This window comes from Rutidosis leptorrhynchoides, chromosome 2 (assembly GCF_046630445.1).
Source record: "Rutidosis leptorrhynchoides isolate AG116_Rl617_1_P2 chromosome 2, CSIRO_AGI_Rlap_v1, whole genome shotgun sequence".
Classification (NCBI taxonomy): domain Eukaryota; kingdom Viridiplantae; phylum Streptophyta; class Magnoliopsida; order Asterales; family Asteraceae; genus Rutidosis; species Rutidosis leptorrhynchoides.
The window spans coordinates 289,420,703-289,492,791 of NC_092334.1; positions in this window are offsets into that span (position 1 = coordinate 289,420,703).

The window sequence follows — 72,089 nt, forward strand, 5'->3', positions numbered from 1 at the left end:
AGCACAAGGAACATTATGGAGCTCCCACTAGCCTTCTTGTATACACAAGCTTCATCACCATTTTTAATGAAGCCAAATTTCTTTGCCTCTTCATTAAAACGATGATTCCACATTCTCGATGCTTGCTTCAATCCGTAGATTGACTTCTTTAACTTGCATACCTTCTTAGGATTTTTCGGATCAACAAAACCTTCGGGCTGTACCATATAGACATCTTCATCAAGATATCCATTTAGGAAAGCGGTTTTGACATCCATTTACCAAATTTCGTAATCATAATGAGCAGCGATGGCAAATAATATCCTAATAGACTTTAGCATTGCCACAGGCGAGAAAGTTTCATCATAGTCAACCCCTTGAGTTTGAGTGAAACCCTTTGCTACAAGTCTAGCTTTGTATGTATCCAAGTTTCCAAGTATGTCGGTTTTCTTCTTGAAAAGCCACTTGCAATCAACTAGCTTGGAGCTAGGAGGTTGCACAACAAGTTCCCAAACTTGGTTTTCATACATGGATTGCATCTCGGCGTTCATGGCTTCCTGCCATTTGTCTTTATCAATCCTTGATAAAGCATCTTCGTAGTTTGTCGGTTCATCCAAATCAACCGTATAGCAACCATCCACGAGAAACCCATATCTCTCGGGAGGATTACTAATCCTACTAGATTTTCGAACGTCTTGTGTACCTTGATCATCCACTTGATCATTTTCAACATCCTCATGTTGAGTACTAGTGCCAACCAATTGTGTATCGTCGGCTTGATCTTGTACCTCTTCAAGATCTATCTTCCTTTCACCATCACCTTCCATAAGGAACTTGGTTTCAAGGAATTTCGCTTTCCGAGCAACAAATACCGTTTGCTCGGATGGATCATAGAAGTAATATCCCATGTCATCTTTGGGATATCCTATGAAGATACACTTTGTGGATCGAGCATGTAGCTTATCTGCTACATAACGTTTAGGATAAGCTTCACATCCCCATACTTTTAAGTATGAAAGAGATGGAGGTTTTCCAAACCACATCTCGTGAGGAGTTCGTTCCACTTTCTTGGTTGGGGCCATATTTAAAATACGAGCCGCGGAGCTTAGACAATAACCCCAAAATGATAGAGGCAACGAGCTTCTTGCCATCATAGATCGAACCATATCCATTAGGGTTCGGTTCCTCCTTTCGGAAACTCCATTAAGTTGGGGTGTTCCGGGTGGAGTAAGTTGTGAGATAATCCCACAACTCCTAAGATGATCTTGGAAGGTATCGCTTAGGTATTCACCTCCTCTATCGGTACGTAGTACCTTAATTGTCTTATTGAGTTGATTTTGTACTTCGTTTTGATATTCTTTGAAAGCTTCAAACGTTTCGTCCTTGTGTCTTAATAAGTAGACATATCCGAAACGACTAAAGTCATCAATGAAAGTGACAAAGTATCTTTCACCATTCCTAGTCATGGGTTTAAAGGGTCCACATACATCCGAATGTATTAATCCCAATAAATCTTTAGCCCTTTCATAAGTCCCTTTGAAAGGTGCTTTAGTCATCTTGCCTTGTAAACAAGATTCACATACATCAAACGAATCCATTTCATTTGATTTCAAAAGTCCATTCTTTTGAAGTGTATGCATTCGGTTCTTGTTTATGTGGCCAAGGCGACAATGCCACAAATAGGAATCACTCAAATCCCTTTTGAGTTTCTTGGTGCTAGTATGGTATATAGAGCTCGATGATGCGTCATCATGAACCAATTCATAAATTCCATTTGAAGGCGACGCCTTGAAATAGAATACATTATCTTTAGAAATATGAATGTCATCATCAATAAAATTAACAACGTAACCACATTGTTTTAAGCGAGAAATAGAAATAATGTTTCGACATAAATCCGGTGCATACAAAACATTTTCTAAAATAAGCTCCAATCCACTTGGAAGCTTCAAAAGAAATTCTCCTTGAGCTTTAACATGCACCTTTGCACCATTGCCCATATAGAGATTTGATGTTCCCGCCATACGATCACTTCTTTTGAACCCCTGCAAAGTATTGCAAATATGAGTTCCACATCCCGTGTCTAATACCCATGTATTAGAAGAAGTAATACTAAGCTCTATATATACCATATATATATTACCTGAGGATTTCCCCGCATCCCTCTTTTCCTTCAACTCCTTAAGGTAGACAGGACAGTTTCATTTCCAATGACCCATCTCACCGCAACCGAAACATGGGTCTTCCTTGGGGTTTGCCTTTTCTGCAACCTTTTGCTTCTTGTTCTTGTTCTTGGTTGGGGTAACCATCTTCCCCTTTCCCTTGCCTTGATAGGCGGGTCCTTTCCTCTTAGCCACCTTTGGCTTAGAGGGATTACCTTTGGACCCACCTTGATCGATTGCTAACATGGGTAAAGCCCTTTTACCCATGCTAGTTTCCGCCGTTCTAAGCATACCGTGAAGCTCACCTATGCTCTTATCCATCCCATTCATATTGTAATTAATTACAAATTGATCAAATCTTTTTGATAGGGAGTTAAGGATAAGATCGGTGGCTAACTCATTAGATATGTTTAGGTTAAGACGGTTAGCACGATCGATAAGGCTTTTCATCTTAAGTACATAAGATGAAACCGATTGGGTATCGTCCATACGACAAGCATGTAGCGCCCGAACCGTTTCAAAGCGCTCGACACGCGCTTGTTGGAGGAACATCTCCTTCAATTGCGTTATCATGTCGTATGCACTATGATGCTCGAAATCCTTTTGGAGTTCGGGTATCATAGTCCCAAGCATTAAGCATGAGACTTGAAGGGAGTCGTGGCAATACTTATCGTAAGAGGCCATTGCCTCCACATCACTCTCATCCGGTTGATCGGGAATGGGGTCCTCAAGCACATACATTTTATCCTCTTGTTTGAGGACAATCCGAAGATTGCGGAACCAATCCATAAAGTTTGTATGGTTGAGTTTGTCTTTCTCTAAGAGAGACCTTAATGATAGGTTATTCATGTTAAGTGGTGCGTTTTGCATGTTGTTGTTGTTATTAGTGGCCATCTACAAAATTAACAAAGTTCATTTAAGTATTGATTTTAAATTTAATAAACAATACCCTTTTAATTTGTTTTTATTAAATATTAGAATCCAACGGTAAATCAAATTTTGGTTAGGTGACCTTTATCCCGTCATTTGATTTAGCTAGGTAGTCATAATGACAATTGCAATCCTTTTGCAACTTCTAACTTATGGGATCATGCAATCCTTTTGCATGGCATATTAATCCCATCAACGCCTCTTTGTTCCTCATGCTTCGGTGACCCTAAGTTCATGATTCCCAAATCAAGTCGTCCTACTTGTGTAAACATGTAGACTTAACATACAAGTGGTTAGGTGACCTTTATCCCATATGTATGCGAAGTGTACCTTATTCATATTAGTTCACTCATGACGGTTAGGTGACCTTTATCCCATCAAGAGATTCCTAATATGTTTAAGTGTTTTCACAAAAGGATGGCGTTTAACTTGTTTACCTTGTTTTAGTAAAGGGATTTTTAAGTTTTCTACATTCTAGTTTTAGAAAACAAAGTGCTATACACCAACATGCATTTGGTGTGTAGTGTTTTATGAAAAACCTATTTTCATGTCCTTTTAGTAAACCAATTACTAGTTATAAACTATTTCATTACCTTTTAAATAAACCATTTTATTTAGGTCTAATAACCAATTATTAGTGTCATATTGTTGTTTTTATTATAACCATTTATAAAGTATTTTGCAAGTTGTAAACTTGTGTGAATAACTTGTAGCATACAAACATACAATCCACAATCATACAATAAACAACCATGCATGCAAAATAAAAGTGTTCACAATCAAGCCAATTTGGTAGACATTTGTTTAGCCGAAAACAAATGCCACCGGTAAGGGTTATAGCACAAAGTAGGAGATTTCATATCTCCCACTTAATCTTGTATCTTCCATGTCTTCATCTTGCATCTTCATTTTTACAAGAAAATATATCCTAATACATTTTTCTAAAAAAATGAAATACAACCTATTCTATATTACAAACCAAATAGAATAAATTACATGAAAAATTACAAGATACTTACAACTTATTACAAACCAAAATTACCAAAATTATTACAAACCATATGAATAAATAATAATCATCAAACATGCAACCAAACAACCACAAGGTCTAGGCATTGATTGTGAACATTAACATACAACAAAATTGAAAAAATGGAAGCACCCAAAACCCATTTTGGGTCTCCAAATTTTCGGCCCAAAAAAGAAACCCACCCGAACCCGACAATTTTTGTATTCCATTTTCATGCATGTACTTGGAATGCAAAAAATAGTGGGTTCAAAGACAATATAGAAGCATAATCCATAGACCTCGGCTCTAGATACCATTGATGGATTTTAACAAACTTTTAAAATTTCATGTTCTACATATTTAACTAGTTCATAAAACCCATTTTATGAAGATAAAAGTGAGCGGAAGCATGTAGTTCATATTATAAATTAACCATTTTAAAAGACAAAATCCATAACCATATCAAGTCTTGAATTATACTTACATATATAAAAGTGGGTTTAAGGATTATTACCTCCTCAAGCTAGTTGAGGGTTGCAAAATAGGATGATGAAGAAGATGATGAAGCAAGCCTCAAAAGTATGAAACCTCAAGCAAAGTATACCCACAAGCTTTAGCAATCAACACTACCTTTAGTTAGGATTTACTAGACACTAATAACTAGCTAGAAAACAAGCTTGAATCCTTCCTTTCTTCCCAAAAATTTCGGCCAAGAGGTGAGGGATGGAGAGTTTTTGCTAGTTTGAATTTTTCACTTGAGAGAGAAAACAAGATGGAGTGAACTTCAAAGAATGCATGCCTTGAGAATCCACACATTAGTTAAAGCAACAAGTAAAGTGGGTGGCCACCTTGGGAGCCCCAAAACCGTCCCCTAGCCCCCCCCCCCCTTTTTTTTTTTTTTTTTTTGTTCAAGCCTTTTATATAAGTGCATGATGCTAGTTTACTTGAATAATATATTTTATAATTCCCTTTATAAAATATATATATACATGTATGATATATTGTTTAAGTATGAAACCCATATAAACAATATAATCATAAATCAAGTAATCATAAAGGGGTTTGTTGCTTATACTTTTATAATTCTTTTATAAATGTAGATCACACTTTAATTGTCTAACCATATAAACAATTAAATCCATCTAATATAAATTATCCATATAATTTTATCTCAAGTTATAACATTTTAGAAAACCAATTTTCTAAAGTTAAGTGTCGAGTATTTATTTAACGATCCATTCGATAAGATAAATACTTAAAGTGTTGATGAGCTTGCTATTGGGTATGACCCGACTTGGATCATAACATATTAGCCACATTAGTTTAATATGTCTCTCGGGCATATGAAATTCCTTCAGGATGATCACCTTACAAGATTGGAAGTGAGCTAGCAAACTTGAAAGTATTCTTGATTTTATGTAACTAGAACTTGTAGAATATATGAAGAACACTTAGAACTTGAAGATAGAACTTGAGAGAGATTAATTAGATGAAGAAAATTGAAGAATGAAAGTGTTTGTAGGTGTTTTTGGTCGTTGGTGTATGGATTAGATATAAAGGATATGTAATTTTGTTTTCATGTAAATAAGTCATGAATGATTACTCACATTTTTGTAATTTTATGAGATATTTCATGCTAGTTGCCAAATGATGGTTCCCACATGTGTTAGGTGACTCACATGGGCTGCTAAGAGCTGATCATTGGAGTGTATATACCAATAGTACATACATCTAAAAGCTGTGTATTGTACGAGTACGAATACGGGTGCATACGAGTAGAATTGTTGATAAAACTGAACGAGGATGTAATTGTAAGCATTTTTGTTAAGTAGAAGTATTTTGATAAGTGTATTGAAGTCTTTCAAAAGTGTATAAATACATATTAAAACACTACATGTATATACATTTTAACTGAGTCGTTAAGTCATCGTTAGTCGTTACATGTAAGTGTTGTTTTGAAACCTTTAGGTTAACGATCTTGTTAAATGTTGTTAACCCAATGTTTATAATATCAAATGAGATTTTAAATTATTATATTATCATGATATTATCATGTATGAATATCTCTTAATATGATATATATATATATATTAAATGTCTTTACAACGATAATCATTACATATATGTGTCGTTTAAAAATCATTAAGTTAGTAGCCTTGTTTTTACATATGTAGTTCATTGTTAATATACTTAATGATATGTTTACTTATCATAGTATCATGTTAACTATATATATATCCATATATATGTCATCATATAGTTTTTACAAGTTTTAACGTTCGTGAATCACCGGTCAACTTGGGTGGTCAATTGTCTATATGAAACATATTTCAATTAATCAAGTCTTAACAAGTTTGATTGCTTAACATGTTGGAAACATTTAATCATGTAAATATCAATCTCAATTAATATATATAAACATGGAAAAGTTCGGGTCACTACAGTACCTACCCGTTAAATAAATTTCGTCCCGAAATTTTAAGCTGTTGAAGGTGTTGACGAATCTTCTGGAAATAGATGCGGGTATTTCTTCTTCATCTGATCTTCACGCTCCCAGGTGAACTCAGGTCCTCTACGAGCATTCCATCGAACCTTAACAATTGGTATCTTGTTTTGCTTAAGTCTTTTAACCTCACGATCCATTATTTCGACGGGTTCTTCTATGAATTGAAGTTTTTCGTTGATTTGGATTTCATCTAACGGAATAGTGAGATCTTCTTTAGCAAAACATTTCTTCAAATTTGAGACGTGGAAAGTGTTATGTACAGCCGCGAGTTGTTAAGGTAACTCAAGTCGGTAAGCTACTGGTCCGACACGATCAATAATCTTGAATGGTCCAATATACCTTGGATTTAATTTCCCTCGTTTACCAAATCGAACAACGCCTTTCCAAGGTGCAACTTTAAGCATGACCATCTCTCCAATTTCAAATTCTATATCTTTTCTTTTAATGTCAGCGTAGCTCTTTTGTCGACTTTGGGCGGTTTTCAACCGTTGTTGAATTTGGATGATCTTCTCGGTAGTTTCTTGTATAATCTCTGGACCCGTAATCTGTCTATCCCTCACTTCACTCCAACAAATCGGAGACCTGCACTTTCTACCATAAAGTGCTTCAAACGGCGCCATCTCAATGCTTGAATGGTAGCTGTTGTTGTAGGGAAATTCTGCTAACGGTAGATGTCGATCCCAGCTGTTTCCGAAATCAATAACACATGCTCGTAGTATGTCTTCAAGCGTTTGTATCGTCCTTTCGCTCTGCCCATCAGTTTGTGGATGATAGGCAGTACTCATATCTAGACGAGTTCCTAATGCTTGCTGTAATGTCTGCCAGAATCTTGAAATAAATCTGCCATCCCTATCAGAGATAATAGAGATTGGTATTCCATGTCTGGAGACGACTTCCTTCAAATACAGTCGTGCTAACTTCTCCATCTTGTCATCTTCTCTTATTGGTAGGAAGTGTGCTGACTTGGTGAGACGATCAACTATTACCCAAATAGTATCAAAACAACTTGCAGTCCTTGGCAATTTAGTGATGAAATCCATGGTAATGTTTTCCCATTTCCATTCCGGGATTTCGGGTTGTTGAAGTAGACCTGATGGTTTCTGATGCTCAGCTTTAACCTTAGAACACGTCAAACATTCTCCTACGTATTTAGCAACATCAGCTTTCATACCCGGCCACCAAAAATGTTTCTTGAGATCCTTGTACATCTTCCCCATTCCAGGATGTATTGAGTATCTGGTTTTATGAGCTTCTCTAAGTACCATTTCTCGCATATCTCCAAATTTTGGTACCCAAATCCTTTCAGCCCTATACCGGGTTCCGTCTTCCCGAATATTAAGATGCTTCTCCAATCCTTTGGGTATTTCATCCTTTAAATTTCCCTCTTTTAAAACTCCTTGTTGCGCCTCCTTTATTTGAGTAGTAAGGTTATTATAAATCATTATATTCATAGATTTTACTCGAATGGGTTCTCTGTCCTTCCTGCTCAAGGCATCGGCTACCACATTTGCCTTCCCCGGGTGGTAACGAATCTCAAAGTCGTAATCATTCAATAATTCAATCCACCTACGCTGCCTCATATTCAGTTGTTTTTGATTAAATATGTGTTGAAGACTTTTGTGGTCGGTATATATAATACTTTTGACCCCATATAAGTAGTGCCTCCAAGTCTTTAATGCAAAAACAACCGTGCCTAATTCCAAATCATGCGTCGTATAATTTTGTTCGTGAATCTTCAATTGTCTAGACGCATAAGCAATCACCTTCGTTCGTTGCATTAATACACAACCGAGACCTTGCTTTGATGCGTCACAATAAATCACAAAATCATCATTCCCTTCAGGCAATGACAATATAGGTGCCGTAGTTAGCTTTTTCTTCAATAACTGAAACGCTTTCTCTTGTTCATCATTCCATTCAAATTTCTTCCCTTTATGCGTTAATGCAGTCAAGGGTTTTGCTATTCTGGAAAAGTCTTGGATGAACCTTCTGTAGTAACCAGCTAGTCCTAAAAACTGGCGTATATGTTTCGGAGTTTTCGGGGTTTTCCACTTTTCAACAGTTTCTATCTTTGCCGGATCCACCTTAATACCTTCTTTGTTCACTATGTGAGCGAGGAATTGAACTTCTTCCAACCAAAATGCACACTTTGAAAACTTAGCGTACAATTCTTCCTTCCTCAATACTTCTAACACCTTTCTCAAATGTTCACCGTGTTCTTGGTCATTCTTTGAGTAAATAAGTATGTCATCAATGAAAACAATGACAAACTTGTCAAGGTATGGTCCACACACTCGGTTCATAAGGTCCATGAACACAGCTGGTGCATTAGTTAAACCAAACGGCATGACCATAAACTCGTAATGACCGTAACGTGTTCTGAAAGCAGTCTTTGGAATATCATCTTCTTTCACCCGCATTTGATGATACCCGGAACGCAAGTCAATCTTTGAATAAACAGACGAGCCTTGTAGTTGATCAAATAAGTCATCGATTCTCAGTAGTGGGTAGCGGTTCTTGATGGTAAGTTTGTTCAACTCTCGGTAGTCGATACACAACCTGAATGTACCATCTTTCTTCTTGACAAACAAAACAGGAGCTCCCCACGGTGATGTGCTTGGTCGAATGAAACCACGCTCTAAAAGTTCTTGTAATTGGCTTTGCAGTTCTTTCATCTCGCTGGGTGCGAGTCTGTAAGGAGCACGAGCTATTGGTGCAGCTCCTGGTACAAGATCTATTTGAAATTCAACGGATCGATGTGGGGGTAATCCCGGTAATTCTTTCAGAAATACATCGGGAAATTCTTTTGCAATGGGAACATCATTGATGCTCTTTTCTTCAGTTTGTACTTTCTCGACGTGTGCTAGAACAGCATAGCAACCTTTTCTTATTAGTTTTTGTGCCTTCAAATTACTAATAAGATGTAGCTTCGTGTTGCCCGTTTCTCCGTACACCATTAAGGGTTTTCCTTTTTCTCGTATAATGCGAATTACATTTTTGTAACAAACGATCTCTGCTTTCACTTCTTTCAACCAGTCCATACCGATTATCACATCAAAACTCCCTAACTCTACTGGTATCAAGTCAATCTTAAATGTTTCGCTAACCAGTTTAATTTCTCGATTCCGACATATATTATCTGCTGAAATTAATTTACCATTTGCTAATTCGAGTAAAAATTTACTATCCAAAGGCGTCAATGGACAACTTAATTTAGCACAAAAATCTCTACTCATATAGCTTCTATCCGCACCCGAATCAAATAAAACGTAAGCAGATTTATTGTCAATAAGAAACGTACCCGTAACAAGCTCCGGGTCTTCCTGTGCCTCTGCCGCATTAATATTGAAAAATCTTCTGCGGCCTTGTCCATTCGTGTTCTCCTGGTTCGGGCAATTTCTAATAATGTGGCCCGGTTTTCCACATTTATAACAAACTACATTGGCATAACTTGCTCCGACACTACTTGCTTCCCCATTACTCGTTCCGACACCATTTGTTCCTTTCGTTCTATTAACCCCTGGTCCGTAGACCTCACACTTCGCCGCGCTATGACCATTTCTTTTACACTTGTTGCAAAATTTGGTGCAGAACCCCGAGTGATACTTTTCACACCTTTGGCATAGCTGCTTCTGATTGTTGTTGTTGTTGCGGTTGTTATTGTTGTTGGGTTGATTGTTGTAGTTGTTGTTGTTATTGTTGTTGTTGTTGTTGTTGGGCCGTTTGTTGTAGTTGCGATTGATGTTGCGATTGTTGGGATAATTGTTGCGATTATTGTTGTAATTGCTGTTGTTGTTGTATTGGTGATTCTTATCACCGTTTTCCTCCCACTTTCTTTTGACTTGCTTCACATTGGCCTCTTCAGCAGTATGTTCTTTAATTCTTTCTTCAATCTGGTTCACTAGTTTGTGAGCCATTCTACATGCCTGTTGTATGGAGGTGGGCTCGTGTGAACTTATATTCATTCAGGTAATCCTTTCACAAACGCGTCGATCTTCTCTTCCTCATCTTCGAATGCTCCCGGACACAATAGGCACAATTCTGTGAATCGTCTTTCGTACGTGGTAATATCAAATCCTTGGGTTCGTAACCCTCTAAGTTCTGTCTTGAGCTTATTGACCTCGGTTCTGGGACGGTACTTCTCGTTCATTAAGTGCTTGAATGCTGACCACGGTAGTGCGTACGCATCGTCTTGTCCCACTTGCTCTAGATAGGTATTCCACCATGTTAACGCAGAACCTGTGAAGGTATGCGTAGCGTACTTCACTTTGTCCTCTTCAGTACACTTACTTATGGCAAACACCGATTCGACCTTCTCGGTCCACCGTTTCAATCCGATCGGTCCTTCGGTTCCATCAAATTCCAAAGGTTTGCAGGCAGTGAATTCTTTGTAGGTGCATCCTACACGATTTCCTGTACTGCTAGATCCAAGTTATTGTTGGTATGTAGCGCAGCCTGTACTACGGCTATGTTTGAAGCTAGAAAAGTACGGAATTCCTCTTCATTCATATTCACGGTGTGTCGAGTAGTCGGTGCCATTTCCTTCAAAATAGTCAAATGGAACAAGTTAATCATACAGAATATTAAGAGTAGTTAATAGTATTTCGTAGCATAATATGAACTCATTTATAAAAGCTTTTTCTTCATATTAGCGTTTTATAAGTTTAAATTCGGGTAGTACCTACCCGTTAAGTGTAGTGACCCGAACTTTTCCATGTTTATATATATTAATTGAGATTGATGTTTACATGATTAAATGTTTCCAACATGTTAAGCAATCAAACTTGTTAAGACCTGATTAATTGAAATAGGTTTCATATAGACAATTGACCACCCAAGTTGACCGGTGATTCACGAACGTTAAAACTTGTAAAAAAACTATATGATGACATATATATGGTTATATATATAGTTAACATGATATTATGATAAGTAAACATATCATTAATTATATTAACAATGAACTACATATGTAAAAACAAGACTACTAACTTAATGATTTTGAAACGAGACATATATGTAACGTTTATCGTTGTAACGACATTTAATGTATATATATCATATTAAGAGATATTCGTACATCATAATATCATGATAATATAATAATTTAAAATCTCTTTTGTTATTATAAACATTGGGTTAACAACATTTAACAAGATCGTTAACCTAAAGGTTTCAAAACAACACTTACATGTAACGACTAACGATGACTTAACGACTCAGTTAAAATGTATATACATGTAGTGTTTTAATATGTATTTATACACTTTTGAAAGACTTCAAAACACTTATCAAAATACTTCTACTTAACAAAAATGCTTACAATTACATTCTCGTTCAGTTTCATCAACAATTCTACTCGTATGCACCCGTATTCGTACTCGTACAATACACAGCTTTTAGATGTATGTACTATTGGTATATACACTCCAATTATCAGCTCTTAGCAGCCCATGTGAGTCACCTAACACATGTGGGAACCATCATTTGGCAACTAGCATGAAATATCTCATAAGATTACAAAAATATGAGTAATCATTCATGACTTATTTACATGAAAACAAAATTACATATCCTTTATATCTAATCCATACACCAACGACCAAAAACACCTACAAACACTTTCATTCTTAAATTTTCTTCATCTAATTGAACTCTCTCAAGTTCTATCTTCAAGTTCTAAGTGTTCTTCATAAATTCCAAAAGTTCTAGTTTCATAAAATCAAGAATACTTTCAAGTTTGCTAGCTCACTTCCAATCTTGTAAGGTGATCATCCAACCTCAAGAAATCTTTGTTTCTTACAGTAGGTTATCATTCTAATACAAGGTAATAATCATATTCAAACTTTGGTTCAATTTCTATAACTATAACAATCTTATTTCAAGTGATGATCTTACTTGAACTTGTTTTCGTGTCATGATTTTGCTTCAAGAACTTTGAGCCATCCAAGGATCCATTGAAGCTAGATCCATTTTTCTCTTTTCCAGTAGGTTCATCCAAGGAACTTAAGGTAGTAATGATGTTCATAACATCATTCGATTCATACATATAAAGCTATCTTATGCGAAGGTTTAAACTTGTAATCACTAGAACATAGTTTAGTTAATTCTAAACTTGTTCGCAAACAAAAGTTAATCCTTCTAACTTGACTTTTAAAATCAACTAAACACATGTTCTATATCTATATGATATGCTAACTTAATGATTTAAAACCTGGAAACACGAAAAACACCGTAAAACCGGATTTACGCCGTCGTAGTAACACCGCGGGCTGTTTTGGGTTAGTTAATTAAAAACTATGATAAACTTTGATTTAAAAGTTGTTATTCTGAGAAAATGATTTTTATTATGAACATGAAACTATATCCAAAAATTATGGTTAAACTCAAAGTGGAAGTATGTTTTCTAAAATGGTCATCTAGACGTCGTTCTTTCGACTGAAATGACTACCTTTACAAAAACGACTTGTAACTTATTTTTCCGACTAGAAACCTATACTTTTTTTGTTTAGATTCATAAAATAGAGTTCAATATGAAACCATAGCAATTTGATTCACTCAAAACGGATTTAAAACGAAGAAGTTATGGGTAAAACAAGATTGGATAATTTTTCTCATTTTAGCTACGTGAAAATTGGTAACAAATCTATTCCAACCATAACTTAATCAACTTGTATTATATATTATGTAATCTTGAGATACCATAGACACGTATACAATGTTTCGACCTATCATGTCGACACATCTATATATATTTCGGAACAACCATAGACACTCTATATGTGAATGTTGGAGTTAGCTATACAGGGTTGAGGTTGATTCCAAAATATATATAGTTTGAGTTGTGATCAATACTGAGATACGTATACACTGGGTCGTGGATTGATTCAAGATAATATTTATCGATTTATTTCTGTACATCTAACTGTGGACAACTAGTTGTAGGTTACTAACGAGGACAGCTGACTTAATAAACTTAAAACATCAAAATATATTAAAAGTGTTGTAAATATATTTTGAACATACTTTGATATATATGTATATATTGTTATAGGTTCGTGAATCAACCAGTGGCCAAGTCTTACTTCCCGACGAAGTAAAAATCTGTGAAAGTGAGTTATAGTCCCACTTTTAAAATCTAATATTTTTGGGATGAGAATACATGCAGGTTTTATAAATGATTTACAAAATAGACACAAGTACGTGAAACTACATTCTATGGTTGAATTATCGAAATCGAATATGCCCCTTTTTATTAAGTCTGGTAATCTAAGAATTAGGGAACAGACACCCTAATTGACGCGAATCCTAAAGATAGATCTATTGGGCCTAACAAACCCCATCCAAAGTACCGGATGCTTTAGTACTTCGAAATTTATATCATATCCGAAGGGTGTCCCAGAATGATGGGGATATTCTTATATATGCATCTTGTTATTGTCGGTTACCAGGTGTTCACCATATGAATGATTTTTATCTCTATGTATGGGATGTGTATTGAAATATGAAATCTTGTGGTCTATTGTTACGATTTGATATATATAGGTTAAACCTATAACTCACCAACATTTTTGTTGACGTTTTAAGCATGTTTATTCTCAGGTGATTATTAAGAGCTTCCGCTGTCGCATACTTAAATAAGGACAAGATTTGGAGTCCATGTTTGTATGATATTGTGTAAAAACTGCATTCAAGAAACTTATTTTGTTGTAACATATTTGTATTGTAAACCATTATGTAATGGTCGTGTGTAAACAGGATATATTAGATTATCATTATTTGATAATCTACGTAAAGCTTTTTAAACCTTTATTGATGAAATAAAGGTTATGGTTTGTTTAAAAATGAATGCAGTCTTTGAAAAACGTCTCATATAGAGGTCAAAACCTCGCAACGAAATCAATTAATATGGAACGTTTTTAATCAATAAGAACGGGACATTTCAGTTGGTATCCGAGCGTTGGTCTTAGAGAACCAGAAAATTTGCATTAGTGTGTCTTATCGAGTTTGTTAGGATGCATTAGTGAGTCTGGACTTCGACCGTGTTTTCTTTAAAAATGATTGCTTAACATTTTTGTTGGAAACTATATATTTTTAACATATGAATATTATGTGATATATTAATTTCTTAACGTGTTTGATATTATGTGATAGATGTCTACCTCTAGAACAAGTCCCATTGACTCACCTAATAATAATGAAGAGTCAAATGTAAATTGGAATGATTTGTGGACTGATTCACAAGTTCCCGAAGAGGAACCGGAAGAAGAGTCGGAACCGGAAGAAGAATCGGAACCGGAAGAAGAATCGGAACCGGATGAAGAAATAGAACCGGCGGGGGAAATAATAAAACGGTTAAGTAAAAGAAAATCCTCAACCAACCGACCAAAGTTAATTATGGTCAATGGTGTTTCCGCCAAGGAAGCAAAATATTGGGAGGATTACCAATTCTCCGATGAATCGGATTCCGACGAGAATTCCGATGATGTTATAGAAATTACCCCAACTGAATTTAAAAAAGCAAAAGAAAATAATAAGGGAAAGGGCATAAAAATAGAGAAATCTAATTCCAACCCCGATGAACTTTATATGTATCGTCAACCCCCGAAGTCCTTAAGTTGTAACAATGACCCGGGAACCTCTAAACCACCAGGTTTTTCTAAACCAATGTGGACAACGACGGTTCGTATTAGGGGAACATCATATATCCCTAGAAACTTGGCAAAACGAACCAAAACCGAAGAAGAAGAAACGAGCGAGTCGGAATAAGATAGTTGTATTCGTGTGGTGTAATATATGGAATATAGTGTTCTTATGTTTTATGATATATGTAAAAATTGCTTGTATTAATAAGTATTTTTTTTATGAATCTAACTCTTGTCTATTTTACAGTTTAAAAATACAAAATGGATAGACAACCCAATATTTTAAGAGACCTACCCGGAGACATGATTGATGAAATCTTGTCTAGAGTCGGCCAGAATTCTTCGGCACAACTATTTAAGGCGAGATCAGTTTGTAAGACATTCGAAGAACGTTCCAAGAATGTCTTGGTTTATAAGAGACTTTCGTTTGAAAGATGGGGGATATCACATTGGGAAACCCATAAGTTACGATGTGTTTACTTTGACGCATATATTGCGGGGAACCCAAATGCTATTTTACGCAACGGGTTAAGAAATTATTTTGACTCAATATATCCGAATATTGGACTTCGTGATTTAGAAAAAGCGGCTAACATGCAACATAAAGAAGCATGTTATGCTTACGGATTAGTAATGTTCGCTTCTCACCAAAGTGAGAACAAGAACATCGGGCTACAACTATTAAACAAAACGTTTCCACAAGTGACGGAGTCGGTAATTGGGGTAAGAAATGAGGTTTTTAGATTATTACGGGACTGTTGGACATTACGTAACCCTCGTCCCTTTGATGACGTTACAACACGCTGTCTTATCAACGGCCATAACGGTTATGTTGCACAAGACCAAGGATGGGAAGTAGTCCTAGTAAAACCAGAATGCATGACTTGTTTCTGGACGTATGAATTACGTGTATTTATTGCCTTTGCTGAACGACTTGTGTACTAGCTAGAATTGTCTTCACAACTATCTTGTATCAAAGCTATTGTGTGCTATATTTCATGCTTTATGTAAAATAAGCGGTATTGTAAGTTTGTAAAATATTGTATAAAAGTTTGAACGCGAAATATTATTATAATCAGTTTTTCATATAGAATTGTAGTAGTTGAATTGTATATTAGCTACTAAGTATGAACTTAACGGGTAGGTACTACCCGAATTTAAACTTATAAAACGCTAATATGAAGAAAAAGCTTTTATAAATGAGTTCATATTATGCTACGAAATACTATTAACTACTCATATATTCTGTATGATTAACTTGTTCCATTTAACTATTTTGAAGGAAATGGCACCGACTACTCGACACACCGTGAATATGAATGAAGAGGAATTCCGTACTTTTCTAGCTTCAAACATAGCCGCAGTACAGGCTGCGCTACATACCAACAATAACCTTGGATCTAGCAGTACAGGAAATCGTGTAGGATGCACCTACAAAGAATTCACTGCCTGCAAACCTTTGGAATTTGATGGAACCGAAGGACCGATCGGATTGAAACGGTGGACCGAGAAGGTTGAATCGGTGTTTGCCATAAGTAAGTGTACTGAAGAGGACAAAGTGAAGTACGCTACGCATACCTTCACAGGTTCTGTGTTAACATGGTGGAATACCTATCTAGAGCAAGTGGGACAAGATGATGCGTACGCACTACCGTGGTCAGCATTCAAGCACTTGATGAACGAGAAGTACCGTCCCAGAACTGAGGTCAATAAGCTCAAGACAGAACTTAGAGGGTTACGAACCCAAGGATTTGATATTACCACGTACGAAAGACGATTCACAGAATTGTGCCTATTGTGTCCGGGAGCATTCGAAGATGAGGAAGAGAAGATCGACGCGTTTGTGAAAGGATTACCGGAAAGAATCCAAGAAGATATAAGTTCACACGAGCCCGCCTCCATACAACAGGCATGTAGAATGGCTCACAAACTAGTGAACCAGATTGAAGAAAGAATTAAAGAACAGACTGCTGAAGAGGCCAATGTGAAGCAAGTCAAAAGAAAGTGGGAGGAAAACGGTGATAAGAATCACCAATACAACAACAACAGCAATTACAACAATAATCGCAACAATTATCCCAACAATCGCAACATCAATCGCAACTACAACAAACGGCCCAACAACAACAACAACAACAACAACAACAACAGCAACTACAACAATCATCCCAACAACAATAATAACCGCAATAACAACAACAATCAGAAGCAACTATGCCAAAGGTGTGAAAAGAATCACTCGGGGTTCTGCACCAAATTTTGCAACAAGTGTAAAAGAAATGGTCATAGCGCGGCGAAGTGTGAGGTCTACGGACCAGGGGTTAACAGAACGAAAGGAACAAATGGTGTCGGAACGAGTAATGGCGGAGCAAGTAGTGTCGGAGCAAGTTATGCCAATGTAGTTTGTTATAAATGTGGAAAACCAGGCCACATTATTAGAAATTGCCCGAACCAGGAGAACACGAATGGACAAGGCCGTGGAAGAGTTTTCAATATTAATGCGGCAGAGGCACAGGAAGACCCGGAGCTTGTTACGGGTACGTTTCTTATTGACAATAAATCTGCTTACGTTTTATTTGATTCGGGTGCGGATAGAAGCTATATGAGTAGAGATTTTTGTGCTAAATTAAGTTGTCCATTGACGCCTTTGGATAGTAAATTTTTACTCGAATTAGCAAATGGTAAATTAATTTCAGCAGATAATATATGTCGGAATCGAGAAATTAAACTGGTTAGCAAAACATTTAAGATTGATTTGATACCAGTAGAGTTAGGGAGTTTTGATGTGATAATCGGTATGGACTGGTTGAAAGAAGTGAAAGCGGAGATCGTTTGTTACAAAAATGCAATTCGCATCATACGAGAAAAAGGAAAACCCTTAATGGTGTACGGAGAAAAGGGCAACACGAAGCTACATCTTATTAGTAATTTGAAGGCACAAAAACTAATAAGAAAAGGTTGCTATGCTGTTCTAGCACACGTCGAGAAAGTACAAACTGAAGAAAAGAGCATCAATGATGTTCCCATTGCAAAAGAATTTCCCGATGTATTTCCGAAAGAATTACCGGGATTACCCCCACATCGATCCGTTGAATTTCAAATAGATCTTGTACCAGGAGCTGCACCAATAGCTCGTGCTCCTTACAGACTCGCACCCAGCGAGATGAAAGAACTGCAAAGCCAATTACAAGAACTTTTAGAGCGTGGTTTCATTCGACCAAGCACATCACCGTGGGGAGCTCCTGTTTTGTTTGTCAAGAAGAAAGATGGTACATTCAGGTTGTGTATCGACTACCGAGAGTTGAACAAACTTACCATCAAGAACCGCTACCCACTACCGAGAATCGACGACTTATTTGATCAACTACAAGGCTCGTCTGTTTATTCAAAGATTGACTTACGTTCCGGGTATCATCAAATGCGGGTGAAAGAAGATGATATTCCAAAGACTGCTTTCAGAACACGTTACGGTCATTACGAGTTTATGGTCATGCCGTTTGGTTTAACTAATGCACCAGCTGTGTTCATGGACCTTATGAACCGAGTGTGTGGACCATACCTTGACAAGTTTGTCATTGTTTTCATTGATGACATACTTATTTACTCAAAGAATGACCAAGAACACGGTGAACATTTGAGAAAAGTGTTAGAAGTATTGAGGAAGGAAGAATTGTACGCTAAGTTTTCAAAGTGTGCATTTTGGTTGGAAGAAGTTCAATTCCTCGGTCACATAGTGAACAAAGAAGGTATTAAGGTGGATCCGGCAAAGATAGAAACTGTTGAAAAGTGGGAAACCCCGAAAACTCCGAAACACATACGCCAGTTTTTAGGACTAGCTGGTTACTACAGAAGGTTCATCCAAGACTTTTCCAGAATAGCAAAACCCTTGACTGCATTAACGCATAAAGGGAAGAAATTTGAATGGAATGATGAACAAGAGAAAGCGTTTCAGTTATTGAAGAAAAAGCTAACTACGGCACCTATATTGTCATTGCCTGAAGGGAATGATGATTTTGTGATTTATTGTGACGCATCAAAGCAAGGTCTCGGTTGTGTATTAATGCAACGAACGAAGGTGATTGCTTATGCGTCTAGACAATTGAAGATTCACGAACAAAATTATACGACGCATGATTTGGAATTAGGCGCGGTTGTTTTTGCATTAAAGACTTGGAGGCACTACTTATATGGGGTCAAAAGTATTATATATACCGACCACAAAAGTCTTCAACACATATTTAATCAGAAACAACTGAATATGAGGCAGCGTAGGTGGATTGAATTATTGAATGATTACGATTTTGAGATTCGTTACCACCCGGGGAAGGCAAATGTGGTAGCCGATGCCTTGAGCAGGAAGGATAGAGAACCCATTCGAGTAAAATCTATGAATATAATGATTCATAATAACATTACTACTCAAATAAAGGAGGCGCAACAAGGAGTTTTAAAAGAGGGAAATTTAAAGGATGAAATACCCAAAGGATCGGAGAAACATCTTAATATTCGGGAAGACGGAACCCGGTATAGGGCTGAAAGGATTTGGGTACCAAAATTTGGAGATATGAGAGAAATGGTACTTAGAGAAGCTCATAAAACCAGATACTCAATACATCCTGGAACGGGGAAGATGTACAAGGATCTCAAGAAACATTTTTGGTGGCCGGGTATGAAAGCCGATGTTGCTAAATACGTAGGAGAATGTTTGACGTGTTCTAAGGTCAAAGCTGAGCATCAGAAACCATCAGGTCTACTTCAACAACCCGAAATCCCGGAATGGAAATGGGAAAACATTACCATGGATTTCATCACTAAATTGCCAAGGACTGCAAGTGGTTTTGATACTATTTGGGTAATAGTTGATCGTCTCACCAAATCAGCACACTTCCTACCAATAAGAGAAGATGACAAGATGGAGAAGTTAGCACGACTGTATTTGAAGGAAGTCGTCTCCAGACATGGAATACCAATCTCTATTATCTCTGATAGGGATGGCAGATTTATTTCAAGATTCTGGCAGACATTACAGCAAGCATTAGGAACTCGTCTAGACATGAGTACTGCCTATCATCCACAAACTGATGGGCAGAGCGAAAGGACGATACAAACGCTTGAAGACATGCTACGAGCATGTGTTATTGATTTCGGAAACAGTTGGGATCGACATCTACCGTTAGCAGAATTTTCCTACAACAACAGCTACCATTCAAGCATTGAGATGGCGCCGTTTGAAGCACTTTATGGTAGAAAGTGCAGGTCTCCGATTTGTTGGAGTGAGGTGGGGGATAGACAGATTACGGGTCCGGAGATTATACAAGAAACTACCGAGAAGATCATCCAAATTCAACAACGGTTGAAAACCGCCCAAAGTCGACAAAAGAGCTACGCTGACATTAAAAGAAAAGATATAGAATTTGAAATTGGAGAGATGGTCATGCTTAAAGTTTCACCTTGGAAAGGCGTTGTTCGATTTGGTAAACGAGGGAAATTAAATCCAAGGTATATTGGACCATTCAAGATTATTGATCGTGTCGGACCAGTAGCTTACCGACTTGAGTTACCTCAACAACTCGCGGCTGTACATAACACTTTCCACGTCTCGAATTTGAAGAAATGTTTTGCTAAAGAAGATCTCACTATTCCGTTAGATGAAATCCAAATCAACGAAAAACTCCAATTCATCGAAGAACCCGTCGAAATAATGGATCGTGAGGTTAAAAGACTTAAGCAAAACAAGATACCAATTGTTAAGGTTCGATGGAATGCTCGTAGAGGACCCGAGTTCACCTGGGAGCGTGAAGATCATGTTGGGATTTAACAAGTTTCATGATACTTAAAACCATTTAAGAACCAATTAAAAGCGGAAGCATGTAATTACCATTTTAAAACATGTTAATCTTTAACCATTTAAAGTTAAATCCCAATTAGGATCAAGTTGTGATATATACTTACAAACTACAAGCAAGTAAAGTGTTTATACCTTCTCCAAGCTATGTAGTTGATGATGAAAATGATGATGATGAATGGAGCTCCAAAAGTATGAAACCTCAAGTAGTTATACCCCAAACTTGTCACCAACACCTTGTACTTTGGTTAGGATTTACTAACACTTGAATTTAGCTTGCAAAGATCAAATTTTGAACCCTCTTTGCCCCCTCAAATGCTACGGCATTCAGCAGCAGCCACAAAGAGTTTTGCAGTTTTTTTTCCTTTTCTTTTGATGTGTATGTGCAAGAGTGTCTTGGAATAATTCAAGTCTTGCATGTTATAGAAGTATGGCCCTTGTAATTGACCAAGAAAAGGGATCTTAGCATGTGTACAAGAGTCCCAATGCCACTTCCATTCAAGTATTATTAAATAAGTTTTATAAAATGGGAGGATTAAATTTTATAAAACTTTTATAATACTTCCATATATATATATTTGTTATGTACATTTATATTTTTATAAAACCAAACTTTATAAAATGTAGCATAACAAAATCAATTATTTAACCTATAAATAATTTAAACTCTTGTTATATATATAAATTAATCCATAATTTATATATATATATACACATCAAGTAATATTTCAGAAAACCATTTTTCTTGAAGTTCAAGTGTCGCGTATTTGATCAATGAACCAATCGTTAAAATCAAAGACGAATAAGGTGTCGGTAAGTTTGTTATTGGGTATGACCCGACTTGGATCATAATATATTAGCCACATTAATTAAATATGTCTCTCGGGCATACGAAATACCTTCAATCTCCCACTTGCACGAGAAACATAAGAAATTAATGCAAGTGATGGATACAGCCTAACACACCGTCCATCACCCCTAATATGTTATGACTTTGTGCCATTCAATAACATCATCCCTTTCGAGTTCCCATCTCGAATATGATTAGGTGAATCTTTCATTATTTCCTTTCGTCCTAGATGTCATGTTAAATCCAAGAGATACAGAGTGATCACTCTCTTATAGATTTAACTTTTCAGGCCTTAGACATCTGACTCTCAACGAATAAGAGGGACAAATTCCATCTTGACTACATACGTCCTAGATATACACTTTGTAATATACCTGAGTTCTTCCTTATGTACTACCATGTTTCAGAATAGCGAAGGAAGGAATCAAGGCACAGTACTAGGTGAATATCCGAACCCAATATGTATCTCAGGTCAGAGGATACAATGATATTCGCCTTTACTCAAGATTACATGTGATCAACCACAAAGGCTCTATACAGTAATTCTTGAGAGCGGGTCTTCCAATATTTGTGTCCCACAAATATCTATGAACCTTGGTAGCAACCTTGCCCCACATTCACCATTTGAATGTTAACCAATCCAAGTTCATAATAGTCTAGACCTCACACTTGTTCCCATAAATGTGATCAACTACGGAATTTAGAATAATGGTTTATTCATGGATAAAATATGCAAAATTGGAACATGACTCATAAATAAATTAATACCATAATTATATTAATGAGTTTGAACTAATTCGTTCCGTTACAATACATAAATAGATCAATTCCAATCACTAGAATATCGAAGCCCTAATGCACAAACATGTCCCTCATGTTTTGGCCCATGTAAAAGCTTCGTGAGTGGATCTGCAACATTATGATCTGTATGAACTTTGCGAATACATATCTTTCCTTTTTCAACTTCATCCCTTATGTAGTTGAATCTCCGCTCAATGTGACGAGTCTTTTGATGGGCACGAGGTTCCTTGATTTGAGCAATCGCACCCTCGTTGTCACAAAAGATCTCAAGAGGGTCCTGAATGGAAGGGACTACTCCTAAGTCGTCGATGAATTTCTTCATCCATGCAGCTTCTTGAGCTGCCAGTGAGGCAGCAATGTACTCCGACTCTGTAGTGGATAACGCAACAACCTCCTGTTTCGAGCTCTTCCAAGAGACCGCACCACCATTTAACATGAAGACATAACCAGATTGTGATCGAGAGTCATCTCGATCAGTTTGGAAACTCGCGTCCACGTAACCTTTTACAGCGAGTTCCTCCTCACCAGACCCATATATTAGAAACATATCCTTAGTCCTCCTAAGGTATTTCAATATGCTTTTAACAGCAATCCAATGACTATTTCCTGGGTTATTCTGGTATCTACTTGTCAAGCTTAGAGCGCATGACACATCCGGCCTAGTACATATCATTGCATACATGATAGACCCAATAGCAGATGCGTATGGGACTTTCTTCATTCTCTCTTGTTCATCTTTCGTGGCAGGACACTGAGATGAACTGAGAACGGTTCCCTTTTGAATAGGTACCAAACCTCTCTTGGAGTTTTCCATCTTGAACCTTTTCAAGATTTTATCAATGTATGTACTTTGACTTAAACCTATCAATCTCTTCGATCTATTCCTATAGATCCCTATCCCCAAAATGTATTGTGCATCTCCAAGATCCTTAATGGAGAAGCAACTCTTTATCCAAGTTTTGACTCCTTGCATTGTGGTAATATCATTCCCAAATAATAATATATCATCCACATATAGTACAAGGAATATGATAGTGCTCCCACTAGCTTTCTTATATACACAAGCTTCATCACCATTTTTAATGAAGCCAAATTTCTCGGCTTCCTCATTAAAACGATGATTCCACATTCTCGATGCTTGTTTCAATCCGTAGATTGACTTCTTTAACTTGCATACACTTTTAGGATATTTTGGATCAACAAAACCTTCAGGCTGGACCATATAGACATCTTCCATAAGATATCCATTTAGGAAAGAGGTTTTGACATCCATTTGCCATATTTCATAGTCGTAGTGAGCAGCAATGGCAAATAATATCCTAATAGACTTTAGCATTGCCACAGGCGAGAAAGTTTCATCATAATCAACCCCTTGAGTTTGAGTGAAACCTTTTGCAACAAGTCTAGCTTTATATGTATCCAAGTTTCCATGTATGTCGGTTTTCTTCTTGAAAAGCCATTTGCAATCAACTAGCTTAGAGCTAGGAGGTTGCTCAACAAGTTCCCACACTTGGTTTTCATACATGGATTGCATCTCGGCGTTCATGGCTTCCTGCCATTCATCTTTATCAATCCTTGATAAAGCATCTTCGTAGTTTGTCGGTTCATCCAAATCAACCGTGTAGCAACCATCCACGAGAAACCCATATCTCTCGGGAGGATTACTAATCCTACTAGATCTTCGAACGTCTTGTGTACCTTGATCATCCACTTGATCACTTTCAACATCCTCATGTTGAGTACTAGTGCCAACCAATTGTGTATCATCGGCTTGATCTTGTACCTCTACAAGATCTACCTTCCTTTCACCATCACCTTCCATAAGGAACTTGGTTTCTAGGAATTCCGCTTTCCGAGCAACAAATACATTCTGCTCGGATGGATCATAGAAATAGTATCCCATATCATCCTTGGGATATCCTATGAAGATACACTTCGTGGATCGAGCATGTAGCTTATTTGCTACATAACGCTTAGGATAAGCTTCACATCCCCATACTTTCAAGTATGAAAGAGAAGGAGGTTTTCCAAACCACATCTCATGAGGAGTTCGTTCCACTTTCTTGGTTGGGGCCATATTTAAAATACGAACCGCGGAGCTTAGACAATAACCCCAAAATGATAGAGGTAACGAGCTTCTTGCCATCATAGATCGAACCATATCCATTAGGGTTCGGTTCCTCCTTTCGGAAACTCCATTAAGTTGGGGTGTTCCGGGTGGAGTAAGTTGTGAGATAATCCCACAACTCCTAAGATGATCTTGGAAGGCATCGCTTAGGTATTCACCTCCTCTATCGGTACGAAGTATCTTAATTGTCCTATTGAGTTGATTTTGTACTTCGTTTTGATATTCTTTGAATGCTTCAAACGTTTTGTCCTTGTGTCTTAATAAGTAGACATATCCGAAACGACTAAAGTCATCAATGAAAGTAACAAAGTATCTTTCACCATTCCTAGTCATGGGTTTAAAGGGTCCACATACATCCGAATGTATTAATCCCAATAAATCTTTAGCCCTTTCATAAGTCCCTTTGAAAGGTGCTTTAGTCATCTTGCCTTGTAAACAAGATTCGCATACATCAAAAGAATCCATTTCATTTGATTTCAAAAGTCCATTCCTTTGAAGTGTATGCATTCGGTTCTTGTTTATGTGACCAAGGCGACAATGCCATAAATAGGAATCACTCAAATCCCTTTTGAGTTTCTTGGTGCTAGTGTGGTATATAGAGCTCGATGATGCGTCATCATGAACCAATTCATAAATTCCATTTGAAGGCGAAGCCTTGAAATAGAATACATTATTTTTAGAAATATGAATATCATCATCAATAAAATTAACAACGTAACCACATTGTTTTAAGCGAGAAATAGAAATAATGTTTCTACACAAATCCGGAGCATACAAAACATTTTCTAAAATAAGCTCCAATCCACTTGGATGCTTCAAAACAAATTCTCCTTGAGCTTTAACATGCACCTTTGCACCATTGCCCATATAGAGATTTGATGTTCCCGCCATACGATCACTTCTTTTGAACCCCTGCAAAGAATTGCAAATATGAGTTCCACATCCCGTGTCTAATACCCATGTATTTGAAGAAGTAATACTAAGCTCTATATATACCATATATATATTACCTGAGGTTTGCCCTGCATCCCTCTTGTCCTTCAACTCCTTAAGATAAACCGGACAGTTTCGTTTCCAATGACCCATTTCACCGCAACCGAAACATGGGTCTTCCTTGGGGTTTGCCTTCTCGGCTACCTTTTGCTTCTTAGCCTTGTTGATGGTTGGGGTAACCATCTTCCCTTTCCCTTTGCCTTGATGGGCGGGTCCTTTTCTCTTAGCCACCTTTGGCTTAGAGGTCTTACCTTTGGACCCACCTTGATCGATTGTTAACACGGGTAAAGCCCTTTTACCCATGCTAGTTTCGGCCGTTCTAAGCATACCGTGAAGCTCACCTATGCTCTTATCCATCCCATTCATATTGTAATTAATTACAAATTGATCAAACCTTTTTGATAGGGAGTTAAGGATAAGATCGGTGGCTAACTCATTGGAAATGTTTAGGTTAAGACGGTTAGCACGATCGATAAGGCTTTTCATCTTAAGTACATAAGATGAAACCGATTGGGTATCGTCCATACGACAAGCATGTAGCGCCCGAACCGTTTCGAAGCGCTCGACACGCGCTTGTTGGAGGAACATCTCCTTCAATTGCGTTATCATGTCGTATGCACTATGATGTTCGAAATCCTTTTGGAGTTCGGGTATCATAGTCCCAAGCATTAAGCATGAGACTTGAAGGGAGTCGTGGCAATACTTATCGTAAGAGGCCATTGCCTCCACATCATTCTCATTCGGTTGATCGGGAATGGGGTCTTCAAGCACATACATTTTATCCTCTTGTTTGAGGACAATCCGAAGATTGCGGAACCAATCCATAAAGTTGGTATGGTTGAGTTTGTCTTTCTCTAAGAGAGACCTTAATGATAGGTGGTTTAGGTTAAGTGGTGCGTTTGGAATGTTGTTGTTGTTATTGGCGGCCATCTACAAAATTAACAAAGTTCGTTTAAGTATCGATTTTAATTTAACATTCAATACCCTTTTAAATTTTAATTGACTTATTAAATATTAGAATCCAACGGTAAATCAAATTTCGGTTAGGTGACCTTTATCCCGTTATTTGATTTAGCTAGGTAGTCATTATATGACAATTGCAATCCTTTTGCAACTTCTAAGTTATGGGATCATGCAATCCTTTTGCATGGCATATTTATCCCATCAACGCCTATTTGTTCATCATGCTTCGGTGACCCTAAGTTCATGATTCCCAAATCAAGTCGTCCTACTTGTGTAAACATGTAGACTTAACATACAAGTGGTTAGGTGACCTTTATCCCACATGTATGCGAAGTGTACCTTATTCATATTAGTTCGCTCATGACGGTTAGGTGACCTTTATCCCATCAAGAGTTTCCTAATACGTCTAAGTGTTTCCATAAAAAGGAAGGCGTTTAACTTGTTTGCCTTGTTAGTAAGGGATTTTGAGTTTTCGTTAATTCTAGTTTGAGAAAACTTTGCACCATACACCAACATGCATTTAGTGTATGGTTTATTTGAAAATCCATTTTCATGTTATGTAATAAAGCCAATTTTATTACTTTGATATAAACCATTTTATATGTATGATCCTTATCATGTTCTTAATAACCGATTATTAATGTCCTTTTAGCCGTTTTTAATTTAACCATTTAAATTGACGTTTTGCATGTCGTTAATAATGTCAATTTTAACCAATTTAAATTGCCATTTTAGTTTGTTGTTAACTTGTGTGATTAACTTGTAGCATACAAACATACAATCCACATAATCATACAAAACAACCACGCATGCAAAATCATATGTTCACAATCAAGCCATTTTTGGTAGACATTTGTTTAGCCGAAAACAAATGCCACCGGTTAAGGGGTTATAACACAAAGTAGGAGGTTTTAACCTCCCACTTAATCTTGCATCCAAATGCTTCTTCATGTGTTCTTCAAGTTTTCATCATCTTCATCATTTTACAAAATATATCCTAATACATTTTGTCTAGAAAATGAAAATACAACCTAATCTATTTTACATACCAAATATAAAATAAATTACATAACCAAATGAATAATATTACAAACCAAATTGCATGAATATTACAACCACATGAATGAATTAATATTACATACCAAATGAATGAATTAATTCAACCAAACATGCAACCATTCAAACAAAAGGCCAAGGCTTGATTGTGAACTTCAACATACAACAAAATGACCAAAATGGAAGAACCAAACCCAATTTTTGGAGCTTCCAAATTCGGCCAAGACATCAAACCACCCAAAACCAATAATTTTTGCATTTTATTATCATGCATGTACATAAAATGCAAAGTTATGGTGAGTTCAAAAACCATCTCGAAGCATATTTCATCAACCTCGGCTCTAGATACCATTGTTGGGATTTAACAAGTTTCATGATACTTAAAACCATTTAAGAACCAATTAAAAGCGGAAGCATGTAATTACCATTTTAAAACATGTTAATCTTTAACCATTTAAAGTTAAATCCCAATTAGGATCAAATTGTGATATATACTTACAAACTACAAGCAAGTAAAGTGTTTATACCTTCTCCAAGCTATGTAGTTGATGATGAAAATGATGATGATGAATGGAGCTCCAAAAGTATGAAACCTCAAGTAGTTATACCCCAAACTTGTCACCAACACCTTGTACTTTGGTTAGGATTTACTAACACTTGAATTTAGCTTGCAAAGATCAAATTTTGAACCCTCTTTGCCCCCTCAAATGCTACGGCATTCAGCAGCAGCCACAAAGAGTTTTGCAGTTTTTTTTCCTTTTCTTTTGATGTGTATGTGCAAGAGTGTCTTGGAATAATTCAAGTCTTGCATGTTATAGAAGTATGGCCCTTGTAATTGACCAAGAAAAGGGATCTTAGCATGTGTACAAGAGTCCCAATGCCACTTCCATTCAAGTATTATTAAATAAGTTTTATAAAATGGGAGGATTAAATTTTATAAAACTTTTATAATACTTCCATATATATATATTTGTTATGTACATTTATATTTTTATAAAACCAAACTTTATAAAATGTAGCATAACAAAATCAATTATTTAACCTATAAATAATTTAAACTCTTGTTATATATATAAATTAATCCATAATTTATATATATATATACACATCAAGTAATATTTCAGAAAACCATTTTTCTTGAAGTTCAAGTGTCGCGTATTTGATCAATGAACCAATCGTTAAAATCAAAGACGAATAAGGTGTCGGTAAGTTTGTTATTGGGTATGACCCGACTTGGATCATAATATATTAGCCACATTAATTAAATATGTCTCTCGGGCATACGAAATACCTTCAGATCAGATGAAGAAGAAATACCCGCATCTATTTCCAGAAGATTCGTCAACACCTTCAACAGCTTAAAATTTCGGGACGAAATTTATTTAACGGGTAGGTACTGTAGTGACCCGAACTTTTCCATGTTTATATATATTAATTGAGATTGATGTTTACATGATTAAATGTTTCCAACATGTTAAGCAATCAAACTTGTTAAGACCTGATTAATTGAAATAGGTTTCATATAGACAATTGACCACCCAAGTTGACCGGTGATTCACGAACGTTAAAACGTGTAAAAAAACTATATGATGACATATATATGGTTATATATATAGTTAACATGATATTATGATAAGTAAACATATCATTAATTATATTAACAATGAACTACATATGTAAAAACAAGACTACTAACTTAATGATTTTGAAACGAGACATATATGTAACGTTTATCGTTGTAACGACATTTAATGTATATATATCATATTAAGAGATATTCGTACATCATAATATCATGATAATATAATAATTTAAAATCTCTTTTGTTATTATAAACATTGGGTTAACAACATTTAACAAGATCGTTAACCTAAAGGTTTCAAAACAACACTTACATGTAACGACTAACGATGACTTAACGACTCAGTTAAAATGTATATACATGTAGTGTTTTAATATGTATTTATACACTTTTGAAAGACTTCAATACACTTATCAAAATACTTCTACTTAACAAAAATGCTTACAATTACATTCTCGTTCAGTTTCATCAACAATTCTACTCGTATGCACCCGTATTCGTACTCGTACAATACACAGCTTTTAGATGTATGTACTATTGGTATATACACTCCAATTATCAGCTCTTAGCAGCCCATGTGAGTCACCTAACACATGTGGGAACCATCATTTGGCAACTAGCATGAAATATCTCATAAGATTACAAAAATATGAGTAATCATTCATGACTTATTTACATGAAAACAAAATTACATATCCTTTATATCTAATCCATACACCAACGACCAAAAACACCTACAAACACTTTCATTCTTAAATTTTCTTCATCTAATTGAACTCTCTCAAGTTCTATCTTCAAGTTCTAAGTGTTCTTCATAAATTCCAAAAGTTCTAGTTTCATAAAATCAAGAATACTTTCAAGTTTGCTAGCTCACTTCCAATCTTGTAAGGTGATCATCCAACCTCAAGAAATCTTTGTTTCTTACAGTAGGTTATCATTCTAATACAAGGTAATAATCATATTCAAACTTTGGTTCAATTTCTATAACTATAACAATCTTATTTCAAGTGATGATCTTACTTGAACTTGTTTTCGTGTCATGATTTTGCTTCAAGAACTTTGAGCCATCCAAGGATCCATTGAAGCTAGATCCATTTTTCTCTTTTCCAGTAGGTTCATCCAAGGAACTTAAGGTAGTAATGATGTTCATAACATCATTCGATTCATACATATAAAGCTATCTTATGCGAAGGTTTAAACTTGTAATCACTAGAACATAGTTTAGTTAATTCTAAACTTGTTCGCAAACAAAAGTTAATCCTTCTAACTTGACTTTTAAAATCAACTAAACACATGTTCTATATCTATATGATATGCTAACTTAATGATTTAAAACCTGGAAACACGAAAAACACCGTAAAACCGGATTTACGCCGTCGTAGTAACACCGCGGGCTGTTTTGGGTTAGTTAATTAAAAACTATGATAAACTTTGATTTAAAAGTTGTTATTCTGAGAAAATGATTTTTATTATGAACATGAAACTATATCCAAAAATTATGGTTAAACTCAAAGTGGAAGTATGTTTTCTAAAATGGTCATCTAGACGTCGTTCTTTCGACTGAAATGACTACCTTTACAAAAACGACTTGTAACTTATTTTTCCGACTAGAAACCTATACTTTTTTTGTTTAGATTCATAAAATAGAGTTCAATATGAAACCATAGCAATTTGATTCACTCAAAACGGATTTAAAACGAAGAAGTTATGGGTAAAACAAGATTGGATAATTTTTCTCATTTTAGCTACGTGAAAATTGGTAACAAATCTATTCCAACCATAACTTAATCAACTTGTATTATATATTATGTAATCTTGAGATACCATAGACACGTATACAATGTTTCGACCTATCATGTCGACACATCTATATATATTTCGGAACAACCATAGACACTCTATATGTGAATGTTGGAGTTAGCTATACAGGGTTGAGGTTGATTCCAAAATATATATAGTTTGAGTTGTGATCAATACTGAGATACGTATACACTGGGTCGTGGATTGATTCAAGATAATATTTATCGATTTATTTCTGTACATCTAACTGTGGACAACTAGTTGTAGGTTACTAACGAGGACAGCTGACTTAATAAACTTAAAACATCAAAATATATTAAAAGTGTTGTAAATATATTTTGAACATACTTTGATATATATGTATATATTGTTATAGGTTCGTGAATCAACCAGTGGCCAAGTCTTACTTCCCGACGAAGTAAAAATCTGTGAAAGTGAGTTATAGTCCCACTTTTAAAATCTAATATTTTTGGGATGAGAATACATGCAGGTTTTATAAATGATTTACAAAATAGACACAAGTACGTGAAACTACATTCTATGGTTGAATTATCGAAATCGAATATGCCCCTTTTTATTAAGTCTGGTAATCTAAGAATTAGGGAACAGACACCCTAATTGACGCGAATCCTAAAGATAGATCTATTGGGCCTAACAAACCCCATCCAAAGTACCGGATGCTTTAGTACTTCGAAATTTATATCATATCCGAAGGGTGTCCCGGAATGATGGGGATATTCTTATATATGCATCTTGTTATTGTCGGTTACCAGGTGTTCACCATATGAATGATTTTTATCTCTATGTATGGGATGTGTATTGAAATATGAAATCTTGTGGTCTATTGTTACGATTTGATATATATAGGTTAAACCTATAACTCACCAACATTTTTGTTGACGTTTTAAGCATGTTTATTCTCAGGTGATTATTAAGAGCTTCCGCTGTCGCATACTTAAATAAGGACAAGATTTGGAGTCCATGTTTGTATGATATTGTGTAAAAACTGCATTCAAGAAACTTATTTTGTTGTAACATATTTGTATTGTAAACCATTATGTAATGGTCGTGTGTAAACAGGATATATTAGATTATCATTATTTGATAATCTACGTAAAGCTTTTTAAACCTTTATTGATGAAATAAAGGTTATGGTTTGTTTAAAAATGAATGCAGTCTTTGAAAAACGTCTCATATAGAGGTCAAAACCTCGCAACGAAATCAATTAATATGGAACGTTTTTAATCAATAAGAACGGGACATTTCATTAAGTTCATACTTAGTAGCTAATATACAATTCAACTATTACAATTCTATATGAAAAACTGATTATAATAATATTTCGCGTTCAAACTTTTATACAATATTTTACAAACTTACAATACCGCTTATTTTACATAAAGCATGAAATATAGCACACAATAACTTTGATACAAGATAGTTGTGAAGATAATTCTAGCTAGTACACAAGTCGTTCAGCAAAGGCAATAAAGACACGTAATTCATACGTCCAGAAACAAGTCATGCATTCTGGTTTTACTAGGACTACTTCCCATCCTTGGTCTTGTGGAACATAACTGTTATGGCCGTTGATAAGACAGCGTGTTGTAACGTCGTCAAAGGGACGAGGGTTACGTAATGTCCAACAGTCCCGTAACAATCTAAAAACCTCATTTCTTACCCCAATTACCGACTCCGTCACTTGTGGAAACGTTTTGTTTAATAGTTGTAGGCCGATGTTCTTGTTCTCACTTTGGTGAGAAGCGAACATTACTAATCCGTAAGCATAACATGCTTCTTTATGTTGCATGTTAGCCGCTTTTTCTAAATCACGAAGTCCAATATTCGGATATATTGAGTCAAAATAATTTCTTAACCCATTGCGTAAAATAGCATTTGGGTTCCCCGCAATATATGCGTCAAAGTAAACACATCGTAACTTATGGATTTCCCAATGTGATATCCCCCATCTTTCGAACGAAAGCCTTTTATAAACCAAGGCATTCTTGGAACGTTCTTCGAATGTCTTACAAACTGATCTCGCCTTAAATAGTTGTGCCGAAGAATTCTGACCGACTCTAGACAAGATTTCATCAATCATGTCTCCGGGTAGGTCTCTTAAAATATTGGGTTGTCTATCAATTTTGTGTTTTTATACTGTAAAATAGACAAGAGTTAGATTCATAAAAAAAAATACTTATTAATACAAGCAATTTTTACATATATCATAAAGCATAAGCACACTATATTACATATATTACACCACACGAATACAACTATCTTATTCCGACTCGCTTGTTTCTTCTTCTTCGGTTTTGGTTCGTTTTGCCAAGTTTCTAGGGATATATGATGTTCCCCTAATACGAGCCGTCATTTTCCACATTGGTTTAGAAAAACCTGGTGGTTTAGAGGTTCCCGGGTCATTGTTACAACTTAAGGACTTCGGGGGTTGACGATACATATAAAGTTCATCGGGGTTGGAATTAGATTTCTCTATTTTTATGCCCTTTCCCTTATTATTTTCTTTTGCCTTTTTAAATTCAGTTGGGGTAATTTCTATAACATCATCGGAATTCTCGTCGGAATCCGATTCATCGGAGAATTGGTAATCCTCCCAATATTTTGCTTCCTTGGCGGAAACACCATTGACCATAATTAACCTTGGTCGGTTGGTTGAGGATTTTCTTTTACTTAACCGTTTTATTATTTCCCCCACCGGTTCTATTTCTTCATCCGGTTCCGATTCTTCTTCCGGTTTCGATTCTCCTTCCGGTTCTGACTCTTCTTCCGGTTCCTCTTCGGGAACTTGTGAATCAGTCCATGAATCATTCCAATTTACATTTGACTCTTCATTATTATTAGGTGAGTCAATGGGACTCGTTCTAGAGGTAGACATCTATCACATAATATCAAACGCGTTAAGAGATTAATATATCACATAATATTCACATGTTAAAAATATATAGTTTCCAACAAAATTTGTTAAGCAATCATTTTTCAAGTAAACACGGTCGAAGTCCAGACTCACTAATGCATCCTAACAAACTCGATAAGACACACTAATGCAAAATTCTGGTTCTCTAAGACCAACGCTCGGATACCAACTGAAATGTCCCGTTCTTATTGATTAAAAACGTTCCATATTAATTGATTTCGTTGCGAGGTTTTGACCTCTATATGAGACGTTTTTCAAAGACTGCATTCATTTTAAAACAAACCATAACCTTTATTTCATCAATAAAGGTTTAAAAGCATTACGTAGATTATCAAATAATGATAATCTAAAATATCCTGTTTACACACGACCATTACATAATGGTTTACAATACAAATATGTTACAACAAAATAAGTTTCTTGAATGCAGTTTTTACACAATATCATACAAGCATGGACTCCAAATCTCGTCCTTATTTAAGTATGCGACAGCGGAAGCTCTTAATAATCACCTGAGAATAAACATGCTTAAAACGTCAACAAAAATGTTGGTGAGTTATAGGTTTAACCTATATATATCAAATCGTAACAATAGACCACAAGATTTCATATTTCAATACACATCCCATACATAGAGATAAAAATCATTCATATGGTGAACACCTGGTAACCGACATTAACAAGATGCATATGTAAGAATATCCCCATCATTCCGGGACACCCTTCGGATATGATATAAATTTCGAAGTACTAAAGCATCCGGTACTTTGGATGGGGCTTGTTGGGCCCGATAGATCTATCTTTAGGATTCGTGTCAATTAGGGTGTCTGTTCCCTAATTCTTAGATTACCAGACTTAATAAAAAGGGGCATATTCGATTTCGATAATTCAACCATAGAATGTAGTTTCACGTACTTGTGTCTATTTTGTAAATCATTTATAAAACCTGCATGTATTCTCATCCCAAAAATATTAGATTTTAAAAGTGGGACTATAACTCACTTTCACAGATTTTTACTTCGTCGGGAAGTAAGACTTGGCCACTGGTTGATTCACGAACCTATAACAATATATACATATATATCAAAGTATGTCCAAAATATATTTACAACACTTTTAATATATTTTGATGTTTTAAGTTTATTAAGTCAGCTGTCCTCGTTAGTAACCTACAACTAGTTGTCCACAGTTAGATGTACAGAAATAAATCGATAAATATTATCTTGAATCAATCCAAGACCCAATGTATACGTATCTCAGTATTGATCACAACTCAAACTATATATATTTTGGAATCAACCTCAACCCTGTATAGCTAACTCCAACATTCACATATAGAGTGTCTATGGTTGTTCCGAAATATATATAGATGTGTCGACATGATAGGTCGAAACATTGTATACGTGTCTATGGTATCTCAAGATTACATAATATACAATACAAGTTGATTAAGTTATGGTTGGAATAGATTTGTTACCAATTTTCACGTGGCTAAAATGAGAAAAATTATCCAATCTTGTTTTACCCATAACTTCTTCATTTTAAATCCGTTTTGAGTGAATCAAATTGCTATGGTCTCATATTGAACTCTATTTTATGAATCTAAACAGAAAAAGTATAGGTTTATAGTCGGAAAAATAAGTTACAAGTCGTTTTTGTAAAGGTAGTCATTTCAGTCGAAAGAACGACGTCTAGATGACCATTTTAGAAAACATACTTCCACTTTGAGTTTAACCATAATTTTTGGATATAGTTTCATGTTCATAATAAAAATAATTTTCTCAGAATAACAACTTTTAAATCAAAGTTTATCATAGTTTTTAATTAACTAACCCAAAACAGCCCGCGGTGTTACTACGACGGCGTAAATCCGGTTTTACGGTGTTTTTCGTGTTTCCAGGTTTTAAACCATTAAGTTAGCATATCATATAGATATAGAACATGTTTTTAGTTGATTTTAAAAGTCAAGTTAGAAGGATTAACTTTTGTTTGCGAACAAGTTTAGAATTAACTAAACTATGTTCTAGTGATTACAAGTTTAAACCTTCGAATAAGATAGCTTTATATGTATGAATCGAATGATGTTATGACCATCATTACTACCTTAAGTTCCTTGGATAAACCTACTGGAAAAGAGAAAAATGGATCTAGCTTCAATGGATCCTTGGATGGCTCGAAGTTCTTGAAGCAGAATCATGACACGAAAACAAGTTCAAGTAAGATCATCACTTGAAATAAGATTGTTATAGTTATAGAAATTGAACCAAAGTTTGAATATGATTATTACCTTGTATTAGAATGATAACCTACTGTAAGAAACAAAGATTTCTTGAGGTTGGATGATCACCTTACAAGATTGGAAGTGAGCTACCAAACTTGAAAGTATTCTTGATTTTATGTAACTAGAACTTGTAGAATATATGAAGAACACTTAGAACTTGAAGATAGAACTTGAGAGAGATTAATTAGATGAAGAAAATTGAAGAATGAAAGTGTTTTTAGGTGTTTTTGGTCGTTGGTGTATGGATTAGATATAAAGGATATGTAATTTTGTTTTCATGTAAATAAGTCATGAATGATTACTCACATTTTTGTAATTTTATGAGATATTTCATGCTAGTTGCCAAATGATGGTTCCCACATGTGTTAGGTGACTCACATGGGCTGCTAAGAGCTGATCATTGGTGTGTATATACCAATAGTACATACATCTAAAAGCTGTGTATTGTACGAGTACGAATACGGGTGCATACGAGTAGAATTGTTGATGAAACTGAACGAGGATGTAATTGAAAGAATTTTTGTTAAGTAGAAGTATTTTGATAAGTGTATTGAAGTCTTTCAAAAGTGGATAAATACATCTTAAAACACTACATGTATATACATTTTAAGTGAGTCGTTAAGTCATCGTTAGTCGTTACATGTAAGTGTTGTTTTGAAACCTTTAGGTTAACGATCTTGTTAAATGTTGTTAACCCAATGTTTATAATATCAAATGAGATTTTAAATTATTATATTATCATGATATTATCATGTATGAATATCTCTTAATATGATATATATATATATTAAATGTCTTTACAACGATAATCATTACATATATGTCTCGTTTAAAAATCATTAAGTTAGTAGCCTTGTTTTTACATATGTAGTTCATTGTTAATATACTTAATGATATGTTTACTTATCATAGTATCATGTTAACTATATATATATCCATATATATGTCATCATATAGTTTTTACAAGTTTTAACGTTCGTGAATCACCGGTCAACTTGGGTGGTCAATTGTCTATATGAAACATATTTCAATTAATCAAGTCTTAACAAGTTTGATTTCTTAACATGTTGGAAACATTTAATCATGTAAATATCAATCTCAATTAATATATATAAACATGAAAAAGTTCGGGTCACTACACTGATGGTGTTTGTAACCTTTGCACCATATTCTCCAAAGCCACTACCCAAGCGCGAAGCTCGTTGACTTCTCATATTACACCGGGGTGATTGTCGGTTCGGACGAAGGTGATCCCTTCCATCCACCACATTGCCCTCTTGGCGAAGAACCTGAAGCACTTACCGGCGAACCTGTTCGAAACACTATTTTCTCTCTCATTTCCAGAGTATCTCATTACGATTATATACTACATCAAATTCTAGATTTTATTTATCCGCTAGTCCGAACCGACAATCACCCCGGTGTAATATGAGAAGTCAACGAGCTTCGCGCTTGGGTAGTGGCTTTGGAGAATATGGTGCAAAGGTTACAAACACCATCAGTGTAGTGACCCGAACTTTTCCATGTTTATATATAGTAATTGAGATTGATATTTACATGATTAAATGTTTCCAACATGTTAAGCAATCAAACTTGTTAAGACTTGATTAATTGAAATATGTTTCATATAGACAATTGACCACCCAAGTTGACCGGTGATTCACGAACGTTAAAACTTGTAAAAAATATATGATGACATATATATGGATATATATATATAGTTAACATGATACTATGATAAGTAAACATATCATTAAGTATATTAACAATGAACTACATATGTAAAAACAAGACTACTAACTTAATGATTTTTAAACGAGACATATATGTAACGATTATCGTTGTAAAGACATTTAATGTATATATATCATATTAAGAGATATTCATACATGATAATATCATGATAATATAATAATTTAAAATCTCATTTGATATTATAAACATTGGGTTAACAACATTTAACAAGATCGTTAACCTAAAGGTTTCAAAACAACACTTACATGTAACGACTAACGATGACTTAACGACTCAGTTAAAATGTATATACATGTAGTGTTTTAATATGTATTTATACACTTTTGAAAGACTTCAATACACTTATCAAAATACTTCTACTTAACAAAAATGCTTACAATTACATCCTCGTTCAGTTTCATCAACAATTCTACTCGTATGCACCCGTATTCGTACTTGTACAATACACAGCTTTTAGACGTATGTACTATTGGTATATACACTCCAATGATCAGCTCTTAGCAGCCCATGTGAGTCACCTAACACATGTGGGAACCATCATTTGGCAACTAGCATGAAATATCTCATAAAATTACAAAAATATGAGTAATCATTCATGACTTATTTACATGAAAACAAAATTACATATCCTTTATATCTAATCCATACACCAACGACCAAAAACACCTACAAACACTTTCATTCTTCAATTTTCTTCATCTAATTGATCTCTCTCAAGTTCTATCTTCAAGTTCTAAGTGTTCTTCATATATTCTACAAGTTCTAGTTACATAAAATCAAGAATACTTTCAAGTTTGCTAGCTCACTTCCAATCTTGTAAGGTGATCATCCAACCTCAAGAAATCTTTGTTTCTTACAGTAGGTTATCATTCTAATACAAGGTAATAATCATATTCAAACTTTGGTTCAATTTCTATAACTATAACAATCTTATTTCAAGTGATGATCTTACTTGAACTTGTTTTCGTGTCATGATTCTGCTTCAAGAACTTCGAGCCATCCAAGGATCCGTTGAAGCTAGATCCATTTTTCTCTTTTCCAGTAGGTTTATCCAAGGAACTTAAGGTAGTAATGATGTTCATAACATCATTCGATTCATACATATAAAGCTATCTTATTCGAAGGTTTAAACTTGTAATCACTAGAACATAGTTTAGTTAATTCTAAACTTGTTCGCAAACAAAAGTTAATCCTTCTAACTTGACTTTTAAAATCAACTAAACACATGTTCTATATCTATATGATATGCTAACTTAATGATTTAAAACCTGGAGACACGAAAAACACCGTAAAACCGGATTTACGTCGTCGTAGTAACACCGCGGGCTGTTTTGGGTTAATTAATTAAAAACTATGATAAACTTTGATTTAAAAGTTGTTATTCTGAGAAAATGATTTTTATTATGAACATGAAACTATATCCAAAAATTATGGTTAAACTCAAAGTGGAAGTATGTTTTCTAAAATGGTCATCTAGACGTCGTTCTTTCGACTGAAATGACTACCTTTACAAAAACGACTTGTAACTTATTTTTCCGACTATAAACCTATACTTTTTCTGTTTAGATTCATAAAATAGAGTTCAATATGAAATCATAGCAATTTGATTCACTCAAAACGGATTTAAAATGAAGAAGTTATGGGTAAAACAAGATTGGATAATTTTTCTCATTTTAGCTACGTGAAAATTGGTAACAAATCTATTCCAACCATAACTTAATCAACTTGTATTGTATATTATGTAATCTTGAGATACCATAGAAACGTATACAATGTTTCGACCTATCATGTCGACACATCTATATATATTTCGGAACAACCATAGACACTCTATATGTGAATGTTGGAGTTAGCTATACAGGGTTGAGGTTGATTCCAAAATATATATAGTTTGAGTTGTGATCAATACTGAGATACGTATACACTGGGTCGTGGATTGATTCAAGATAATATTTATCGATTTATTTCTGTACATCTAACTGTGGACAACTAGTTGTAGGTTACTAACGAGGACAGCTGACTTAATAAACTTAAAACATCAAAATATATTAAAAGTGTTGTAAATATATTTTGAACATACTTTGATATATATGTATATATTGTTATAGGTTCGTGAATCAACAGTGGCCAAGTCTTACTTCCCGACGAGGTAAAAATCTGTGAAAGTGAGTTATAGTCCCACTTTTAAAATCTAATATTTTAGGATGAGAATACATGCAGGTTTTATAAATGATTTACAAAATAGACACAAGTACGTGAAACTACATTCTATGGTTGAATTATCGAAATCGAATATGCCCCTTTTTATTAAGTCTGGTAATCTAAGAATTAGGGAACAGACACCCTAATTGACGCGAATCCTAAAGACAGATCTATTGGGCCTAACAAACCCCATCCAAAGTACCGGATGCTTTAGTACTTCGAAATTTATATCATATCCGAAGGGTGTCCCGGAATGATAGGGATATTCTTAAATATGCATCTTGTTAATGTCGGTTCCCAGGTGTTCACCATATGAATGATTTTTATCTCTATGTATGCGATGTGTATTGAAATATGAAATCTTGTGGTCTATTATTATGATTTGATATATATAGGTTAAACCTATAACTCACCAACATTTTTGTTGACGTTTTAAGCATGTTTATTCTCAGGTGATTATTAAGAGCTTCCGCTGTCGCATACTTAAATAAGGACGAGATTTGGAGTCCATGCTTGTATGATATTGTGTAAAAACTGCATTCAAGAAACTTATTTTGTTGTAACATATTTGTATTGTAAACCATTATGTAATGGTCGTGTGTAAACATGATATTTTAGATTATCATTATTTGATAATCTACGTAAAGCTTTTTAAACCTTTATTGATGAAATAAAGGTTATGGTTTGTTTTAAAATGAATGCAGTCTTTGAAAAACGTCTCATATAGAGGTCAAAATCTCACAACGAAATCAATTAATATGGAACGTTTTTAATCAATAAGAATGGGACATTTCAATCAGCAGCACCAGCAGCATAACCAGTACCACCATCAACATCGCCAACGGAACCATTACCACCACCAACAACATCCACATCCCATGCTTTAACATCATAAACTGTTCCACGAGCATCAACATTATACTCATCATAGATACCAAGGAGTACTAACAACAATAACTGATGAAGTATTGATTCATAACTTCATTGGAGAAATGTTCCACGGAGATTATGTAATCTCTAAAGTCTTAGAGATTATCTATTCTAACCTTAACCAGAAAATCAGATGAATGAACCAAAATGATAGAAGGAAGAATAGAAACCCTGACAAGAATGGTGCGTGATTTACAAGTTGGACTTGTTTTATCTGCTGCATCAACAATACCGTTAGCATCACCAGCACCGTCAGTACCGTCAGCATCATCAGCACTAGCAACACCTATAACATCACCAGCTCCGACAGTTCAAGAATCACCATGGACATCATTATAAATCAACAACAAGTATGTCATATCAACGAGTTATGAAGTATTAACTCATTTCCACTGAAGGATTTATATGTATATCTTATATATATAAATTTTTAAACCATAATAAGTCTTTCCGTACTAAGCTATTATATGTGAATCTTAACTACTCGGTTAATTCATATTACTAATATGCTATGATGTACATTTTTCGTCAGCAAATTAACCATCGATAACTACAATCTATATTTCATTTCAATGAATTCTATTTCATAATAGATCAAGTGTGTTATTCAAATATATGTTTGATTTTATACTTTCATCATCGTTGTACTCGAAACTTTTTAGACAACATCATTCGTACCTTGCGAAGTTCACAAGAATTCCACGAACACCAACATCACGCAAAGTATTAATTCACAATTTCAATTATATTGAAGAAATACTTTTGTAATTTCTAAAGTTTAAAGGATTACTTAATTCTAGTTTCAACTGTAAATTAAATGAGTTTAATTTAATATTAACTCATTAAATCTATGTTACAGCTGAAGAAAATATACATATTTTCATAAAGACTGTAATAAAAATTCTTTGGTACAAAATATTAATTTTGAAATTTTTTTTAACGGGTAGGTAATACCCGAGAGATATATAAATTCAAAATTAATATGTTACAATTCTTCGAATCTGATTCAGTAATCATCCCCTATATTCATAGAAATCAGAACAACCATACTCGTTCAATTTCAATTACATATTCTGATTTTGAAATCGCAAAATTCAATTCGAGATATAATCGGTATCATTACTCTTAGAATTCCTAAATCTTTCAAAGTTATACTTTGACTTCAAAGCTGTATTAGAACATCATATGTATACTAACGATTACAATCTGTGTTCAAACCCTCCAAAATTTCTGAAGACACTTCAAATAATGAACAATCAAGATGATGATCCAACCCCATACTACCCACAGTTATGTACCTGAAAAAAACTTTTGAAACCAAAGTCATAGTTTAACACGTATCCGTGTCAGACTCTTTGACATTTATTAGCTAAAATAATTTTTTCAATCCCTTTCCAAAATAGACAGTTTTGTCACAGCTCCAGCAAATCACCTTCAATTGTTCATTCGGATAAGCCTTATTATAACGATTAACCCTCCATCATTGTTACTGGGGAACCTTTCATATCTCGCCACATTAGCAATAAACTTACCAACAGCTTAACTGATCTTTTATTTTCTGAAAAATCATTATATTTATCGAAACCCCATCATTTACTCATCCACATCTAATAACAAGAATTTTCATACCAATTACTGGGAATCAGCAATCAGTATTTTAAAAACCTCGCAGAACGTCTACGCCAACAGTTATAAATACATATAACGTCTATCTCCTAGACTTACATACTTCGAATGTGAAGTTTCTGAAAAACACCCTGAACTGCGAACTAGTTCTCGAAATGTTGATGAAGCAGCAAAAACTGTAAACGACCTCAACAGTAAAAAGTTTGATGATAAAGAATAGTGTGTTGGTAAAGCTCAGAAAATAGGAAGATTTGGAACTGGAAAACGAATTGAGCAAAGTATGAAGGAGGCTGTGGACAAATCACAAAGACGAAATTTACCTTCAAAGAATCCAAATGATTCAATACCTGCTGAAGTCTATAGTGAATACGTTGCTCCTTACTCTAAACCTTTGAGGACAATATTCTTCATCATCCTCTGACCTTAGATATTCTAAGATATCATCGTATCTTTCATTATAAATATCCTCCATATTTCTGAAGATATATTCATAACTATTCTCATTTGAAATTATTTACCTCTTCGCGCTATCTGTATTACATAATAAAAGAAACTATTTTAGTTTCTAAATTCTGAAACATTTGAGTTTAAAATAGGAATATTTTTGAAGTAGTGTTGGGAGCTGAAGCTTGAGTTAGTATAATATAATGACACTTGATCAACGTGATTATATACTGAGTTTCTAATGAAACATGATGATTCACAGACCATAACATCATCATGTGCCATTTTACACGACTCTTACATTCTACCTGACCTCTAAAACATATCAAGAAATATTTTTCTTGATGATTTGGTCTTTTTCGAGGTATTCTGGTAATTTGACAAATCAAGATCATGCCATTACAATTTTCTTCTTAGAACATTAACTATGTTCATTCCGAAATTTATATCTGCGAATTCTGGACCAGTACATGCGTTGCTTAATGGATAGAAGAGAAAACAGAGCATGAAGCTCCGAAATAGAAATGGGGGTATAAATTGCAGCAAATAGGAGAAAGTATTAACTGTGGATGTCAATGATTATAGAAAGACAGGAGCAGGGACTTTGAAAAATAATGAAAGCTATAAAGCTCGACAGCAACACATAATTTATAAACCGTGTATATCAATGCGTATTGCAACGTAAAGACATGGGAGAATTAATAACACTATAACCCCAAGGTAATAGTAAAAGTAAATAAAATCCTCTGGTGGTAGATGAAAGAGAAGAATGACAGATATGAAAGTTAGGACTATATCAAGGATCAGAACGGGATGGAGCATATTGACGAATGATTTAAAATATGAGTTGAGGGAGAAAGAATAGATGGTGTCAGTTGTAAGGAAATGAAGGGGGTGGATTTATAAAAAAATATCCGACAGAGCAATCAAAACAGATGATCGCATTTAAAGCAGATCCTAATTTCCTTGATTACCGAAGAATCAAATCTTATTACAAAGATTTTTTCCAAATCCCTTGAACTCTGTAAATCAATCCTATCTACGTCAAAATATATGACGAACCTACATTTACTCATTTCACTCTTTTGTGATAGCTTCACTCGTATTCTTCACAAAATCAAATTGTTTTATCGATATTACTCGATGATGATAAAACTCTAATTTTCAGCTCGTATGCGTCATGAAAACATACTTATTATCAGACATGACTATTCCAATCAAATTTCGGGATGAAATTTCTTTAACGGGTAGGTACTGTGACAACCCAAAAATTTCCGAACAAATTTAAACTTGATCTTATATGTTTCTGACACGTTAAGCAAAGTCTGTAATGTTGAAATCCCAAAAACTTTGAACTATGTTTATGTATTCAATTACCCATTGACTATGCTTGACGATTCACGAACTATTATGTGTATAAATATGTATTATATATATAGTTATATAAATTGGAAAACGTTAACAAAGTATTAAATGTATAAAACTTTACATGAATGTATTTGTTTTAATATGTTTATTGATGAAATTAGAAGAAAATATCAAATGATTGATTTATCAGATACATTGTATGATTACGAGTCTCTGTTAAGAGGTCCACTATGATTTAAAGAAATATGTTCCTTTTAACGGTATTCGGAATAATTAGTAAAGTAATTTACAAGTAAGAACAAAAGTGTCAATTAACGGTAACTAGACATGGGTTAGTGGAGATTCCTGTTTGCTTTTCAATTTATGCTTTACAATAATTGTCTCGTGACTTTTGATAAGATAAACTATTAAACTTGTATATTAATTAATGTGGAAGTAAAATTGTGGAATATAGAGAACTTAGAAAATGGATATCGACAAGTTAAGTAAATTAACGTTTTACATTAAAATGATTTTTCACGTTTATCTAACCTTCGGATTTTTATCTTACGTTTCACCAGCAAACGGTAATTTAAAAACTTAAAAACCTGTTATGAGTTGTTTACGATCTTACTTTTCTAAAACATTGTTTTTGGCATAACGAATTCCATTATCTTAACCTTTTATCAAAATGATTCCTAATTATATTTAGATTTGAAAAACAAATTTTCATATTTACTTAATTTAGTTTCAAACGTACTAGCAACATTTTCAGTTAAAAAGAGCTTTTTATTTAAAACGTTTTATAAAGTAACTTGTTTATGTTTATAAAACTTTGAAGAACGTAATTAAAGCTTGGTGTTTTAAATATACAAATATATTTTATTGTTTCAAAAAGAAAAAAAAGTATTACAAAATAATAATTTCGAAACAAATATAAATATATAATGAACTGAGAAATATAATTAGTTTTGAAAAACTATATATTGTTAAATAAATATTTCAAATATATATTTCGAAATGAATATATATACATATTTTTTAATATTAATTTAGTTATAAAACGTTTTGAGTTAAAAGGATACTATTATATATATATATATATATATATATATATATATATATATATATATATATATATATATATATATATATATATATATATATATATATATATATATATATATATATATATATATATATATATATATATATATATATATATATATATATATATATATATATATATATATATATATATATATATAACGAGACGATAATTTATTGAAGCAAATGACCAAAACATTCAAATGATTAATTTACACTTTAAGTGAGATAGTTTTTCATTGATTTGAGTCTTGTCATATATAAAGGTACGTTACACAAAACATAAAGTATCAGTTTTCTAAGTGTACGAAAATGAGTTCGAGAAACCGCAAACGGGACATTGGTCGAGTGACAAGGTACAAGTCTTCGGAACTAAATTTACAGGTTAACTATGCATGTAAATATAATATAATATTTAATTAATTATATAAATTAAATATATTATATATTAAATATTATTAAAAACCGTCGGCAGCCCTTAATCATTTGTGAGTGAGCTGGAAATAGGAACCTCTGCAATCGCAGAGGTTTATGCTTCAAAAGCTCCACGATCGCGGAGCTCATGGGACCAGAAAGGGTCTATAAAGCTCGATCAATTTTCGAACGAATCCATTCAATCTCATATCTCTCAATCTCTCTATATGCAATATATATTATTATTATTAATTATTATTATTATTATTAAGATTAATATTATTATTAATCGTATTATTATTATTAGTAGTAATATTATTAGTAGTAATATACATAAAATACTACGACGAAGTCATGAGTAGATTATTTCAAAACGGGTTTTTCGAGAAGGATAGAGCTAAGGAAATTATGGGTTATAGCTATGGAGGTTATGGGTAATGTTCGGGGGTATGCTCGTGAGGTCAAACTAGTGTTTATCATCTCCGTTGCGCCTACGTATTTCCCTGCAATATTGAATCTCAATATTGATGCGTGAGCACTCATAACTTAACTTTTATATATTAATAGTGTATCCCTGACTAGTTCTCGAGTAAATAGGATTATGCATGCTTGTACTTTTGATATTGTCATTAGATAAGTTATGTTGAATCCCGAATTAGTTGCGTATGTGGTTAAGATAAGGTATAAGATATGCATGTCGTTGGAAAGCTAGCGAAAAATTAAGAACTTTTCATTTAGATATCGAATGGTTTCGATGAACGGATTAGAAGTTATAGTCAATTGAATTTTTGTATTATTATTAAAAATGATTATTATTATCGTCGTTATTATCATCGTTATAGTTTTTATCTAATTATTATTATTATTATTATTATTATTATTATTATTATTATTATTATCATCATCATCATTATCAATAAAAGGTATTATCATTAAAAATTGTTATTTTTACTATTGTTATTATCGTAAAAGTTATAATTAGTATTATTATTATTATTATCATTAAAATAGTTATTAGTATTATCATTAATATTATCTTAATATTTATTATTATTAGTATTACTATAATTAAAAACTAATATTAGTAACACCTAATTATTATGATTACTATTATTATCATTAATATGAACGCGATATAAAAGACGATTAAAAACTATTAAACGAATCGATTAGGAAATAATGAGTATGAGTATCATGATGAAATTAAAATATTGTAAGATATTGATTTAGATAAAATTATCGTTCTTATTTTTTTATTTTTTTTTTTATCATTACTGTTATTATTAAAAGTATCGTTAGTATTAAAACTATTATTTTAACAAAAATTATCATTTTAATAGAAATGTCATTGTTATTCTAAAATATCATTATTATTATTATTTTAAATAAAATTTTTATTTTAATATTAATATTAAAAAGTATCGTAAATATTAAAGTTATCATATTTAGAATTATCATCTTATCATAATATCATTTTTAGTAAATATAAATATTGATATTTTTATTAATAGAATAATAATGATTATTATTACAAAATAATACAACTTTTACTTATTATTATTATCAATATTATTTTATCAAATAAATATGCGATACAAAAGATATTTTTACTACGTGTAATATAATTACATTAATAATACCTATCATTATATTTTATGATAGTAAATGAACTTTATAAATTTTATTACTTAAGATATATAAAAGTATATTTTTTATCATATATAAATTTTAAATATAAATTTTTATTAACAAATGACTTTTATTATTTACTTTCATAAAACCTGTTAAAAATATTAGATATGTATAAAACGACGATATTTAAGTTATATAATAATCATGTATGGAATTTTAGAAGTCATTTTGGGTCAAGTTGACTTTTGTTGACTTTTGCACATTAGTCCCGTGCATTAGGACTGTGATACACTATGACCTGACCTAATTTGTTAAACAAATATTGACCAACATATAAATATATATATACTTAATATAGGTTCGTGAATCCGAGGCCAACCTTGCACTTGTTCAATGACGTCATATGTATTTTTACTACGAAATACAGTATTGTGAGTTTCATTACTCCCTTTTAAATACTTTTGCAATATATATTTTTGGAACTAAGAATACATGCGCTTTTATAAATGTTTGACGAAATAGACACAAGTAATTGAAACTACATTCTATGGTTGAATGATCGAAATCAAATATGCCCCTTTTAGCTTGGTAGCCTAAGAATTAGGGAACTGGCCCCTAATTGACGCGAATCCTAAAGGTAGATCTACGGGAACTAACAACCCCAATTCTGGAATTTGGAATGCTTTAGTACTTCAATTTTATCATGTCCGATGGGTGTCCCAGAATGATGGAATATTCTATATGCATCTTGTTAATGTCGGTTACCAGGTGTTCACCATATGAATGATTTTTATCTCTATTCAGTTTGCGAAATGCCTGATATGAGATGTATATTTATGAGAAATGAAAATGAAAATCTTGTGGTCTATTTAAATTATGGAAATGATCGATTATGAAAAACTAATGAACTCACCAACCTTTTGGTTGACACTTTAAAGCATGTTTATTCTCAGGAATTAAGGAAATCTTCCGCTGTGCATTTGCTCATTTTAAAGATTATTATTAAGTAAATGACAGTATAGGTCATTTATAGGTAGAATATTATGAAATGGTATACATACATGTCAACTTTCGATGTAATGAAAGTTTGTCTTTTAAAACGAATGCAATGGTTATAAAATGTATCATATAGAGGTCAGATACTCGCAATGTATCCATTTGTTATTGTATTCTTCCTTATAGATTAGGACTGGTAGCTTCAGGTAGGTACCTTGCATAGTGGAAAAAAGTATGACAACAAGGTTGGTGAGAAAGAGGTAGCTCAACAAGAGGCACGTAAGTCTCCTATCGTTCTCGATGAGGAGGTTGAGGTAAGTGAAAATAATGACCTTGGGAAGGGGGTGGAAAACAAAGAACCCATCATTAATGAAATTGGGAAATTGGGTACGGACTCAAAAACCATTCCATTTCCCAAGGCCTTAGAGTCCCCAAACTAATTCCCTTATGGGAAGAAAGGACCATAACCGAAGGATATGTGGGAAACATTTAAACAGGTTAAGATTAATTTGCCCATTCTCGATGCTATTAAGCAAGTCCCGTCCTACGCTAAGTTTTTGAAAGATATTTGCACTCAAAAGAGGAAGCAAAGGGCGACTTTACCCAAGAAGGTGGTGAAATGCCTCGTTCATATCGATTATAAATGATTCATAATAGTTGATTACATCGTGAGGTACTTGACCTCTATATGATACATTTTACAAACATTGCATTCGTTTTTAAAAGACAAACTTCCATTTCATCGAAAGTTGACGACATGCATACCATTTCATAATATATCCAACTATAATTGACTTAATATAATCTTGATGAACTCGATGACTCGAATGCAACGTCTTTTGAAATATGTCATGAATGACTCCAAGTAATATCACTAATATGAGCAAATGCACAGCGGAAGATTTCTTTCATACCTGAGAATAAACATGCTTTAAAGTGTCAACCAAAAGGTTGGTGAGTTCATAAGTTTATCGTAAACAATAAAATTCATCATTTTGATAGGCCACAAGATTTAAATCCTGCATGGTACAAATGGGCCTGAATCCTATACCCACCTGTAATGTACATGCGATATCTTTTAAATACAGTACACCTTTCTCGTGTACGAAATCATCTTTCATAAATCTTAGTAACCGTACACATATCTTGTGCACAAAAATAACATACACATAACCTGTGTATAAAATCATTCTCTTGATACATAATATTCACTTTTCATTGCTTTCATAACTTGGCTTGGTAACCGACCTTAACATATAATGCGCATAATAATTTCCCCAAAACAGAACATCTCGTCTGTATAATAATCATATAAACTTTGAAGTACTAAACACCACGCCCACTAGCCCTTCCGTCTAGTGAACATTCTGGGTGGAGGTGTTAAACTCGGTAGCTACCTTTAAAATTCGCGTCAATTAGGCTTGCACTAATTCTCAAAATTAGTGATGTTCCCTAATTCTTAGGTTACCAAGTAATAATAATCAGGGGAAAACTATTCATATCAATTGTGGCAATTATCACGTCCACATAATTCAATGGTGGCAATTATCAAGTCCACATAATTCATTCGAGGAATGTTTTGCTTGTGTCAATCTCGTCAAACATTTATAAAAGTATTTCATGTATTCGCAGTTCAAAATGTATTTCAAAAGCATTTAATAAAGCAGTTGTAAAAGTAGCGCATGTATTCTCAGTCCCAAAAATGTAAAGAGTAAAAGGGAATCAAATGAACTCACCTAATATATTTTGTAGTAAAAATACATATGACTATATTGAACAATGCAGGGTTGGCCTCAGATTCACGAACCTATATCATTTATATATTTATTAATATACATAGTTGTTATCGAACAATATATATATAAATTTATTAGTTATATACTTTTTGTTAATAATATATATAATATATATATATATATATATATATATATATATATATATATATATATATATATATATATATATATATATATATGTTTCATATATTTATTTTGTTATAATAATTATTAATTTTTGTTATGTTGTATGTACTAAATATATATATACCGTTTGTTTGTTAAAAGTAGTAAAAATAATATTAGTAATGGTAAAAATGATAATAATGATAATACGTAGTATTACTAATAATATTTAATAATTTTAATAATTCTATTAATAATAATAATAATAATAATGATATTAATAATAATAATTGTAAAAGTATTAATTTTTTTTACTATTAACGATAATTATGATAATGATTTCAATACTTATATATTAATAATGATTCTCATGATAATATTAATATTAATAGTTATAATGATTTGGTAACCTTATTAGTAATGATAATAATAAAAATAATAATACATAATGATAACACTAATGATTTTTAAATGATAATACTTATACTAATAGAATTGCTAATATTAATAACAATAATCCTATTAATCTCATTAATACTAATTATAATAATATTAGTAATAATACTAATAATAATAATCATAATAATAATAATACTTAAATGATGAAATTTATAATAATAATAATAATAATACTTATAAAAATACTAGTGATCATAATGTTTCTAATATTTATAAATATAAGTATGATATTAGTAATAATAATAATTATACACTAACAATATCAATAAAAATAATAACCATAATAATAATAATAAAGGAAATGTTCCGTTAGGGACTCGAACCCGTGACCTCTCGAACACCCGAAAAAACTTTTAACCATCCCTCTGTCTCGCTTCTTCTATCTAAACTCAAACCCGTAAATATTTTAACCTCCTTTTCTGTTTTTCCTAGTTCCTTCTTCTTCATCATTCTATCTATTTGAAATTTTTAATAACAATTGAATACGTAATAAAATAGTTTTAGGAATTAAACGATTCACTTGTGTAATAATATTTAACAGAAACGAAAGAGCAAGAAAAAAAATAAAATAAAAAAATATAGAAAAGCTGCTCGTCTGTCGCTGTTACAAAAGAAAAAAAAATTGTTTTCGTTTTTAAGATCGTAATGGATAAAGTTTATAACACGAAAACTTTTGCAAATCAAATATAGAAACTAATGGAATCATCAATTGATCTCGAAACACCAAAACAAACTTAAATTTTACCAAGAACAATTTAGTTGACTTTTATTTCAAAAACCTTTGACTTCGAAATTTGATTTCAATTGAATGAATTGATGATTGAATCTTTTCAGATAGATTGAATAGAAGATTTCAAACAACCCTGCACTTATAGATTTTTAAATAAAACTCAAATTTGATATTTGGCTAAAATTATTCAAGAACAGAGGTTAGACTTTTATTTTTTGTTTTGTTTTCAAATTTGGGAGAATTGAGATTATCTAAGTACTTGAATGGATTGTAATGCTTATAATTGATCAGTATTATTGTGTAGTGGTTATAGGATGTTGACCCATATTCACGAGCATACAGCAAGAAAACAAAAAAGACAGAAAAAAATAAAATAGAATAAGTGAAGCAGATAGATAACACGCCTATGATTTGTTATTATGTATTATATTTAATTTTAATTTCAATAATTAATAAATATCTTGATAATAATACTGTTAATATTAAAATAATGAACATCATAATACAATAATAATATAAGTTGTTTTATATTATTAATAACAATATTTAATATAATTTTAATAATTTTTGTAATAATAATAACATTAATAATAATACTAGTAGTTATATTAATGATATTAATAATGATATTAATATGATAACCATAATATTAGTAAAGATAATATAACAAATTTAAATGTATTAAATTTATATCTATATATTATATTAAAAAATATTCATAATACCGATATTATTATTGATATCAATATTTATAGTTTATAATAATAATGATAATGGAAGTAATAATAATAATATTAATAATTATATTTTAACTTGTAATTACTTTCAATATATTAACATATCTAAATATCAATCGAATCACTAAGCGAGGGTTATTATCGTTTACTTAACTAACTTCGAAACCTATATATATATATTTTCTATATACATTATTTATATATAGATAATTTTTAAATAATAATTATTATATATTATTATTATTGTACATAATTAATTCTAACAATTACAATATATAATATTTCATATTATTATATACATATCTATATACACATAACGTTTCGTGAATCGTCGAGCACGGTCAAAGGTTAACTGAATCCATGTACACAAATTCAAAAATTTTAAGACTTGGTTTAGCAGACTTTGCTTATCGTACCGAAATCATATAAAGATTTAGTTTAAATTTGGTCGGAATTTCCCGGTTCGTCACAGTACCTACCCGTTAAAGAAATTTCATCCTAAAATTTGAGTGGGATGGTCATGGCTGACAATAAGTATGTTTTCATGACTCATATTAGTTGATAAATAGAGTTTTATCATTACTGAATATTATGGATAAATCGATTTGATTATTCGAAGAGTACAATGAAATTATCACAAAAAGGTGAAAAGAGTAAATACAAGTTTGTCTTAACCGGTGACGTAGTCACAGTTGATTTCCAGAAATCAAGAAATTTAGAGGAAATCTCCGTAATAAGATTTGGTTCTTCGATAATTAAGGAAAAATAGGATCATCTTTGATTAAATGCGATAATCTGTCCCGATTACTACGTTTGATATTTCCATTATAAATTTACCTTTTCCGTTCCATTAGTTTTCACCACTTCTATACTCAATTCCCAAATTCAAAAGATTTTGAAAATGCTTAATCCAGTTCTAATCCTTGTTCTTATCCTTACTATCGCAACAATCATTCTCCTTTTCCAACTTCCACCGGAGGAATCTGTTTTCTTCTACTTCTCCTTTGGGGTTACAGTGTTTTTAATTCTCCCATGTCTTTATGTTGCGATAAATATTGATATACACGGTTTGTAATTTATGTGTTGTTATCGGGCTTTATATTCTCCCTTATATTTTGGAGCTCTTTGCCTTTTTATTCTCCTCTTGACCTCTAGTAAAGCGAGTAATGGTCCAGAATTCGTAAGTATGGAGTTTCGAATGAACTTAATGTTCTAAGGAAGAAAGAATGTAATAGCACGATTATTGGTTGTTTAAATTACCAGAATCATGAAAGATAGAACTATCAAGAATATATGTTCTTGATAGTTTTAGAGATTAGATAAAATGTAAGAGTCGTGTAACATGACACATGATGATGTTATGATCTGTGAATCATCACGTTTCATTAGAAAATCAGCATGACTTACTGTAATATAATCACGTTGATCAAGTGTCATTATATTATACTAACTCATGCTTCAGTTCCCAACACTACTTCAAAAACATTCATATTTTAAAGTCGAATTTTTCAGAATTTTAGAAACTAAAACAGTTTCTTTTATGATGTAATACAGATAACGCGGAGAGATGAATAATATCGGATTAGAATATTTATGAAGATATCTTCAGAAATATTAAGGATATTTATAATGAAAGATACTATAATATCTTAGAATTTTAGAATCAAATTGTGATGAAGAAATGCATTCGCAATGATTTAGAACAATTAAGGAGTAAGGTATTCGCTAAAGATTTCATCAGAAACAGAATCATTTGGATTATTTATGTACAGGTTTAGTCCTTGTGATTTGTCCATAGTCTCCTTCATGATATGCTCAATCCGTTTCCCAGTTCCAACATTTCTGAGGTTTTCCAACATACTATTCTTTATTATCATACCTTCAACGGTTAAGGTCGTTTACAGTTTTTGTTGCTTCCTTCAATTTTTTTATCAATGTTCGGAGTATTGATTCGTAGACTGGGTGCTTTTCAGAATTTCAGAATGGAAGATCATAATTCTAAGAGATGAGTGTTATACATATAACTATTGATGTAGACATACTGTGAGTTTTCAAAGTACTGATTATTGATTCCCGGTAATTGGTATGGCAGTTCTCGTTACAAGATGTGGATGAGTATATGATAAGGTTTCAATGAATATAATGATTCTTCGGAAAGTCAGAGATCAATGAAGTTGCTGGTAAGTTTTCTGCTAATGTGGTGGAATATAAACGGTTTCCCGGTATCGATGACGAAAAGAAACTTATATCTCAAAGTTATAATATGGTTTATTCGAATGAAAAGTCGAAATTGATTTGATGAAGCTGTTACAAAATTGGCTAATTTAGGAAGGGATTGCAAGGTTATTTTCGGTAACAACAACGCCAAAGGAGCTAGCACATATACGTGCTAAACGTTTACTCAGTTTCCGAGAGTTTTTTGGGTGCATAACTATATGCATAAATATTTCCTTCCGTAGATGAAGTGTGGTTGGTTCATACTCTCGATTGAGGTGTTTTCAAGAATCATGAAAGGTTTGAACGCAGATTGTAATCGTCGAGATACAAATGAGGTTTAAGATGAGATCAAGTGGCAAACTTGAAGAATTGTTTAGTTTCATATGTTATAATCAATATTTTAATTCATTTTAATTGTCCAATGTTATTAGTCCACAGTCGATAGTCCACAGTTAACAGTCCAATAATTCATATATAGTTTAATATATAATATTCGAATTAATTAATACGTATCGTGACCCATGTACATGTCTCAGACTCGATCACAACTCAAAGTATATATATTATTATAGAATCAATCTCAACCCTGTATAGCTAACTCTCGCATTACTGCATATAGAGTGTCTATGGTTATTCCAAATAATATATATATGCGTCGATATGATATGTCAAAACCTTGTATACGTGTCCCGATATTTAAAGTGTGTAAAATAAATAACAGAAATTAAATGACGATAAATAAAATTGCGAGAATAAAAATTGCGATAATAAATTGCGATAAATAAATTGCGATAATTAAATTGCGATAATATAATAGGGAATTAACAGTTAGCTAGGATTTTGTTAGCGTGAATTCTTAACACAATTTCTCATAGTTAATTTGTTTGTTTCTAACAAATTTTATTTTCTTCAATGTTTTCTTCATTATGCCACTTGTTGGATTCTGATAGATCAAAATCCAAATATGAAATTGAATGAATATGGTTATTCTGCAGTGAACGGATACGTATATCGATGGTTGTAAATAGGATAGTAAATGACTGTTGAATTAGGTTTGAAAGAATGTACAGTGTACTTATTAATGTGAAATCTAAATATTCCTCGTGTATTACCTACCCGTTAAAATATTTTCACCATTAACAGTGTGTACGAAAGAATTTTTAAAATCACGGATTTAATGAGTCAATATGATATTAAACTCATTTAATTTAAAGTTAGAACAAGAATATATAATCTCTAAAACTTTAGAGATTACATAATCGCTATGTCAAACGAAGATAAATGATGTAGAACGTCATGTAGAACGATGATTATTCTCGAGGTACAGAATGAGATGTAGAAGCTGGTGACGCGGATGTTGTTGTTGGTGGTACTAGTGCTGTTGGTGCTGAGGCTGGTGATGTTACTGGTGTTGGTGATACTGCTGGTGCTTGCAAATTGTGTACCGTGCTCTCTAAAGTTAACACTCGAGCTCGGAGTTCTTTAACTTCTTCTACTAACCCTGGTTGGTTATCTGTGTGAGGTAGAGGTCGGATATCTTCTCTAGTTCCATTAATGGTAGCCTCAAGACGAAAAATTCTTGCATAAAGGGTATAAACAGTGTTGCAAACAGGTTCGCCGGTGAGCGGGTCGAGGACTCCAAGGTTAGGTGGTAGATTCGGTTCATGATATGGAGAACCTTCTTCCTTTCTCCATAGGGTGAGTATGTCGTGAACCCACCCCCATTTTATCCAGTAATCACGTCAGTTGATTGATTGGTGTGCTCTTGTCACGCTGTCTTCGGAGTCAGAGGAATGTGGTCGATTTGTAGAGGCCATCTTACGCGATCACAGAAAAGATTTTTGGTATGAAGATGAAACGACCCGACCCAATCCATAGGGATGAATACAATAACATATGATTACATCGCGAGGCATTTGACCTCTATATGATACGTTTTATAAACATTGCATTCTTTTGAAAAGATATACCATAAATGAATATTTAAAATTCAATGTTTTCGACATCTGATGATTTCTACATGTAGACAATCACCGTAAATAATAGTTTACAAGAATACTTCCGTTGACAATGCAGTCAAAATAAATACACGGTAATGATTTTGTGAATGCAATGCTTCCTCAAATAAAACATGTATGACTCCATGCACATGGTTTCTCTAACATATATTCAAACAGCGGAAGACTTCTAGGAACCTGAGAATAAACATGCTTTAAACGTCAACATAAAGTTGGTGAGATATAGGTTTAATGCTAGCAGCGTTATAAATACAGACCACAAGATTTCATATACATAAACGTTTTAATAAAAATATTCTAAGTGGTTGAGCACTTGATAACCATACTTAACATTTAATCAACGTCGCATATTCCCTTTATTATGAAATCTCACTACACTGTACTAAGTGTAGTCACCGAAACGAAGTACTGTGCAACCGTTGAATACTGGTCGTCCAGTCCGGTTGGGGTTGTCAGGCCCGATAGATCTATCAACAGGATTCGCGTTTACAATACCACATGTAAATAGTAGTTACCAAGCTACAGGGAAGTATGCCAGTGGTACAACTCAACGTAGAATATATTTTTTTATCACTTGTGTCCATAACGTAAATCATAAAATGCATGTATTCTCATCCCGAAATATTTAGAGTTTAAAAGTGGGACTATATACTCACTTTTGCCTTGAAGGTATTTAACTCGACTTGGTCTCCGATAGATATCACGAACCTAACCATATATATATAATATATCAACATATTTTCTTTTCAAGTAATCGTCACACATATATATATATATATATATATATATATATATATATATATATATACTTATAATACTTTTAATATGTTCTTAGTCCGTAGTTAGCAGTCCGATGTTAGTGGTCCACAATTAGTTGCTCAATAAAATAAATAAAGACTCCATCGTATTCGTATTGATCAGAATTAATCTCGACCCATGGTACCATGTTGTCAAATGACATGTTGCGTACATAAAGTACCGTGTTGTCAAATGACGTGTTGCGTACAATCATGAGGTCTTATGATTAATCTTCTCGTGTTGTTTACGGGTGGTCCTGAAATATATAAAATCAAATCATAAGTAATTATATATAAAATATCATATTAATTAGAAAAGATATGATTAATTTACTTTATCTCCAAATATTTTCGTAGCTAAACTAGCTTCGGATACCCAATCTTGTTTTAGTCGTAGTTTCTTCATTACAACTCCGTTTTTGTTGGTTCAACTTGCCACTTCCTTTGATCGAGTCAAATTTTAAGAATATGAACTGAAAATACCTTAGTTTGTATTCGAAATCACAGGTTATAGGTTAAACTTTGGTAAAACTTATGAAAGTGATCATTTTCCATCATAAAAACAACATTTAATGATCATTTTTCTAAAAATACTTACACTTTGAGTTAAACCATGAAATTTTTATGTGTTAACATATTCATAAGAAATATCATTTTTCCAGAACATGAACTTCCAATTCAAAGTTCAAGATGGTTTTTAATTATCCAACCCAAAACAGCCCCCGGTTGCACTCCGACAATGTAGATTCAGTTTTTAAGGTGTTCTTTGTAAAACCAAGTTATATCTTGTTAAGTTAGCATATCATTATGATATATTACAGGTCTTGAAGTGTTTTAAAAGTTAAGTTAGAAGAATCTATTTAGTTTGCAAACAAGTTTGAAATCATTCAAACTATGTTCTTGTTGTTATTATTTTACAACATAAAATAAGATAGCTATATAATTATGAATCGAACAAGATTATGAACAAGGTTAATACCTCAAGTTACTTGGACAAAGTTACTGTAAGAGATAAGAAAAATCTTAGAATCAAAGAGTGGTGGAGTTAGATCAAAAGGTTGGAAGTATACTTCTTCAAATGGGTGGTTATTTTGATATGTTCTTGAAAGAGTTTTCTTATGGTGTTTAAGGCTTGTAATTGAAGCTAAATGATGGGGAAAATGCTTGGAGATGATCAAGTATGAAGTTAGGAGTATTTTGAGAGAGAAATGAGGGTGTAGGTATGAGAAAATGGAGTGAAGAAATGGTGTTCATTCATAAAAACGTTTTTAGTTTATAAAGAAAGAAAAGGATTCCTAATTTTGTTTTCTTACTAATAATTCATGCTACTTGACAAATCCTAGTTACCTCATATCTAGGGCAGTAATAATGTTGATTAGGATGTTGATTTGATGTGTATATACCAATAGTAAATACATATAGAAGCTGGGTATGATACGAGTACATATACCCTAGATATACGTATAGAAATCTTGAGAAAACGGAATGAGAATTCAAATATAGCTATCTTTTGTGAATATACTTATATTGTTTTATGTATTTAAGTCCTTAAAAAGTGATTAAATACATTATATATACAATACATGTATAAGCATTATAGGTTATAAGTATATATATCAAAGAATGTTACGTATAGTTATGGTTTTGAAAACTTAAGTTAGTAGTTTCAAAATATACTTATAACTCATTATCATTAGTACACAATGAGATGTTAAACCATCCTTAGATCATGTTAAATATATATAAATACATATATATACACAAACATATAATTATCGTATGTTATATAGTTCGTGATATCATCGGTCAAATTGGACGGTCAAACGTTGTGTAAAACTCTTTTCAAAAACACAAGTCTCAACAATTTTGGATTGCTTATCATGTTGGTAAGGTTTAATTTATGTAAATATTAATCTCATAAGTATAAAACTATTGGAAAAATCCGGGTAGTTACAGTACCTACCCGTTAAATAAATTTCGCCCCGAAATTTGAATGGGATGGTCATGGCTGACAATAAGTATGTTTTCATGACGTATACGAGTTGGAAATTAGAGTTTTATTATCATCAAGTAATATTGATAAAGCAATTTGATTTTTGTGAAGAGTACGAGTGAGGCTATCACCAAAGGGTGAAATGAGTAGGTATAGATTCGTCATATCTTTTGACGTAGATAGGATTGATTTCCAAGTTCAAGAGATTTGGAGTAAAATCTTCATAATGAGATTTGATTATTCGATAATCAAGGAAATTAGAATCCACTTTAAATGCGATCATCTATTTTGATTGCTCTGTCGGATCATAAATCCACCTCCCTTCATTTCCTTACAACTCATACCTTCTATTCTTCCTTCCTCAATTCATACTTTAAAACATTTTATCAGTATGCTTCATCCAGTACTGATCCTGGATATACTCTTAACTTTCATCTCTGTCATTCTTCTTTTTCATCTACCTCCGGAGGATTTTATTTATTTCTACTATTACCTTGGGGTTATAGTATTGTTAATTCTCCCGTGCCTTTATGTTGCAATACGTATTGATATACACAGTTTGTAATTTATTTGTTGTTGTCGAGCTTTATATTTTCTTTTATATTCAACAGTTTCATACTTCTGTTTCCTCTTCCCGACTTCGAGTCAAGCGAATAATGGTCCGGAATTCGTAGGTATGGATTTTGAAATAAACATAGTTAATGTTCTAAGAAGGAAATAGTAATTGCACAATCTTGATTTGGTAAGTTACCAGAATGTCCGAAAAGATAGAATTAACAAGGAGATATGTTCTTAATATGTTTGGAGATTGGGTAGAATGTAAGAGTTGTGTAACATGGCACATGATGACGTTATGATCTGTGAATCATTATGTTCCATTTAGAAACTCAGCATGAATTACTGTAATATAATCACGTTGATCAAGTGTCATTATATTATACTAATTCATGCTTCAGTTTCCAACACTACTTCAAAACATTCATATTTTAAACTCGAATTTTTCAGAATTTAGAAACTAACACAGTTTCTTTTATGTTGTAACGCAAATATTGTAAAGAAATAAATGATTTTTGATGAGGATAGTTGGGAATATATCTTCAGGAATATCGGAGATATTTATAATGAAAAATACGATGATATCTTAGAATATCTAAGATCAGGGAATGACGCGGAAAATCTATCTGTGAAGGTTTAGAATAAGGAGTAAGGTTTACTAACGGTTTTAGCAGACACTGAATCATTTGAATCCTTTGAAGGTAGATTTCGTCATTGTGATTTGTCCACGACCTCCTTTATACTTTGCTCAATCCATTTTCCAGTACCAAATTTTTCGTTCGAGCTTTTCCAATCTATTATTCTTTATTGTCAAACTTCTGACCGTAATTGTTGTCTACTGTCTTTACCACTTTATCAGTCTTTTCCAAAACTTAATAGCACTAATTCGTAGACTGGAGCATTTTTCAGAAACTTCACATTTGAAATATGTAATTCTTGGGGATAGACGTTGTATATATATATATATATATATATATATATATATATATATATATATATATATATATATATATATATATATATATATATATATATATAACTGTCGAAATAGAAATTCTGCGAGATTTCAAAATACCAATTGTTGATTCCGCCAAAGGGGTAACGAGTTGCTGGTACATCTGCTGATAATGTCGTGGAATATAAAAGGTTCCCTGGTAACAAAAGGGTAATCGTATGTATTACAGGTTATAATAAGGCTACTTCGAATGGAAAGTCGAGGTTGACTTGCTGAAACTGTGACAAAATTTGCTATTTTGAAAAGGAATCGCAAAGTTATTTTTGCTAATAAATGCTAAAAGATTTAACGCGGATACGTGTTAAATTATGTCCTTGGTTTCGAGAGCTTTTCAGGTGCAAGACTGCGGGTAATGTGTGGTTGGATCATCATCTCGATTGTCCATTATTTGAAGTGTCTTCGGGAATTTCGAAGGGTTTGATCATAGATTGTAATCGTTAATATACATATGATGTTTTAGGACTTTGAATGATACAAATATTTTTATGGGTTCCAAGAATCGAATGATGTTCTAGCATAGTTTTGAAGTTAAAGTATAGTTTTGAAATATGTAAGAGTCCTAAGAGTGATGTCTTCTGTTAAGTCTTGACTTGGATTTCGTTTTGTCGTAATCAAATTTGGATGAGAATGGTTGTTTTGATTTCTATGAAAGAATGTATATTATTGTGAAGGTAGTGAGTATAGTTGATGATTGTTGAATCAGAGTCGAAGAATATAATCATATTAATTGTGAATTTATATATCTCTCAGGTATTACCTACCCGTTAAAAAAAATTTCACAAGTAATGTTTTGTACCAGAGAATTTTATTACAATCTTTATGAAAATATATGTACATATATATCTTCTTCAGATGTAATCATGAATTTAATAAGTCAATATAATATTAGACGCATTTGATTTTCGGTTTGAGCTAGAATAAGTAATCTCTAAAACGATTAGGAACCACATATTCTTCACAGAATATTAATGAAGTTATGGATCAATACTTCATTATTTATTCTTATATATATTTCCTTAGTGAATCATGCTGATACTCATTAAACTCTTGCTAACTTCGCAAAATATGAATGTTGTTTCCCAGTAAGCTTCGAGTACATTGAAGATGAAAGTGTAAAATCAAACATATTATTGAATAATACACTTGGTTTATTATAAAACGAAATTCATTGAATTGAAACAGGGATTGTAGTTAACGATGATAAAGTTGCTGACGATTCTACCGATGTTGACAGCACTGACTGTGTTGGTGAGGCTAAGGGTACTGCTGATGCGGTTGGTAAAACAAGTCTAGCTTGTACCTTACGCATCATTCTTGTCGGGGTTTCTACTCTTCCTTTTATCATTTCTATCCACTCATCTGATTTATGGTTAAGGCAGAAATAGGTAATCTCTATGTCTTTAGAGATTACATAATCACCATAGAATGTCTCTCCGATGAAGTTATGAATCAATACTTCATCGTTTGTTGTTGTTGGTACTTCTTGGTATCTATGGTGCGTGTGACGTTGATATCCGAGGTACGGATGGTGATATTGAGGCGTGTGATGCGGATGTGATTGTTGGTGGTGGTAATGATCCTGTTGATGTTGATGATGGTGATAACGTTGATACTGGTGATGCTGCTGGTGCTTAGGGTATTGAGGCTTGCGATGTTGATGTTATTGACGGTACTGGTTATGCTGCTGATGGTGTTTGTAACCTTCGTACCATATTCTCCAAAGCCACTACCCGAGTGCGAAGCTCGTTGACTTCTTCTATTACACCGGGGTGATTGTCGGTTCGGACGAGTGGATAAATAAAATCTAGAATTTGATGTAGTATATAATCTTGGAGAGATACTCTGGAAATGAGAGAGAAAATGGTTTCTCGAACAGGTTCGCTGGTAAGTGCTTCAGGTTCATCGTCAAGAGGGCAATTTGGTGGATGGAAGGGATCACCTTCTTCTTGTCTCCAATGATTGAGGAGGCTACGAACCCATCCCCAATCCATCCAAAATAGATGATGACTGATTGGTTGATCCATTCCGGTCACACTGCTTTCGGAGCTTGAGTGGTATTCCATATCAGAATCCGAGGGACTTCAACTAGTGACGAGTTCCATTTCGTATGATTGAATAAAGGATTTTTCGATATGAAATGATTTTCCGGCTATCGGGTGGTATTCTAATTATATAGAATATCTACATATATAGAACAAAAGTTCTCATAGATTACGGAGGGATTTACGGAATATGTCAGACAAAGTTTACAGTAACAGATACGCGTAGATATGAATTAGCAAATACGCTAAGATATGAATTTTGTCTATACACCATTCATGCAATGAATGCAGTAAGACGCGTTTAGACTAAAGATGATAAGCAGGTAATTTCCTACAGATGATAAGTAGATGATTTTCGACACAAAATGATAAGCAAAATTTTGACATGCAGACACGGTCGAAGTCCAGACTCACTAATGCAACCTAACGACTTATCAGTTAGACACACTAATGCAGACCTGGTTCGCTAAGACCACCGCTCTGATACCACATGAAACGACCCGACCCAATCCATAGGGACGAATACAATAACATATGATTACATCGCGAGGCATTTGACCTCTATATGATACGTTTTATAAACATTGCATTCTTTTGAAAAGATATACCATAAATGAATATTTAAATTCAATGTTTTCGACATCTGATGATTTCTACATGTAGACAATCACCGTAAATAATAGTTTACAAGAATACTTCCGTTGACAATGCAGTCAAAATAAATACACGGTGATGATTTTGTGAATGCAATGCTTCCTCAAATAAAACATGTATGACTCCATGCACATGGTTTCTCTAACATATATTCAAACAGCGGAAGACTTCTAGGAACCTGAGAATAAACATGCTTTAAACGTCAACATAAAGTTGGTGAGATATAGGTTTAATGCTAGCAGCATTATAAATATAGACCACAAGATTTCATATACATAAACGTTTTAATAAAAATATTCTAAGTGGTTGAGCACTTGATAACCATACTTAACATTTAATCAACGTCGCATATTCCCTTTATTATGAAATCTCACTACACTGTACCAAGTGTAGTCACCGAAACGAAGTACTGTGCAACCGTTGAATACTAGTCGTCCAGTCTGGTTGGGGTTGTCAGGCCCGATAGATCTATCAACAGGATTCGCGTTTACAATACCACATGTAAATAGTAGTTACCAAGCTACAGGGAAGTATGCCAGTGGTACAACTCAACGTAGAATATATTTTTTTATCACTTGTGTCCATAACGTAAATCATAAAATGCATGTATTCTCATCCCGAAATATTTAGAGTTTAAAAGTGGGACTATATACTCACTTTTGCCTTGAAGGTATTTAACTCGACTTGGTCTCCGATAGATATCACGAACCTAACCATATATATATAATATATCAACATATTTTCTTTTCAAGTAATCGTCACACACATATATATATATATATATATATATATATATATATATATATATATACTTATAATACTTTTAATATTTTCTTAGTCCGTAGTTAGCAGTCCGATGTTAGTGGTCCACAATTAGTTGCTCAATAAAATAAATAAAGACCCCATCGTATTCGTATTGATCAGAATTAATCTCGACCCATGGTACCATGTTGTCAAATGACATGTTGCGTACATAAAGTACCGTGTTGTCAAATGACGTGTTGCGTACAATCATGAGGTCTTATGATTAATCTTCTCGTGTTGTTTACGGGTGGTCCTGAAATATATAAAATCAAATCATAAGTAATTATATATAAAATATCATATTAATTAGAAAAGATATGATTAATTTACTTTATCTCCAAATATTTTCGTAGCTAAACTAGCTTCGGATACCCAATCTTGTTTTAGTCGTAGTTTCTTCATTACAACTCCGTTTTTGTTGGTTCAACTTGCCACTTCCTTGGATCGAGTCAAATTTTAAGAATATGAACTGAAAATACCTTAGTTTATATTCGAAATCACAGGTTATAGGTCAAACTTTGGTAAAACTTATGAAAGTGATCATTTTCCATCATAAAAACAACATTTAATGATCATTTTTCTAAAAATACTTACACTTTGAGTTAAACCATGAAATTTTTATGTGTTAACATATTCATAAGAAATATCATTTTTCTAGAACATTAACTTCCAATTCAAAGTTCAAGATATTTTTTAATTATCCAACCCAAAACAGCCCCCGGTTGCACTCCGACGATGTAGATTCAGTTTTTAAGGTGTTCTTTGTAAAACCAAGTTATATCTTGTTAAGTTAGCATATCATTATGATATATTACAGGTCTTGAAGTGTTTTAAAAGTTAAGTTAGAAGAATCTATTTAGTTTGCAAACAAGTTTGAAATCATTCAAACTATGTTCTTGTTGTTAAAATTTTACAACATAAAATAAGATAGCTATATAATTATGAATCGAACAAGATTATGAACAAGGTTAATACCTCAAGTTACTTGGACAAAGTTACTGTAAGAGATAAGAAAAATCTTAGAATCAAAGAGTGGTGGAGTTAGATCAAAAGGTTGGAAGTATACTTCTTCAAATGGGTGGTTATTTTGATATGTTCTTGAAAGAGTTTTCTTATGGTGTTTAAGGCTTGTAATTGAAGCTAAATGATGGGGAAAATGCTTGGAGATGATCAAGTATGAAGTTAGGAGTATTTTGAGAGAGAAATGAGGGTGTAGGTATGAGAAAATGGAGTGAAGAAATGGTGTTCATTCATAAAAACATTTTTAGTTTATAAAGAAAGAAAAGGATTCCTAATTTTGTTTTCTTACTAATAATTCATGCTACTTGACAAATCCTAGTTACCTCATATCTAGGGCAGTAATAATGTTGATTAGGATGTTGATTTGATGTGTATATACCAATAGTAAATACATATAGAAGCTGGGTATGATACGAGTACATATACCCTAGATATACGTATAGAAATCTTGAGAAAACGGAATGAGAATTCAAATATAGCTATCTTTTGTGAATATACTTATATTGTTTTATGTATTTAAGTCCTTAAAAAGTGATTAAATACATTATATATACGATACATGTATAAGCATTATAGGTTATAAGTATATATATCAAAGAATGTTACGTATAGTTATGGTTTTGAAAACTTAAGTTAGTAGTTTCAAAATATACTTATAACTCATTGTCATTAGTACACAATGAGATGTTAAACCATCCTTAGATCATGTTAAATATATATAAATACATATATATACACAAACATATAATTATCGTATGTTATATAGTTCGTGATATCATCGGTCAAATTGGACGGTCAAACGTTGTGTAAAACTCTTTTCAAAAACACAAGTCTCAACAATTTTGGATTGCTTATCATGTTGGTAAGGTTTAATTTATGTAAATATTAATCTCATAAGTATAAAACTATTGGAAAAATCCGGGTCGTTACAGAAGAGTTTAGTGACAGCAATTGATAGTTGATGTATTCTCAATGCATAATATGCATAGATATATATGGTACCAGGATCCCTTAAATTACGGAGAAATTTACGAGAGATATCAGGCAAGGTCTACAGTAACAGATACGCTAAGATATGAATTGTCAGATACGCTAAGATATGAATTTTGTCTATACACTATTCGTGCAGTCAATGTAGTAAAACGTGTCTAGACTAAGAATAATGAGCAGGTAATTTCCTAAGGATGATAAGCAGATGATTTCTGACAAAAATAATAAGCAAAACTTTTGACATGCAGACACGGTCGAAGTACAGACTTACTAATGCATCCTAACGACTATCAGTTAGACCCACTAATGCAAGACCTGGTTCGCTAAGACCACCGCTCTGATACCAACTGAAATGCCTCATTCATATAGATTATAAACGATTCATAATAGTTGATTACATCAAGAGGTACTTGACCTCTATATGATACATTTTACAAACATTGCATTCGTTTTTAAAAGACAAACTTCCATTTCATCGAAAGTTAACGGCATGCATACCATTTCATAATATATCCAACTATAATTCACTTAATAATAATCTTGATGAACTCGATGACTCGAATGCAACGTCTTTTGAAATATGTCATGAATGACTCCAAGTAATATCTCTAATATGAGCAAATGCACAGCGGAAGATTTCTTTCATACCTGAGAATAAACATGCTTTAAAGTGTCAACCAAAAGGTTGGTGAGTTCATAAGTTTATCGTAAACAATAAAATTCATCATTTTGATAGACCACAAGATTTAAATCCTGCATGGTACAAATGGGCCCGAATCTTGTACCCACCTGTAATGTACATGCGATATCTTTTAAATACAGTACACCTTTCTCGTGTACGAAATCATCTTTCATAAATCTTAGTAACCGTACACATATCTTGTGCACAAAAATAACATACACATAACCTGTGTATAAAATCATTCTCTCGATACATAACATTCACTTTTCATTGCTTTCATAATTTGGCTTGGTAACCGACCTTAACATATAATGCGCATAATAATATCCCCAAAATTGAACATCTCGTCTGTATAATAATCATATAAACTTCGAAGTACTAAACACCACGCCCACTAGCCCTTCCGTCTAGTGAACATTCTGGGTGGGGGTGTTAAACCCGGTAGCTACCTTTAGGATTCGCGTCAATTAGGCGTGCACTAATTCTCAAAATTAGTGATGTTCCCTAATTCTTAGGTTACCAAGCAATAATAATCAGGGGAAAAATATTCATGTCAATTGTGGCAATTATCACGTCCACATAATTCAATGGTGGCAATTATCACGTCCACATAATTCATTCGAGGAATGTTTTGCTTGTGTCTATCTCGTCAAACATTTATAAAAGCATTTCATGTATTCGCAGTTCAAAATGTATTTCAAAGGCATTTAATAAAGCAGTTGTAAAAGTAGCGCATGTATTCTCAGTCCCAAAAATGTAAAGAGTAAAAGGGAATCAAATGAACTCACCTAATATATTTTGTAGTAAAAATACATATGACTATATTGAACAATGCAGGGTTGGCCTCAGATTCACGAACCTATATCATTTGTATATTTATTAATATACATAGTTGTTATCGAACAATATATATATATATATATATATATATATATATATATATATATATATATATATATATATATATATATATATATATAAATTTATTAGTTATATACTTTTTATTAATATATATATATATATATATATATATATATATATATATATGTGTGTGTGTGTGTGTTTCATATATTTATTTTGTTATAATAATTATTAATTTTCGTTATGTTGTATGTACTAAATATATATACCATTTGTTTGTTTAAAGTAGTAAAAATAATATTAGTAATGATAAAAATGATAATAATGATAATACGTAGTATTACTAATAAAGATAATAATGTTAATAACTCTATTAATTATAATAATAATAATGATATTAATAATAATAATTGTAAAAGTATTAATTTTTTTACTATTAACGATAATTATGATAATGATTTCAATACTTATATATTAATAATGATTCTCATGATAATATTAATATTAATAGTTATAATGATTTGATAACCTTATTAGTAATGATAATAATAAAAATAATAATACATAATGATAACACTAATGATTTTTAAATGATAATACTTATACTAATAGAATTGCTAATATTAATAACAATAATCCTATTAATCTCATTAATACTAATTATAATAATATTAGTAATAATACTAATAATAATAATCATAATAATAATACTTAAATGATGAAATTTATAATAATAATAATAATACTTATAAAAATACTAGTGATCGTAATGTTTCTAATATTTATAAATATAAATATGATATTAGTAATAATAATAATTATACACTAACAATATCAATAAAAATAATAACCATAATAATAATAAAAAGGGAAATGATTCTTATGAAAAAAAATAATATACTACCTTCCATAACAAGGCTGTTAAAAAAAAATGCTCCGTTAGGGACTCGAACCCGTGACCTCTCGAACACTCGAACAAACTTTTAACCATCCCTCTGTCTCTCTTCTTCTGTCTAAACTCAGACCCGTAAATATTTTAACCTCCTTTTCTGTTTTTCCTAGTTCCTTCTTCTTCATCATTGTATCTATTTAAAATTTTTAATAACGATTGAATATGTAATAAAATAGTTTTTGGAATTAAACGATTCACTTGTGTAATAATATTTAACAGAAACGAAAGAGCAAGAAAAAAAATAAAAAAAATATAGAAAGAGCTGCTCGTCTGTCGCTGTTACAAAAGAAAAAAAATTTGTTTTCGTTTTTAATATAGTAAGGGATAATGTTTATAACACGAAAACTTTTGAAAATCAAATATAGAAACTAATAGAATCATCAATTGATCTTGAAACACCAAAAAAAACTTAAATTTTACCAAGAACAATTTAGTTGACTTTTATTTCAAAAACCTTTGACTTCAAAATTTGATTTCAATTGAATGAATTGATGATTGAATCTTTCCAGATAGATTGAATAGAAGATTTCAAACAACCCTGTACTTATAGATTTTTAAATAAAACTCAAATTCGATATTTGGCTAAAATTATTCAAGAACAGAGGTTAGACTTTTATTTTCTGTTTTGTTTTCAAATTTGGGTGAATTGAGATCATCTAAGTACTTGAATGGATTGTAATGCTTATAATTGATCAGTATTATTGTGTAGTGGTTATAGGATGTCGACCCATATTCACGAGCATACAGCAAGAAAATAAAAAAGACAGAAAAAAAATAAAACAGAATAAGTGAAGCAGATAGATATCACGCCTATGATCTGTTATTATGTATTATATTTAATTTTAATTTCAATATTAATAAATATCTTGATAATAATACTGTTAATATTAAAATAATAAACATCATAATACAATAATAATATAAGTTGTTTTATATTATTAATAACAATATTTAATATAATTTTAATAATGTTTGTAATAATAATAAAATTAATAATAATACTAATACTAGTAGTTATATTAATGATATTAATATGATAACCATAATATTAGTAAAGATAATATAACAAATTTAAATGTATTAAATTTATATCTATATATTATATTAAAAAATATTCATAATACCGATATTATTATTGATATTAATATTTATAGTTTATAATAATAATGATAATGGAAGTAGTAATAATAATATTAATAATTATATTTTAACTTGTAATTACTTTCAATATATTAACATATCTAAATATCAATCGAATCACTAAGCGAGGGTTATTATCGTTTACTTAACTAACTTCGAAACCTATATATATATATTTTCTATATACATTATTTATATATATAGATAATTTTTAAATAATAATAATTATATATTATTATTATTGTACATAATTAATTCTAACAATTACAATATATAATATTTCATATTATTATATACATATCTATATACACATAACATTTCGTGAATCGTCGAGCACGGTCAAAGGTTAACTGAATCCATGTAAATAAATTCAAAAATTTTAAGACTTGGTTTAGCAGACTTTGCTTATCGTATCGAAATCATATAATGATTAAGTTTAAATTTGGTCGGAATTTCCCGGGTCGTCATAGGTGGAGCTCAACGAGCACCTAAGTGCGGTTGTTTCAGGTACACTCCCACCTAAGTTTAAGGACCCGGGGACCCCATTGATATCGGTGACTGTAGGAAACTTGAACGTGAAAAGGCGTTATTGGACCTAGGAGCTAGCATTAATATCTTACTCGTTTGTCTAGTTGACCGATTTGAACTAGGTTTAATGAAAAGAACCGACATAATTATTCAACTAGCGAACCAACCAATCAAAACGCCTAGGGGTATGTTAGAAGATGTGATAGTAAAAGTGGAGGATTTTTATTACCCGGTTGACTTTGTTGTGATGGATATTGAGCCTAGGAATAGAGATGCCCAGCCCACGATAATCTTGGGGTGACCATTTTTAGCCACCATAAATGCCCACATTAACTGTAGAACGGGTGCCATGGACATATCATTTGGAAATAGGAAAATGAGGATTAATATCTTTAATTCTCTTCATGCCCCATGTGTTCATGAATGCTACCAAGTAGACATAGTTAATGAGCAAGTGGAGAAACATTCTTCCCATTTGATAACAAATGATGTGGTGGAAGTATTTTACTTAGGTGATGAGGATGACATTGAGTGTGAGGAAGTTAAGGCGGTAGAGTTGGCCATAGCAAGTACAATGGACTCTAGGTTACCACCTTGGACTCATAAATATGAGCCATTACCCAAGTCCATAGATACTAACACGAAGCCTTCATTAGAGTCACCACTGACCCTTGAGCTTAAACTGTTACCATCTCATTTAAAGTATGCATTCTTGGGTACTAATGGCGCTTTGCCAGTTATTATTGCTTCAGATTTGACATGTGTAGGAACAAGCTTTAATGGAAGTGCTCAATAAGTACAAGGCTGTAGTGGGATGGACAATAGCTGATTTGAAAGGGATAAGTTCCTCAGTGTGTATGCATCATATAGTTACAGATCCCGAAGTTAAACCTTCTCGTGACACTCAACAAAGGTTAAACCCGAACATGCAGGAGGTTGTAAAGAAAAAAGTTCTTAAGTGGTTGGATTCAGGGATAATCTTCCCAATTTCGGATAGTCAGTGGGTGAGTCCTACTGAAACGAGTACCCTAAAAAGTATGGACTACTGAGGCATAGTAAGAGAAAAAAAGTAGAAG